This window comes from Phaethon aethereus (assembly GCF_964289735.1).
Source record: "Phaethon aethereus genome assembly, chromosome: 12".
Taxonomy (NCBI): Eukaryota; Metazoa; Chordata; class Aves; order Phaethontiformes; family Phaethontidae; genus Phaethon; species Phaethon aethereus.
In genome coordinates this window covers 1,084,470-1,156,558 of record NC_138588.1, presented here as the reverse complement: position 1 = coordinate 1,156,558, position 72,089 = coordinate 1,084,470, and the positions used below count along the sequence as shown (strand labels likewise).

The 72,089-nt window shown below is 47.7% G+C and overlaps 1 protein-coding gene across 1 annotated transcript; it reads right to left on the bottom strand.

Moving 5' to 3' along the window:
* Window positions 1-39,812: 39,812 nt before the first annotated feature.
* UACA (uveal autoantigen with coiled-coil domains and ankyrin repeats) lies at window positions 39,813-71,835 on the bottom strand (the record flags this gene model as incomplete). The annotated part of the gene is made up of 19 exons (XM_082004866.1): window positions 39,813-39,884; window positions 40,604-40,669; window positions 41,630-41,782; window positions 42,400-45,087; window positions 46,540-46,592; window positions 47,505-47,535; window positions 47,736-47,834; window positions 48,285-48,317; window positions 49,390-49,497; window positions 50,669-50,755; window positions 51,137-51,174; window positions 51,623-51,804; window positions 52,753-52,859; window positions 52,966-53,036; window positions 53,556-53,613; window positions 54,548-54,612; window positions 55,775-55,863; window positions 56,350-56,483; window positions 71,779-71,835. 19 exons carry the CDS (start codon window positions 71,833-71,835, stop codon window positions 39,813-39,815), a joined length of 4,191 nt encoding a protein of 1,396 aa, XP_081860992.1.
* Between the last annotated feature and the right edge of the window lie 254 nt (window positions 71,836-72,089).

Here is a 72,089-nt window from a genome sequence, read left to right as displayed (position 1 = left end):
CCTTCCACCTCCCGTTCTCTGTGTTAACCTTTTTGGCTCCTTTATTAAAGAAACTGAGCAGTTTAGACTTCCCCCCCCCCGCCTTCTCCTGTGTGGCTCTCGCTGTAATCTGCCTTGAATATTTGATGTGGAATCCCTTGTGCGAGCAAGAAGTGTTTTTACGGGCGCTGGAGGAAAACTTGCAGAGAAGAAGTGGTAATGAGTACCCCTGAGTACCCTCTCGGTTTCACAACCGCCCGTGTTTAAAAATGAGCAGAAATTGGGCAAGTGGTTCTCATCGGGGAGCGGAGCAGCCTCTCGCTCCCAGCGATGCGCTGCCTTCCAGTAGCTCGGTAGCGTCGAGCAACACTTGTTTATTCCGATTGAAGCTGACACCAGCAGCAGTCCAGACCAACCAGATGAGCTCATGGGTGTCCTGTTTTATTTCCAACTCAGATTAACAGCATCTCTCTAATTTCTAACGGCCCGTTCTGGGATTTGCAGGCAGCGTTCTAACAACATGACGGGCTGCGGCTCCGCGTGCCCCCCCGCTCGCGTGTCCCCTCTGCGACCAGCGTCACGATTTTGCGCAACGCAAGAGCTCTCATCCCAGTTACATGGGATGAACTCGCAGGAAGCTTTTCATCACACACGCACACGCTTTTTTTCATATCCAGGTCTCTGAATTTAACACAGCAGACACGATCCCTCTCCTTTTCAAAGGCAAAATACTCCCTTTCATTTCCAGACCCCTGTACATCATAACCCGGAGCAAACTGCGCACAGAGCTGCGCAGCGACGCTGTGGCTCCGTGTCAGAATAAACAGCTTTGAGAAGCCCGGGAGGCATCTCCGCTCGTCTCGAAAGGAGTTTGCCCCCACAGCACGCACCTGCGGGGCACCCAGCCAGGCTGGCAGCGGGACGGGGAGCTGCCGCGCGCGCAGCCAGCCCAGAGCGGGGCTTCGGCAGGGCGGCCGGGGCGAAGGCTTCGGGCAGGCGAGGGGCTGCGGGTGCCCGTGCCTCCCTGCGCCTGCAGCACCCCGCGGCGGGGCCGGCCGCCACGCAGCAGGCTTCGTGGCGCGGGAATCAACCAGCAAACAGGCGCGCGGCTCCTTCGAGGGCAGCGGGCTCCGGCTCCGCTGGGAAGCCCGGTGAGAGCGGCTGAGCCGCGGGTGCTTGTCAGCGGCCGTGGCTCACTCACGGGGACCGTTGCAAACCCGCCGCGAAGCGGGAGGAGAGGCAGATCCGTGGGACGGACGAGGCCTCGCGGCTCTCTTGGCAAAGCCTCCTCCCTACCCGTGCTGCCTGCAGGAAGGAGAGCTGGAGCCGGGGCTCCGAGCCCGGCACCGAGCCCCGCCAGGACAAGGGAGCCGTTTTGGGGGGGGGGGGGTCAGTTATTTTAGTGAGGCTTAACGAATTGACTGGAGCAGCTTGGGCAGGGCTGGGGGTCTCCCACAGCTGCTCAGGCTTTATGTCTGAACTCCCCCGGCAGCTTCTCCTTCCCGTGCCTCTGGGGGGGCATACCCGACCCCTCACCCATGCAAGATCAACAGCCCCAACCCAACAGTGGGATTAGCTGGAAGCACCCGCAGAGCCCCGGGGGCTCCCACAGGGCTCCCACAGCTTCCCGGCCCCTCCACAAGGGTGGCCACAGCACCGCAGCTCCTGCAGAGGTGCCGCGGGTTGCGGGGTCAGGATTCGGCCCAGGAGGCTGCAGCACCTCCATAGGCTTTTGTGCAAGAGCTCCTGAGCCACATCCCACCTCCAGCACAGAGGCAGCACCCTTCCTGCTGGCAGCCCCCCCGCTTGCTCCATGAAACAGACCAACCCAGGCTGCTGGAAGGAGCGACACCGAGGATCGTCCGGGCTCTCGGATGAACCAGCGCGTTGTAGCAACATGGGAGATGGATTTGGTTTCCCCCCCGAGCTTGCTCCCATCCCCAGACCGCTGTGCTGCAGCTGGATCAGAGAACGCTATTAAAATAGTGTCATGTTACCTATCAATAATAAATGATCAGAATAAATTCACTGCTCTCTACTTAATAACCCTACCAGATTTCCATTTATATATCTGGAAGGAAATGGGTCCTCGTTCAATGAGCCTTTCAGATGCATGCCAGTGCCACATTAACTGAGAGACAGCCCAGGAGAACCTCGCCCAACTTTTAATGGGAAAGTGCTTTTCTCCTGCCACAGGACCAGCCTGCAGCAGCGGGAGGATGAGAAGCTTGGGACAGATGAAATAAATTCAATATCAGTGATGTGCTCCTGTTTAGATGCAGCCCAAGCATCTCCACCTCAACTCCCCATCAGGTATCTGCAGCTTCTAACTGCCATCGCTGCTGAGCCCTGGCTCCCTTGGCCAGCAGCGCTATCAGGGTTTCATGCCCAGAGACAGGACCTGAGGCTACGGCCAACAGAGATACAGCAGAACAACAGCGAAGCGGGTCCTGAGATGCTCCCAGCTCACAAGAGGCTGCAGCAGAGCCCCCAAACCCCCACGCCAAAGGGTGAAGTTACACCACCAAACCCCATTTGACCTGCCCAGTGCAAGGAGCAGCGATGCTGGGAGAGCATGGTCCATCCTGCTGCACGCCAGCTCCCAGGCAACTGTACGGATTCCCAAACTGCACCATCCTTCGGGATGCTCTGCTCTTTCCCGGGCATGCTTTAGCTCAAATGGCTCTTGGCCTCTGTATTAAAGATGCTACAGGCCCAAGGTGGCTGTGTTTTGCAGGTGATGGCCCCTTGGAGGGTGATGGTACCTTGGCGGATCAGAGGTACGCCTCGGCTGCAGGAGCCGGCCTTACAGCCTAAGAAACCCCACGTTTCCACCACCGCAAAGTGGGACGAAACAAGCGGACCGGCACCAAACCACCCTGCTGCAAGCAAGAGCAGGTCACTGCCCTTCTGCTGGCAGAGCCTCCAGTGGCACAACCCGTCCTAACCCTGCCGGCCCCCGCACGCGGGGTGCCGCGGTCCCTGCGCAGCGCGGTCCCTGCGCAGCGCGGTCCCTGCGTACACGCGTAGCCCTGCACACGCGGGGGCGTGGCACGCGGGTCCCAGGGACGCACAAGAACACCGTGGCAGCAGACCCAGCACCCTGAGCAGGGAGCAGCGCTGAGCAGGCACGGGCTGGAGCACCTCTAGGAGACGCCGCCCCGGAGACCTCGCGAAGGGCTTCGTTTTGGTCCTTGCCGCAGGGAAGGCGTGCGCGCAGGGCAGCACAGTTTCCTCTGTTTCAGCATCCGCGTAAAACAAATTCAAAAAGGAGAACAAAAGGCAGAGGGGATCTGGGGCTGCGAGGAGCTCACCCAGGGAGCCGGGGAAACGGCGCGGGCGCTTTGAACATCAGCATGACCCACGCAGCTGCCCCGGCGCGCGCCTGAACTGGCGGCTCAAGGGTGCAAGGGCCGCAGCACGTGAGCGTGCCGAGGGCTCCGCGCCCCCGGCCTCCGCCTGCCCGCCCCGCCCGGCTGCGCGAGCCGCAGGGAGGCTGCCCGCGGGCAGCCGGCGGCGGGCCCAAGGCCTGCGGGAAATGGGGCGCATCGGGCTGGGGTTGACCCCGCGCAAGCCAGCGGGTTGGTTATTTGCGGCGCTTTTCTCTGTCTGATGGAAACCCAGATTCGGGAGCAACTTTCTCTCCTTGCTACGTGCCCGAGCGGTACGGGAGCGTTACGCTTTCCCCTCGGAGCCTTGCGCTCGGGGCGGAGGAGGAGCCTGACTGCCTGGGCGCTCCTCCTGGCGCCTCCCGCTCCCCTGCAGCCCTCGGCTTTCCGCTGGCTTTGCTCTCTGCCCGTGCAGCCTGGGCGCCCGCGCGGGAGCGCGCGGGGCGGATGCGAAGCGCGATGGCGGCTGCAGCAGCGGGGCCCAGCTCAGCCCGTCTGTCTTGCGCGGGGGCACGTGCGCTCACGGAGGGCGGCGAACAGCCACGTCCCAGCTGCAGGGGCTCCGAGCCCGCCGGGACGGAGAGCTGAGCTCCCCCGTGCCCACCGAGCCCAGAGCTCGCCGCGGCTTCGAGCGGGGTGCCCGCCTCGCTGCACCGTCCGTGCAGACGAGCTTGTCAGCGGTGCTTGTTGCGTGCATTTTATTTTGCTTTTTAAACATGTCAAAGCAGACCGTTTCCCTCCCGTCGCTCTCAGATGTGGTTGAATTGTTTTCGCCAAAACTTCCCAAATACAAAGTTTCAACCTAAAGCAGACATTGCCCACAGAAAGTTTTCCCCTCAAGCTAACTGCAAAGTTATAAGCAAATAAAACTGGATTTAATAATGGGAAATATTCATCATTCTTGTGCATACGCCTCTGAAGTAAAACCACCCTCGTAGAAGACATCCTCCTCCAGTAAAGCAGAGTTTGTACTGGATGCTCACTGCTTTTTGGACCAAAGCATATGGCAGGCCGGGTTTATTTTCCCTTCATGTGGGCACAATCTCATGGCAGTATTCAAATCTCCTTTCTTTATAGTCTTAAAAATTACCGAGGAGCTGCTTTGTTGCAGCCTTTTTTCACGAGGTCCGCAAGCCAGCCTTCCCCAAAAGCTTCCCGCATGGCGAGGTCGTCGCGCCGCCCCGCGCCGAAACCCCCACCCGCCAGCTCAGGGGCGCAGGGTGGGCGCGTTCCGTTTTTCCGGCAAAACCAGTAACGAGATGTACTGGTTTTTACAGCAGCGCCAGCAGGGCGGTGGGGGAGCCGCGCTCCGGGGCAGCACGGCCCCCGGGACCCCCGCGCGCCCACGCGCGAGGGACGGCTTTGGAGCCCGCAAACTCGCAGCGGCTCGACGCGGCGGCGTCCTCCGCCGCCTCTCACCGCCCTTCCACGAGACGCGGCGGTAGCGTGGAAATACGAAAGGCACCGCGCAGGCACAGAGCATCCCTGGCACAGCCAATTCGCCATCTCCCCATCATCGCTTCCACGGCGAGCAAGGTTTTAATTTGATGTGGTCCTCAGCACCTCGGAGCTTTTTGTTCTTCGAATCTAGAAACTAATTAAACCTGACCAAGGAAAGTTTTCGCATTCTGTCTTTTTTTTAAATTGGAAATCATGAGATAAACACCACTGAGCGGAAAAACACAATACAGTCCCAACAGCAATGTAAACATTGCAAGGGAAGCTTCTCACGACATGGAGTCATCGGACCTTAATGCTCATAATGAAATTGCTTTGAATTACACGGCCTCCTCGATGCAAAGCTCCCACGAGAGCAGGGCGTAGCGCCCGAGCCCCGGCGGGCAGGATCAGGCAGCAACATGTGTTTGGAACGGGAGACTCCCGGGTTGGGGTTTTGGATCTGCAGTAATTTGTTATGGGACATTGCGCAAGCTACATCGGGCGTGTTTGGGTTTTTTTTCTTTTTCCAGAGGGGACATAAAGCAACCCCCGATGCTGGTGCTCCGGGAAGCGCAGCCCGAGGTGTGCACGGCCCCACGGAGCGGGCTGGGCTCGGCGAGGCGCAGGTGCTTCCCAGGCTGCACCAACACCGCCCGTGCCCGTGTCCCCGTGCCGCGCCGTGCCGCCCAGGCTGGCGTTTATTTGGGGTCCCAGGGCTGGGGGGTTTCACCAGCGCAGGAGGCTTACCGAGGCGTTCGGAAGCAGGAGGAACAGGCAGGCAGATGGACCTCCACGTCAGTCAAGCGCGGCACACGGGCAGATCTCTCCCAGGGTGCAAGAAGGGAGGAAAACCAGCAACTCTCCAGCTTATTTCTCTCTCCCAGGCACCTGGAGCAACAGAGAGGACCACGGCGAGCCAAAACAGCGTTGCACACACTGGGTCCGTTCCAAATTTGGGACTGAAAAGGCACTTTGCCTGGTCCACATACGACCTCCGCCTCTTCACCCTGCACCCTTGGGCCACGCAGCAGTGAGACTGAGGTGAGCAACTGCCCGATCTGCTGGAGATGAGACTGGGTGCAGGTCCTCGACCCACATGCGGGCCCGGCTGGGGAGGGGACCTTGCGAGGCGCAAGGTTCAGCCGTGCCGGCACGTCCCCGCTGACTGTCCCGAAGAGCCAGCACTTGCCGAGAGCCCTTTGAAGACACCCAGGTAAGTAACATCCCCCAGCTCCTTTCAGCCCAAAACCAATGCAAGAGGTGAGAAGACCTCAGCCAAGACGGGGACAATCTCATAGCGTTTCATCCGAGACGCCACACGTGCCCAGGAGGGCACGCAGACGTGTGCCCGGGAGGGCACGCACCCCGGCTACGGCGAGGAGGAGGAGGAGCGGGTGTCTGCTGAGAAAGGACAGCAAACACTGCAAGTTGTGGCTCTCAGACACGGTTTGTCTCAGTCTTTCACAATGGCACCCGCCACGTGCTCCTGCGCTGCATTTCAGGGACGGGTGCCTGGGGGAAGGTCGCGCTCCGTAACCCGACATCAAGGTACCTCCCTAGCCGAGGAAGTTATTATTCTCACCGATAAGCTATGATCCCTTAAAGACACTTCCCTGTATCCTTCCATCTTACACAGCTCTTCTCCGCCAGCCTGGGAGGTGCTTTTAGATGCTGCCTCTAGTTTAAATGGAGGATCACATGGAGCGGGTGAAAACGCTGCGATTTGGAAGTGACAAATCTCCCATTTCCCCAGGAGGATCTGCAAAGCGTGAGCCTCCAAGCAAAGCTCCTCTTCCCAGAAAAGGAAGAGAAGGAAAAGAGCAATGCTTCAAAAATCAGAGCTTCCTTTACAGGGATTAAAAAGGAAAAAAGGTGCAAAACATCCCATAAATTCCCATCTCTCCGAGGCAGAGCCGCGGAGGCAAAGCGCGCAGTCGTCTGACAAGGGCAGCACGGTACGGCACAGCCCTCCGCGACCGTAACAGCTTCTCCCGGGAGATCTGAGATCAATTCATTTCCATACTGGAGACAGAGACCGTTTGTCAGCTTTGAGAAGGACAGCGTCATCCCGCCGCTGTTGTGCCGCGGCGAAGGCGGACAGCTTCATTTGGAAAGCAAGCGTCCCTTCGGGTTTGCTGAAAGCGCTGGCCGCGTCCTCGGGCTCAGTCCCGGCGGCGGGCAGCGATGGAGGTGTCGAGCCCCGCAGGGGCCGGGGGGACCGGCGGCTTCCCCCAGCGCGCTGCAAGGAAGGGCTGGGAGGCTGAAGGCGGATGGAAGGGCCGAGGGAGGGGGACGAAGCGGCGGGGTGGGCTGGAGCTCACCCAGCATCCAGCCGAGCTCCGGGTGACACCGCTCCTTCGCCAGCCCGTGGTCGTACGTAAGGGGTAACGCGCGTGACGTGCGGGTCCTGCGGCTGCCGCGGCCTCCGGTCCCTCCTTATGTCGAGGGCAATTGCGGGGCTGGGTAAGGCAGGGACGAGCCAGCCGCCCGGCACTGCCGGAAACGATGGCCGCGTTTCCAACGCTGGGGCGGGGGTGGGAGGCAGGGTCGCCGGCGCACCTCTGCCCCTCGCTGACTCAGCGCGCTGCGCGACCCACGGCAGAGCAGGACCCGAGCCGTATAACCCAGCAGCCCATGGGCTTCCCCGCACCAGTTACTCCTCTGAAGGACTGGGCGAATGCACACAAAGAAGGAAAATATTTGCAGAAATCAAGAAATCGAGCCTGTGAATAATGTATCAATCAACGATCTCTTCTCTTGGACCCAACAAGTACTCTTCAAAGCGCTCAGGAAAAAAGTGATTCATCTTTGACATTACTGTTAAAATCCACACCAATTTGTTTTTAATAGTTACCAACCGCTCTGATGAAGAGCATCAGGAATAAAGTCTTTAAAAAATTAATATTTCTTTCTAAAGAGTGAGCTGATTTCTTATACTTTAAGCCTAATTAAAAAAAAAAAAATCAGAAAGCTTTCTGCATCTCTGCCAAAGCAGCTCCTGGGGCAGCGGTGGCTCAGAGCAGCGGTCCCCCGCGCCAGGACGCCGGGTCCCGCTCGCAGCACGCCCGCGGCCAGCGACAGAGCTGCGCGGTGACGGAGTCAGCCGTGGCGCCCTGGGGACCACGCGGGCATCCGTCGGGTGAGAGCACGGCGGAGGCGGTGGGCACGCAGAACTCAACTAACCGTCCGTCCGCACCCTAAGCATCCATGGCTGCTGTTTAATTGCAGAGCGCGCAATAAGCCTTCCTGGCCTACGTGACGCGCGTATTCAGTTCTCATCACAGCCAGCCTCACCAGCCTGACTGCTGTCCACGTGCAAAACAAGAAGGAAAGCCAGCAGAAGGCAGAGATGACTATCAGGAATGCCGCTCGCCGGGAGACGGCTCTAAGGAGCTTGCCCATCGCTCGCTGGCAGCTACCGCCAGGCCCCCCCAGCCCCAGCGAGCACCCAGGTCCGAGCCTGCGGCTTGCAGGAGGTCCCATTTCTGGGTACTCGTTGGTGTAAGGGGTGAGAGGGAGAAAGATGCCGGTTTCCAGTGGCCACGAGCCTCCAGTAACACTCACCGGCTTTGCCGCCCGCCAAGGTCTCTGCCGCACGCTGCAGCCAGCTGCTTCGCGCAGCTCGCGCCGCCGACCGCGCCGCAAGGGGCTCACGGGAGTCGAGATCCACGTAATGCTACGCATCAGCGAACGCGTGGGAAACCACTACGCCCTTACCTGGGCATTAGCTCTGGGTTGAAGACTGCTCAGCAACGTCAGAGAGCATTTGTAATTAAAAGGCCAAATGGTTTGGGAAGAACTGAGGTTAAGGTGATGCTAAGGTGCCTGCAGAAAGGTTACCAACGCCTCTATTAAAGGTCTACAACATACCTAGAACGAAGACACCCGCCCCCGGAGACCGGGGCAGGACGCAGCGCTACACGGCAGCGGGAACGGTTTGCAACGAACGGGGTCCTCCCGCACCTCTGCAAGCTCTGCAGGCTGCTCGCCAGCGCTGCTGCCCGGCTGGCGCGGAGGGAGCGGAGGGCTGCTCCCGCAAGCGCACCTCGTGGAAGCGCGCTGCGTGGCGCCGAGCACCGGCACAGCTCGGCACGGCACGACCAAGAACGCCCAGTCTGGCAGCCAAGCCCTTGGGAACAAGGCGTTGCAGAAAGCCCTTTATTGACCTTGTCTGTGATCCTCAAGGCACCTGACAGCCAAGCAGCTCGCCCGCCTGTGTGTGCAAGGGGGGGACGTCCGGGCAGTGGCCGCGTTTTCGGGCGGCCGTCTCAGCGGCTGCACTCTTCCCTCCCCGCTGGCTCCCCCTCCCCGCACGGGCAGCACCAAATGCTAATGCAGATGCCAAAACCGTGTAAAACGCACGCTGAATTCTGGGGAATTAGGAAATTTCCATTTCAATTCAAATACAAATTAAACTCAAAGTTGTCATCAAAGAAAAGAAGAAGATGAGGATCAAAGTGATGCAACACTCTGGGAAAGGAAAAGATTAAAGAAAGTAAATTGAACAAGATTTTAAAGAGATATTAAAAGGTGTTAATGCAAGCTAATGCAGCTAATGAAGAGAAAGGGAGGCTATTCAATTAACATTTGCAGCAAGGAGAGGAGAGCTTTCTACACCTCCGCTATAACATCAAAGGGTGGATGCTACCTCTTATTAAAAGGGAACATAGAATATTTAAAAGGCAGAATAGATTAAAATAGATTTCAGATAATTACGTCTACCTCCATAATGGCAACAGTTTATCATTATATTCCAAAAACAAATCTAATAATATGTGCCGCATACTGCGGTTAGAAACATTCTTTGAAGTGTTTCAGAAAAGCAGCAATTAAGCTAAAGTACAGACGGGTCTGTGGCTTCTCTGGGTAATGGGAAACTTGAAATGTCCAGCTGAAGCTGGGAACTTCGCCCTTCGCTCGCGCTCGCCCTCCTGGCCTCCCCCAGCCCAAACGCCGGGCCGCGGCCGGGCGGAGGGGAGGATGCTCCGCGCGAGAGGCGCGAGCCGCGCAACTCCCCGCGGAGAGGAGACGCGGCGAGCCCCGCTGCGTTATTAATACAAGACGACGGTCGCATGCTGGCAGCCCGAGCGAGCGCATGCTCGCAGGGACCTTCAAGTGGAATTAAGAGCCGTGTGCTATCGCCCAAAGGACCAACTGCTCAGCTCCCACCTTCGATCAGCACACCCCGCTGTCCTCCCGGGGCCCGGCGCTCGCCCCGGCACCGCCACAGCCGCGCCGCCTCCCTCCCCCAGGCTTCGCCGGAGGGGGACGGGGAAGGCAGAGGGAGAACCCCGGCGAATGCAGACGGACGGACAGAGCAGCCTGACAACCCACAAGAGCAAAATGACAAGGCAAAAGCCTCCTTCTAATCGCCCCTCCAGGGTTTTGGTCGTGCTGGCAGCGAGGCTGCACCGCGCGGCGGCACGCCGCAGCGCCTGCCAGCCGGCTCCGCCGCGGAGCCCAGCGCCTTAACACGGCGGGGTTTTATGTGCACAGGGGATGTTGTTCGGTTGGTTTTGAGCAATAATTAAAGATAATTTTAGTATTTGCAAACACCTCAAAACTAAACAACGAAGACCAAGCACGACACTATCTCCTCGGATCGTGGTGGCTGCCGTGCGGACTGATGGGTTCCGCCAGCGGGGATCGCTTGCAGAGCTCTGCGCCGCCGCAGGGGTTTTTATTGTCACGCAACAAAAACAGGAAAAGAAGTGGAAAAAGCTGTGTCTCGGGAAGAGCAGACGGCTGCGATGCTCGCCCCGTGCCGGGAAGCACCGGAGCGCCCAGGGCCCAGCACGAGCGCAGCCAGGGCGAGGCTGGAAAGTCCGTGTGGGAAACGGCGTTTTTGTTAGCTCCAGACTGGAATCTGGTGCAGAGCGTGTTTCTGTGCAGAAGATGGGCCCCGGATGGCCTGGAGCGACGCCCGCGCTGAAGTCCCCAGGCGTCCCTCAGGGCAGATCCCTTCCTCCTTCTCAGACGGTTCTGCGCTCTCCCCGGCAGCCCCTCGCTGCCGCAGACCGTCCCCGCGGCACGCTCCCGTGGCGGAGGCGCTGCCGAGGCAGCAGCAAACACCAAAGCTTTTTGAAAGTTATTTTCTTTCAGGTTAAGGGGGAAAAAACAGACACTGCGTTAACCCCCGGGCAAGATGTCTGAGAATGAGAACCGATGTGTTTTTAATTTCCTCCCAAGAGGGTCAGCACCATCCCTGGCTCCTGGGAGCCGGTGGGCTGCCTGCCCACGTACCCCCGGGCACGGAGAAGCCAAAGCCACCTGAACCGGCCCCGACTCAGGTGTCCTGTCAGACTCAGACAAATCTGTCAACTGCTGCTGCGGCCGCTGGAGCCTTTGCTCGGCGTCTGCTGAGACTCACGGCCTTTTCCTCAAACTTGTCCAAAAAGAAAAGCAGGCAGCAGGGAAGGGGCCTCTCTTGTTTTGGGGCTGGGTTTTTTGCTTTATTTGATACCGACGCGTGTATGAAAGCGGCAGTGCTGTGAGCAGACCCCAGAGCGAGCTGATGCCCCGGCTGGCTGGGGGTCTGCTCGCAGGCCGGACCCCTGCTAGCCCCGGGCAGCGGTTCCTCTGCTCGCGCCGGGGCAGCAGCCCCCCGGCAGAAGGGCTGCCGGCGCACGTCGCCGGCGCGAAGGCACGGAGCATACGGGAGCCAGAGCCGGCATCGCCGCGATGGACCGGCTCGTGCTGGGGGACGTCAGCCCCGCTCGCGCCCCGGCCGCGCCCCGCCCGGCCCCGAGGCTGCCGGGGGCACACGCAGCTCTCGGTCCCGCAGGAGACCCCCGTCCCCAAGAGCATTTCTTTTCTCTCCCACCCTTGAACGTTTCCAGTTCGTTGATCTTGCTACCGGGATGATCGACTGCGTCAAAATCCCTTCTAGCCTCCTTGGGCCACGCTCCTGCCCTGCAGCTCCTGACTTGGAGCTGCCTCCGTCCAACAGGGAGGAAGAGGCGGTGCGGCTGTGGTCCAGACCCGGTGGGAGCTGGGGGCCTGCTCCTCACAGGAGGGACACCGTGGACCAGGCACAGCCCCCCGTGCTCGCCCCACGCCGGGCAGCGCTTCGGGCAGCTCCTGCGCCTGCTCCTCCTCCCCCTCCTGCAAGGGGCAGCCCGGGGAGGGGGCCGAGGGGAAGGACCTTCCCCAGCCCTCCCAGCGCGGCCCGTCCTCACTCGGGGCGTCGCTCGCGCCCCGGCAGCATGGGATGGCTCCCGCCCTGCCGCGGGCTGCCGCAGGCGCGCCAGCGTGGCTCCGCGGGCGCGGGGCGTCACTCCCCGCCTCATCCCGCTCCCTCGCCCTTCCCGGGGCAGCCCGGGACCCGCTCCCACGCGTCACAGCCGCTCAGCCGTGGACGCGGCCCCGGAGCCGGAGCAAATCGTGCCCTTGCGCCACGAGAGCGCGACGGGATCAGGAAACCCGCCGCTAACACGGGTGGGGTGACGTGAGCGAGAAACCCTCGTCAGTGCGTTTGGTTTCCTGTTCCTTTCTCCCCGGAAAGGGCCGCGAAGCCAGCTGAAGCGCCGTGGGAGGGTGCCTCGCCGCCGCACAAGTGGGTGCTTCCGCAGATGGGGCTCTCCAGCCAAGCAAACCTTTAGTCTGCAGTAATTAAGCATTTCCTTGAAACGGAATTAGTGAAACGCCCAGGTCTCGGGACGGACCGCTCGGCCCGATGAGCGGAGGAACGGCAGGATCTCTCCAGCTAAGCAAGAGCATATAAAACACACTGAAATAGCAGGGCTCGTTATTTCAAGTGCCGGAAGATTTCGTTGAGCTGCAGCAGCTCCATAGCACGGCGTGAGCCTGGTGACCTGCTCACCTCCACCGAAGGAGCCTTCGGTCCAGCCCTGGCCTGCAGCCCGAGCCGGGCTGGCTAACGGCGCGGGCGCCCGGCGCGCGCTCGCCGAGCCGCAGCGCCCACCGGGCCTGCTCGAACACCCGGCACGGGAAACCGCCTCACTCCTGTTCGGAGAAAGCCCTGGGGTTTGGGACTCGTTCACAGGCAAACGTCAGCTCTGATGAAACATTTACATTTTCCAGTGGGAGATGTCTAAACAAAACATTAACGTTTTGACTTAAAATGTCATTTCACTCTGGTTCTTCAACTAAAAACAAAATGACGTTTCAAGTCAAAACGTTGATTCGAAACTGTTTGTTTCACTTTAGAAACCAAAATTGTATTTCAAGTAAGAGAGAGAAGAGAAAGGCTTGTCCAGGAGTGCTGCTTTCTCCCAGGCTAGCTGAGCTCGGAAACCCACATTCTGTGAACAACCAGCTTTCAGAGAGGGTTTTTTCATCTAAAAATTTTCTGCCAGGAAGGTGCTGGTTCCCGAGCTAATTCACATCACCCCATGAAGGCGAAGGAAGGCTCACCGGGCCGACGGAGGGGGCCGGATCGTCCCCACCCGCGCCAGGCCGAGCTCTCCCCCCCCGCCGCGCGGGGCGCGAGGCGACGCGCGCCCGGAGGACGCTTCACGCCGCAGCCCCTGCGCTGCCCGCCCAGCGCGAGCCCCCACCTGCAGCAGCACCCGGCGGTGCCGACCGGCACCCTGGAGCCCGCGGGTTTGCTTGGCACTTAACACCGTGCTCACGGTCGGATTTTTTCCTCCGGTAGAAGCAGAGTCGAACAAAAACTCCCTGAGCAATTTACCGGAGGAATTTAACATCCTCTCCTTGCCCGTTTTGTTCTCTGTATATAAAATATTATTTTATGCACTACAAAAATACTTTGAAACCAATTTATCCTTAAGCGTTACAAGGTCTTTTTCTTCCAGCTGCAAAAACATCTGGGAGCAGGTTGAACTTTTCCCCCGAGAGGGCCGTGGCGTTGCTGCACGGCACCTCGTGGCAAACGCATAAAGCAAGAGGAAGATTGCAGACTGCCTTACAGCGTCGGAGGGAGTATCCTTTGCTGTAATTTAAATACCGAATAAGCAGTTACCAGAACGAGTAACTATATGTTGGAACCTGGTGAAATGTTCACAATGAACTTGAAACCATACAAAATTCTCTTGGTTTTGGCCCTTGGTCCGGACTGCAATCTCAGGTTATATCCGTCACGGGGTGTGCAGGGGTCGGCTTGTGAGCAAACTCAGCCTGCTGGTTTTATTGTCGGGTGAAGATCGTGAGAAATTCCGCTTTGCGGTGTTTTCACATGAAATTCAGACACTGCAACCAAGTTTGCTCGGGGCTTTGGGCTTGCCAGAAAGCGGCAGACCCGCAGCTGTGACCCCGCTCAGCGAGGACTGGCACCAACGTGCGGCTCAGGACGACTCTAGGAAACGAGAGGGATGGAAGGATGGGCTTCAGGAGCACCTCTGGCTCTCGCTGGGCCGCGATTTTGGCTTATCTAGAGGTTTAGGATGAAAGGATGCATCGATGCATAAAAACATAAGGTTGTACTACACGACCTGAAAATCCTCAGCGCTTCCAGAGGAGACCGCACACCCTCGAGTCATGGGAACGGGCCCGCCGGGCAGGGAGAACGCGCGGGCGCGAACGGGCTGCTCTCGCCGTTCCCGCGGCAATGCGCGGCGCTCCCGCCGCAGCCCTCCTGTGTGCGTCAAACCGACGGCGCGGGCAGGGCCCGGCGGGATCTGCAGAGACGCTCTGTCGGCAGCGCCAAGGGGGAGAACACACACAAAATTTGCTGCTTGGAGCAGAGGCACCCACCCCAACACGCAGCCCCGAGCGAGGCTCTCAGCCAGGCGGAACACGCGTCGGTGCGACCCCCGCACGGCTGAGACGCGGTCGGTCTCTCCGGCCCCGATCGTACAGACTTACTTCACGCAAAGCGTGACCTTTTCAAGCAGGAGGCTGAAGGCGTCTCCGGCTGGTACATCCAGTCTCTGGCTGCCCCGGGTGTGTGTTGCAACCTGCAGCTGTAAGAGGGAACCTGCCGCCTTCTGCTCCTCCAGAAGCTGACCCGGACGGCTGCTCCGGCCCCCTTAGACCTTACTGAACCAAGGTCTCTAGAGACGATGACTGAGGAACACCTGGTCTGTGCGTCCCGAGAAGGAGGCGGACACAAGCTATTCAGCACGTGGAGGACTCCCATGTGCTGGGAGTAGCGGGTAAGGGCCACCTTGGTGCCTAGGGACCCTGCTGTCAGAAACACACATGCCGGCCAGACTTTATGGCCCTCCAGGGTTAGATCACACATGAACGAGGACTTAAATTCCGGATCTGGATGCTTACAGGAATAGTAAGGCAGTATTTAGATGCCCAAGTAATTTTGAGATGGAGTGTACGTGGCTCCAAACAAGATCAGAGCTCTGCTGTGGATACACGCAGACATGTTTTTGCTCCAAGGAGACTACTTATAAGGCAAGGCTGGCAAAAGAGTAGAAGTGGCCTATGGTTGTGGAGAAATTTGCTCGAGGCCACACCAAACCAGTGCCAGGGCAGAGAACAGCATTCAGGTCTCCAGTTCCCACCCCAGGCCCTCGACAACCGAACCACATCCAACGGCTCCCCGAAGACGCAGCCAAACCAAACCACAGTCTTGGGCAGCGCTCGTGTCTCCGTTTGAAGCGAACAGAAAGATGGTGAAAGTAAAATCCATCCTTTCCCTTCAGTCCTTCCCAAACCTTTCTGCCGAGGAGATACACCAGCAAAGGGAGCGTGGGCTCCAGCGAGCAGCTCTCTGCCGTGCTCCAGTCGCTGCCTCCAACAACGCCTTTGGGGGCCGACAGCACCCGATGTCCTGCTTCCCCGTGAGACCCTCTGCACGGATCCAACACAGCTCCGGCCTGCGCTCCCACATCCCCGGCCCTGGGCAGGGCAGACTGCCTGCTTGCAATGGCAGCTCTTGGAGCCTGGGCTCCGTGTCCCTCCAGCCGAAGCCGACGCGGCAGCCAGAGGACAGCTCGGGCTGACGGCTTCACCCAGCACCTCCTCCACCGCTGGTCTCCACCACCATGGGCGCTGGCAGCGAGGAGCTTTGCAGAATTCCTGCCATCGCATGGTGTTCCTTCCCCGTGCAGCGCAGGAACTGTCGCTTTGCTCTAATTAGCCAATTAGGTCCCTAATTAGCTGATGTAATTACTCCGAGGAAGAGATTTCATTTAAGAAAAACCTTACTCCCAAAAGCAGACGGAGCCAGCCCGTCATCAGCAGGAGCGGCCGGTGGCTGCTGACACTGGCGCGGGGATGGTGCACAGGCTGCGCCGGCTGCCTGCCGCGGCCGGCGGAAGCAGCTCGGCACACAGGGAACAAACAAAGCGTCATCCCCGCAGCCGGAGCAGAGTCAGCGCCGGGCGCGCTTCGAACCCACAAAGATAGCTTCCCATCAACAATTTGTTCTTTAGAAAGAGATCAGATAATCTAATCAGAGCAGCTCCATCTGTCGAAGGGACGAGGGGAAAAAAAATTAATACTGCTTATTTGCATTTTTCCCCTTTCGTGATGTAACTTCTAGATCTAATCAGCACCAAGCTGTGCTTTAATTGGAGCATAGAGCAGACGCGCATTTCCCCACAGCTCATTTGTTTCTTCGGCACAAAAGAATCGTCAGTCAAGTGGACGAGGTGGCACTCAGCATCCTCCTACCTGGCCTGGGACGGGTACTCCCGCTCCCCACGGGAGCTGGGGCCACCCCAGGGACAGCCGATGCCCCACACGGCTCCTTCCTGCACCTCTCAAGAGCCAGAAGATGGACGTGAGATGCTGGAAGAGACCGGGGCAGTTGAATAACTGCCGGGCTTGCACCGCGCTGTTCAGCGGGAGCTCCGCAGGACATCGCGTTGCCGTGACATTGAAGCCTCAGACAAGCCCCGTGTTTTGACTTGGCGCCCGCGTACCCATGGCAGGCGAAGGAGCCCCAGCGCGAAGCATCCTCCCCAGAACGAGAAAAGCTATTTCTGTATGACGAGTAGCTGCCCTCCGCCGAATGTGACTCGACAAGCACAATATCTTCCCCAGCCCTCCAGCAGCTTTAGCTGTAAAAGTCTGTGCAGATATCGTGACCTTTTCGGAAGGCCCAGATCTGTGAGGTTTAAATAGCACGCCACGAGGACTCCCAGGCAGAGCCTCTGCCAGGCAGCTTGTAGACAAAGCACTCGCAGAAACAATTTCCAGGTCAGCAGAGATGAAGGAAGAAGAGTGACCCTCCAACAGAGGCGCGCGGGGAGCGTGGATGAGCCAAGAGCCCCACAACCTCGGGCAGATGGTCCTGGAGGTGCTGCCGCCTGCAAGCAGCCTGTCAAATAGCGTGACTCCAGGTCGTCAGCGTCACACCAACGGGCACGGTCTAATTTGCTACCGACAGTTTTGAGCTGCAAATTAGCAGCCAAAAGCTGTTAAGTGCCTGAATTCAGCCACAGTGATCAGAAAGGGATCGGAACGGGGACCAGACACCCAACGCTCGACGTTGAGGCAGACGATCGTGCATGCACACAAGTCAGGTCATTAGAGGACGTAGATGTTTGCACTCCTGCTTTCCCACAGCCCTGCTGGTGGCTCAGCTTGAAAAATCCCCAAGATGGGCAAGTGCTAACACACTAAACCGCGGTTTATGTCACCTAGAGCGTTTCGCAAAGTCTCGGTGATCTGCAAATAATTAAAAGAGAAAGCAATCAATCTTGTTGTTCAAAACAGCGATTAGCCTGGGAGAACCCAGCATTGTCATTCTGTAGGCGCCCGGGGGAAGATGCCGCATGCATAACGATAGCTGCTAGTCCTCACAAGTTCAAGGACCACGGGGTGTTCTCCAGCTGTGATGGGAATTTCCTACCCGTCTCCGAGGCTGTGTCATCCCGTGTTTCACAAGCACTTTGCCAAAGGAACAGAGAAGCAGCTTTGCTGCTCGCCAGGCACAGCCCGGCCCCGGCTGCCGCGAGTGGCCGTGCGCCTGCAGGTGGCTTGTTCCAAGGGCACGACCCAGCCGCGATGCAGAGGCCGAGACACCGGAGGCGCCGCAGCCAGCGCGTCGCCCGCCTGCAGCCGGGCTGCTGCGAAGAGCTGCCCACGCGCGCGGCGTGACAGCCCTGGGACCGCGTCCTGACGCCGCATCCTGCCTGTGCCCCCATGCCCGACCGCAGCGAAGCCCGCAGAGCGGCACGAGCACCGCCGAGGGCAGAACCCAACCGCCGGTGCTCAGCCCCTCTCCCCGAGGGCCTGGTTAGCCAGCCTGCCGCCAGCCCCACCCGCCGTCCAGCATCCCACCGCACGGCGCAGCAGATCCGAGCACAAAAACAACCCGACTTCTCCCTGATTACTCTGGGTGAAGGAGAGAAAGAAAAACCCCTCCGCAACCAGGAGAGACCAGCACGCGTGCATACGCAGGGCCGCGTAGCACTTCCTACCCACCTTCTGTCGTGCGTTTGGATGTCAGACTTTGCATCTGTGGCTAAAGCAACCCACAGCGATTTAGAAGCGATTGCACAGCATTTTGTACGGGGTTACGTGGAGATTTCTGTTTTGTGTATCGTTACGGCAAGCAACAGCGGTTTCTCAGCTCGGATCTAGCCTTACCACAAGGTGAAGAGGAAATTGCAATTATTTGTTGATGGTTTTTCAAAGCCCTCACCCGAACACAACGTGCATGCAGCTGCCCCGAACCCATCACCAGGCAGCCCACAGACTTTCCAAGAGGTGCCAACAGGAGTTGTCTCTGCTCCACCACGTACCCGCTTCTCTCCAGCACAAGGAAACACCCTGCCAAGCCCACTCCCAGGGTGGCTGTGGGAAGACTTGCCTTGGAAAAAAAGTAATATCGTAAACCCAAGCAACAGGAGGAAGGCAGAACGCTTTTCTCTCGGGTCCCTCCACAGCCCAGAGACAGTGACAGGCGCGAGGCACCAGCCCGGAGACAGGAGGACTTCCCAGCGGAGATGAAGTCTTCTGTGCCCAGAACCGAACTCTGCAGAAGTCACAAGGAATTGCCACCAGCTTTTCTAGGGCAGAGCCCAAGCTTCATCCGTCCCCAGCACACCGGCCTGCTGCCCCAGGAACGCAGCACCGGCTGCTGCAGGAATAGGCGGATAATGGCCTTGAGCTTGGTACCAGGTCTCGCGTCCCTGTGGGGACTCCCCTCACGTGCTGCAGCATTTGTGGCTGCCCAGGTGCCCCCGTTAGGGCAGGAGATACGGACGAGGCAGGCAGCAAAGCACAGGCAGGGCTGTCTTTGGCGTGACAGAGGGGGTCTCCCCACGCTGGGCTCCTTCCTTCCGCTTCACAAGGGGACAGTAAGCCAAGAGAGACCTTTACCCAGAAGAAGTTCTACTCCCTGCATACCAGGGCACCCGCCCTGCGTCAGGTAAGGGCTGTGGTGTGCTGATGCTCAACGCAGCCCACCCGGTCTTGAAAAGGACCTGCCGGTTGTTTCCAGCCAGCCCTGAAGGTAACACGAACAGAAGCTTGACACAGCCGACCATTTAATCCAGGCAAACCAAGAACACGTGAGTTTTCACGGGAGCGCAGTGCTTGCGGCTGAGACCCAGCAGCTCCCCACGTGCACGGGGCTGTTAACACGGACCCGTGCGGCGCCGGGCCCAGCGAGCGACGCAGGAAGCAGCGCCGAGGCGGCAGAGCCCCCCGCCAGCGGGGACGAGGAGTCAGCTCCAGCTCCACCACGAAGCTGCGGCCCAAGCCGGGAGCGGGTCAGCACTCCTCACCCCGACAGTCCCCGGCTCAGCCCAAAAGTTGGGCTGCGGCGCTGCAGGCGGCGGTCGGCGCCCGGCTCCGGCAGGGAGCGTCGCTAACGCCGCAGCAACGCCGGCCCTGCTGCACAGGCGCTCTGCGAACGCTGCCAGCCGGGGCGGGCGCCGCTGCCGTGCACGAAATGCAAGGAGGGATTTGCGTATGTGGCTGAAACTTGTGGGAGCGGCGCTGGTATTTCGCACGAGGCGATGAGAGGGGCCGTCCAAGCAAGAAGGGCTCAGTTGCAATTAGGAAGACAATTTTCTGTAATGTTTTTATTGGGAGGGTTTCACATGCCGATGGTCTCCAGAGGCAGAATTCATGCCTGCGAGGTTTTGCTTCTCAGCCCATCCCTTTGTGTGATACTTAGCTTAAGCTGTATCTGAAAGAATCAGTCTCTCTTATTATCAAAGCCACAAGCCATCTGGTTCCACTTTCCTGGGGAAAGGGAATGAGTGGAAATCTGGTTTCACTTGGGTTTTCCTTCCCTGGGTTATGGTTTGCTCTATGTTTAATGTTGTTACTGCAATATGATATTTGGGCAGTGGGTGGCCTGTTTCCCCCATTTGAAACTAATTTACAGCTTTGTCTGGCAAAATTGTTGCTTCCAATCAATTAGCACTGACACAGAAATTAAACCATCCTGGGGTCTCGCTACACAAGGAAGCAGGTCCCCATTTGTTGGAAGAAATTCTCTATTCAGTGGTGAATCTGGTGGCTCACCCTTCCTCTGTGCCAGGCTGGATTTTTATTTTTAAAGACCCAGGCTGCATTTTTAAAAGAGATTTAATAGGCAAGACCGAGATCCATCCTGGGTGCTATTTTTGTTTTACAGCCATGACCTTGTTAAGGAGATAGACAAACAAGCCAAAAATGGAACATTAATAAATAAAGCCTGGATCCATCAAAACATCCACCGCCACCTCAATCATTTCTTCTGCAAAAACACACCGGAGAATTCCCCAGCACCTTCCTCTGCACCATTTCCTACCAGCCTGCTCAAAGAACCAGCTCCCTTCCCATCCCAAACACCACACAGGTTTCAGTTTCTTTCCGATGGCTTCAGCTCGGTGGGACCTGCGGATGGTACGGTGGGATTCACCCTCCAGAACTCCCGCTGGACTGCTATCTTCCTCCTCTTCTTCTAACATTTTAGAAACAAAGCCCCAGAAACATAGGTGATCCGAGGGGTTGAGAACGCTTCGTGTCAGAAGCCCTGAGCCAGAGCCCAAGCTTGGCCAAAGACTGCCTGTGGAAGGCTTAGCTTGCTTCACAGGCAGCAGTCGCAGCCGTGGGGAGTTTTGGCTCTAGAAACTGAGAGTGTAGAGTCCTTGGAGAACAAGCGCTGCCCTGAGACAGAGGCGAGGCTCCATGCCATGCCTGGCAGCGATGGGATTTGGGCTCAGAGCAGGGAAGCAACATGACTTGCTCAGTGCAGCGATGCCATCCTTGAGCCCTCCTACTAACAGCATCGGGTCTAACCTGCAGTCAGAAGTCCAGCGCTCATTTCTGACGTAGCCCTCGGGGTGCACCAGCACTGGATGTCAAAAGCAGCTTTAACCCAAAGCAGGACTCCAAACCCCCGTGCAGGATTTCCGCTCTAGACCCGGGAGCAGAGCACGAAGACTGAGCGTCGCAGCCAGGGCGGCACCCGCAAGCCCGGGAAATTCATCAGTTTGCTCTTCACACCCTGGGCAGGGGGTAGGGTCTGAGGACCTGGGTTACACACGTTACAAGACAAGGTTGAGATTAGCCTTGGCAGGGGACAGGTGACCTCACCTTCTCACATCACTTCTACAAGTACTATAAACCTCTCCGCTTTGCCCCCTCTCCTGCACACGGTCAGACGGCTCCTGGAGCAACCCCCCCCAAGTCGAGGCAGACGATCCATCCGGTAAGTGCAGACAGCCATTATGCAGAGCCCGGTCAGGAGCTCGCGTCCTGGCCAGGCACATCGCTGGTCAAAGCTGAAGCGGAAGCGAAGCAGAGCCACCCAGGTCCGCTGCAGAGCCACTCAGTCCAGCCGGTGCGGCTGGGACAAGGACAGCATGCCACAAGGAGCAGGCGTGCAGGGGGGCTCGGGGAAACCAGCATCACCTTGCCGCCACCGTGGGGCAGGCGGGACCCGCTACGGCCCCTGTGGCCAGGGCTGCCTTCCCGCCGCAGCTCGGAGAGGGCACCGACCGATACGCCCTGGCGGGGCACTGGTGTAGGAGAACTTGGCCCCAGGTGCTTTGCTGAACCCCAGCCTTGACTTGAGCCCTTTGCTCTCCCGAGCCCTCAGCCTTCCCCAGGCACGGGCCGGCACACGAGCCCCCGCGCTGCCGCCTTGGGGTGTCGCCATGTGACACTAGCACTGCGCAGACAACTGCCGCAAGAGCTCAGCAGCAGCGTCTCTTTCCCCTGACCCAGAAGCTGCTAAGAACTGGAATTTCTAAACCTTCCTTGAGCATTTGGACCCTCAGTGGTACTGCAGGAGCATGGATTGTTTAGGACAAGCAAACAAACAAAAAAAAAAATCTAACCTCTTTCCCAACAGGAAGAAAAATATTTTTTAAAGTATTGAAGTTTTTACAGCTGGTGAGAGACAGCAACTGGGAAGGCCGGAGGGAAGTCTTCGCCAGCAAATTCTAGCCAAAGTAAGAGCATGGGAGAATACAGAACCAGATCGGAAAAAAGGAGACGAAGAAGCAGAGATAAAAATGAGGTAGCTGACAGTCTGGTGCCCACGGAGAATGGCACCAGAGCCTCGTAGCTGAAGATGCACCAGCTCTAGCTGGGAAAATTCCCTGGCTTTGAAGACCAGGTCCTCCTGGAGACAAACAGCTCTAATCCACACTCCTGAGTAATTCTCTCTTTGGCAACACATCATACCAGCATTGATTCAAACCTCAGGGCAGCTGTACTGGCTTTAATCTAGGTTTTATTTTTGTAAACTACAGTTTCAAGGAGAATGCTCGCAAAGTGGATCTGGGGATGGGTGGCAGGGAGCAGAGCCAGAATCACTAATGTCTGCAGTGGAAACACTTGAGCTTCTTCAGAGTACAGGGACCAAATGTGAAAAGCTTTGATCCTAAAAAGCTAACAGCCCTGTCAGAGAGAAAAGGGGTCAACCTCTTCCACTTCTGCTAGGGCAGCTCCCTCTGCTGACTTTGCTCACCAGCTGTTGCCCAAAGACACAGGTCAGTTCCAGATGGGCTCACAGCAGTATTTCATCAACATGCGGTTATTAGTCTCCTCTGTAAAGTTATCACCTATGAAGAAACTAGTCTCCACAGAAACCAAACTTGAAAAGGAAAATGCCATCCATGCTACCCCATTCGGCAACCAGCTGGGTTGTCCACAGAAAATAAATTACGTCCACAGGCTATTGCAAACCCAGATAAGAGTCTCTAACTAACATCCCTTTCACATGTGGCCTGCTCAGTGAGGATTCAGCAGAGCAACTGGCATGGTGGACACATGGAGCATGGCAGGAGCACTGCCAGCAAGTGTGTTTTGACTAAGAACGCCAAGTCTAAAGAGGATGGTTGGGCACTACCCATGACCAGTTCACCCAGTGCCGTGTGCAACGGGCATTTGGTCCCAGTTTTCTCCAAGGATGCTGCTCCTGGACGTGAGTAGGAAGAGGCCCTGGTCTTGGGGAACATGGCAGGACGCTTCACCTCTTTCAGAAGAGAAAGATGCATCCCGACGCTGTACAATCAATGCTTCCCTCAGAGATTGCGCTTGGCTGAGCAGGTCCAGCTGGTTCCAGTGTGAACAGCGCTCTTATGCCAGGCTTGTGCTGGAAGCAGACATCCTCTGCAGCAGGAGGGACCAGGGATGTCTTTTATTAGAACCTGTAGCTGACCCCCAATTCTTATCAACTACAAGCTCTTTTAGCAGGGAAACAAACAGTCAATCTGACATCTTTGGAAATTAAGAGATCAAGTATTTCAGCCTTGTGATAGCTATGAATCATGGCAGATATACGGCTGCTCTCCAGACATCCTTGTTTTTTCAAGGAAAGAATAATTCAATAGCCTGCCTGACTATCCTTAGGTGTTTTTTTTTAAACTCTGTTAAACACTCTCAGATTGAGAGATTAATGAAAATGTCCCCACATATATTCAGAACCAGGGGAGATGCTCACGGAACATCCGAAACACCCAACAGGACAGGGAAGCGAGCTGGCACACAGCCTCTGGCACAGGAGGCTGACAGTGGATGCGCACCTCCTGTAGATAATTCTTCTTCACAGGGCACTTAAAGAGCAAACCTTGCCGCTTTCTTTGCGTCCATCACCTTTTGCTGCACAAACAGGGTCCAGGACCAGACCTCTATCTGGTGCTAGAGCAAATACAATGCAGAAGAGTGATGAAGCTATAAGGAATTTTTTATAAAAAGTGGGGGGGCCTCTTCCACATCTTAAGTCTTGTTTTCAGTGCTGCTCCTGCTTCAAGGTAATATTCTCAACCACCTACAGCAGTAGGTTTTGTAACAGCTCTCCCCGAACGTCGGAACACTCTTGGTACCCATTGCCTCTCACCTTCCACTCACTTCCCAGCGTTACCCTCCTAGCAGCTGCGTGCCGCCAGCACAGGCTCCGCCAGCAGCGGCACCGCGCTCCGCCAGCAGCGGCACCGCGCTCCGCCAGCAGCGGCACCGCGCTCCGCCAGCAGCGGCACCGCGCTCCGCCAGCAGCGGCACCGCGCGGGCGGCGGGGCGGCGGCCAGCGGCGTGCTCCGGTCCGCGGCTCTGGCACCACCTGCAGGCTGCGGCGCCAGCGGCAGCCGCGGGTCCCGCGCCCCCCCGGAGGGACGCGCCGAGGGGGCCTGGGAAGCAGAAGGATCTCCAAAATTGTGTGTTTAGCCACAAAAGAACAGCACGTGTCTGATAGCTCAAAGCCCAGCCGGCACAGAAGAATGCTGCAATATGCAATGTAACAGGAGAGACTATTACCATGAGAATCCCTCCACCGAGTTCATTCAGGGAAGCAAAAGGAAAAAAAAAGACTCACAAAAGTAGATATGAGAAGGGCAGCATGGTGCTAAGAGGTGTCAGCAGAGAGCTCTCTCGGCATTAGCTGGATCCAGCTTCTATTGCAGCCAATCTTTGACAAATCTCTACCATGTTTATCGTCCCAAGCCCCTGGAGAGCCACAGCAGTGCTTTTATTATCGGCACACAGACAGAAAGCTGAAGCAAAGCGAGGTTTTGGGGGACCAAACCAAAACCTGCCTGCCATGAGTCCAAAAAGCCCAGCATGCCTCCCAGCTTCTCGGATTACCACGGAGAGGTGCTTTGTGGGAGGAGAACCAGGACCACGCATGCAGATCTTTCAGCGCTGGGTAAGGAAACGCTTTCAAAGCTTGTGAGCTTAGGCTGACTTCTGGAGCCTTACAGGACTGCTGAGCTGATCCCTCGCGCTCCTGGGCACGTGCCCAGCTCTCACGAGGGTTCAGTGGGAGTGCTCGCAGGCCAAAGCAAGCCCACGACATAATTTGTAAGTCAGGGCTGAAAGACACCCCAGTGAGGTTCAACCAGCACCAAGAGGAAAGAATGTACCAACTTATAAAGCCTGAATTCCCCAAATCAAGCCCAGCATGCTTCTTCTCCCCACCCTGCCCTCTCAATACCGCTCTCTATTCTCCTATCCAAACTGCGAGTGAACTGGCCAAGTATTCACACATGGCAGGAAGACGACGTTTTGGGGAACGCATGCCCACTATAACCCTCCCTTTGATACGTCCACCAGCCGCAGACCCCACGGCCAAGCCTCCGGGCCATATCTGGACCCGAGCCCGTACCGCGGTCCAGGGGACCCCGGGCCCTCCCTGCGCTCCCCTTGGCCCGACAGCTTTACCTGCCCCGTGGCAGATGCAGGGTGCAGCCTCTTAAACGAGGAGGGGGTGAGCCTTCCAACTCGGAGCAAGCCTCCCGCCCTCCGCGAGCGGCCGTTTCACTCGCACCATTGCCTGTTGTAGTCCCTGCTGACAAGCCACTTACCAGCAGCTATCAGGTTTTGGCTGGAGCTAGGGGAGGCTATTTCTCATTCTTTGGAGAAGGAAACAGCTGTGATAGTTATGGGGAAGGGATCGTGGTGAAAAGCAACCACTAGCACAGGGATGAAGAATTCAGGAGGTCGGAAGCGCTAGGAACCCTGGTTTGCTCAGGAGATCGGCGCAGCAAGGCTGGTCTGATCCGGGGCACCTGGCTCCTTGCCCACCTTGCACAAGCCGTGGAAGAGCCTAAGGATTTCCACCTCCGCCAGGAAGCTCGGCTCCCCAGGCACTGAGCCAAACCCACGGTGGAAGGCAGATTTTCCACAGCCGCTTGAACAGGCATCAGTTCAAGCTCCCACACCCCGCACGCGGGTGGGAGCGGGCAAAGGGAATTCTTCACCTCGCTCTCGGGCACGGCGAAGACCGGCTTACCTGACAGCTCGACGTGGGTTAACCAGTACCTCCCACACGGCAGTAACAAACAAGCAGACATGTTTCCGAAGAGCTTTTGGCTCCGGTTTTATCGTGGAAGGTGCTAAGAGTTAACATTTCTAGTTTTGCTTTTCTGAACACCTCTAAGTGTTTCCTCAGGTATCTACTCAATATAGCTTAGTACTGAGGAAATTCCATATCCGAGACCTGCACCACGCCACCCTGCTCAGCCGTCCCAGGTCTCCACCACAAGTACGAGCTTTAGCAGCACTGAAGTTATTACTCTGATGCTGGACACCAGCCTTAGAAGAGGCAAAGCCCAAGCATGGAAATGGAAAAAGCCTTCATTCCACAGACTTTATCACCTAAGAGATTTCAAACGTAACGTTCCCTGCACAATGAGAAATGCCACAGGATTGGCATATTTCCTTCCTGAAGGTTTTGCATAATACACTTTCTTTCTGCAGCGAAATCAAAGCCAGACTCGGCATCAAATGATTAAAGGTTAACTAAGACTTCAAACAAGTATCATATGATGGGTCATTCTCTTAAGAATTACGGAACATAAACTAGGCTTCAGTTTTAATATCTGCATTTAATTATGGCCATGTCTGAAGGCGATGAGCAGAAAAATACAAGCTTTGTTACAGATGTGCAATTCACTCTGGAAATTCTTTGGAAAGAAAAATATTGCTGCACCTGTTAGGTGCAAAATGCTAATGATTTCTCAGCACTAGGGGGAAAGCGTCCTGACTTGAGGGTGAAAGGAAAACGGAATTATTTTAAAATAAGCAGAAGATTCCACTTAAATACACTGGGTTTTTATTCTATGGGAAACAAGGTCCACTGGCTTCGGATGTGAGAAAGCAAACACAAAACAGGCTAGAAGGAACCTCTGTACAGCGTGCTGCACTGCAGTTAGGTTTCTCCTCAAGAAACTTGGCCTCTAGAAAACACGAGCAACTAACACAGCAGAGAGAAAAGCAACACCCCCCACTCTGGAAACCAGCAACTGCTTCCAGGCACATCCTTTTTGCACTCCTCTCCATCCCTCGCTGAAGCCTAATCGCAGCAGCCTTTTAATTAAAAGAGGTGGCTCAATGCACCTTTTTCCTATTGATCTGGAGTCAACAAGAAACCATAAACCAAGAAATTAAAATAATAATTTATAGCCTTTGGCCTGGCCGCCTGCTAGCTCTGTTTGCCATATTGTACACAACGGTTTCCTGCCTCTGCCAGTATATAAACTTGATACAACTGCTCCAAAAAGAAGGAAAAAAAACCCCAAACCCCCCACACACAACCCTATAAGGCTTCCTCTAGAAACCAGCTCCGAGGATGGTTTTCAGCTTACCCTTTGTCTGATCTGGGGCCAACCCTTGGTTCCAATCATAACAGAAAACAGAGAAGATGAAAGGCCAAGCTTTGTTCCTTTCCAGCTTGAGCCAGGTGTACAGCTGGCACCAGCAGCCTCTGATGGTAACATGTTCCAGTGAAGACATGTTAAAGCAATAAAAAGAAAATGAGCAACATGTGGCTAAAAACGTCTATTCATTTCACTTATTTTCTATAAATGAATTTTCCCAGGGCAGTGTTTTGGGGTTTCTTTTTAACAGCGTTCAGTTCCATAGGCATTACAGGGTTTCCAAGACAGTGCGATCCCTCCGAGAGGTTTGAAATGCCAGCAAGCCTGTCTCTTATAAACTAATAGCCTATTATTTACAATTGCGAGGGGCTCAAATAGCTGATTTAAAACCTTCAAATGACAAAAATTCCTCTGAGGCAAGATGCCAAAGTCGAGCAAACAATTTGTACGGTATGTTAAGTGTAGGGGGAAGCCATAGAGCTTGTAATGAAGCCACGTCTTGTGTTTCCAATCAGAGGCGGGCAGGACTAAATGCGTTATGGCAAGCTACCGAGTGAAACAACAAACCACAGGGGGGTGGGAGGAAGAAGGGAGAAGCAAGGTCGGATTAAAATATTATTTTCTGTGGCTTGTTAAACAACATGACGTAGTTATTCCTTGGTACAGGGTGCTTGCAAAGAGCACAGAGCCATCTGCTGCTCGTCGGATTCCAAAGCAGATTACAGAACCCGTGTGTTTTGATTATTTTTAAAAAATTGGGGAGAAAAAAAAAAAAAATCACTTATTTCTGTTGCCCAGCTTATACAGCAATGCCCACCAGCGACAGCATGAGAAGTGTTGAGGTCAGACCCCATGTGACACTTCAGAGCAAGGTCCAAAGAATCATGGAATAGTTTAGGTTGGGAGGGCCCTTCCAAGGCCATCTAGTCCAACCCCCTGCAGCGAGCAGGGACACCCCCAACCAGAGCAGGGTGCTCAGAGCCCCGTCCAGCCTGGCCTGGGGGTGTCCAGGGATGGGGCATCCATCCCCAGAAGTGTGGTGGGAGAACAGTTGATGCGATGGAGCTGAATGGGAAAGCGGAGCAGAAGCGCAGCGGGCTGTGCGAGGCTGCCCCGAGGGCTGCTGTAGGCGTGCCGACCCTCCAAGCACCGCGCTGAGCCTCAGCTCTACCTCCAAAAGGCACCCGATGCCGTACTCCGGGAACCTACACGCCTTTGGTGGAAAGGGCAGCATAAAGAACCCGTAAATGAGGGAAGAGCAGGGAGCAGCATTAAAGTGGCTGTATCGGACTGCTCCCAGCACACACACTGGAAGCCCTCGCAGATCAGTCTGGGGATCAACAGGAGTTAACGGGGAGCAGGCCGGTCGGTGCGTGCTCAAGGCACTGAGGAGATGAAGCCGAGTCCCTGCCAGTGCCCCGGGAGAAGGAAGGTTCACAAGTGTGGAAGAGCTCACCACCCGGCGAGCACCGGGCCACTATTCAGGAGCGCGGAGGCGTAGAGGCAGTAAGCACCGAGCACGCAGAACAGCATCTACGCTGAAGGACAGCAGTGGTGCAAGACCGAAACAGGTACAAAGCTGGCCATGAACCAGTTCAGGCCAGCAGTGACGAGCACCGGAGCCGGGCAAGCAGCAAGGCTTAGTGGAACCACCTCTTCCTGAGCGTGGCTGACAGAGGCATCGAACCTGCTCCTGCTGCAGGGGAGCTCATCCCATTGCCAGGCGTGCCAAAACCCAACCCAGCAGGAGCCTGCGGAAGCCTCTCGCACTGGCGAAGGTGCCTCTCTCATAAGCTCGTCCCACACAGACAGAGTTAACCCTGTGAAACATTCAAGTGAAAATCTCAGTGGAACAGGGTCAAGGAGGCTCAGCCACAGCCTTAAGGAGTTTATTGAACAGAATTGGAGCCTTCGGCCTCAAGATCCTCCCAGCAGTACTTCCAGGGTTTGCGGGAGTCCAAATCCCAGTCTTGGGGAGCATGTCGGAGCATGTACAATTCAGCTGCTAAGTACATGCTAAATGTTAAAACCCATGAGTAATCCCAAAGCACAAGGTTCCTCATAGGCCTGAGCAGCTCAGCTTCTGCCAGGTCAGTGCACAACTAGACCTTCTTTTTCAATGAAATCCCATCATATCAGGATAGGGCAAACTACCTTTAAATTAGAATTAGTTGCAATGTCTTCTCCTAAGCGTAAGTACTCAGAAGTCCTTCTTTCCCTAAACCGCTTATTTATGGAAATTCTCATTTTGAGGTACGTTTTAGAATTACTTACTTCTTTTAAAAGAAGAAGAGTGCCTCTCCCACCTGCTCTGCACCTCTCTTTCTCTTCATGCCACACAACATGTCCATAGGAAACATGAGAAGCTTTGAAGAAGCACCCACACAAGTGCTCAGAGAAGAAACGACTCTTCACAACACCTCTTGACCCGCCGTACAGAATACGCCATACAGCAGGCATTTTTCTTCCCACATAAATGCTTCTGTCTAACAGCATTCATTTCCTATTCATCCTGGATGCCAGTAAAAGTCAGGACACCTGCCACCCTGTTATTTGTCTGATACTCACGTTAGGCAATGCTTGCAGCACTTCAAATCACCCGGCTCTTTTCAGAAGCTTATAAGCTAGGCAACCGCCTGTGCAGCCCGGCCTCCTCTCCGCCGAGCCTCCCGCGACTAACGAACAGGAACTGGAACTTTTTTCCTTTCCGCTTCCACAAGCGGCATTAACGGACAATTTTCAGGTTTGTTTTGACGGCCCAGCAGTTTGGGCTCCGCAGCAGCCGACGGGCTCAGCGGCAGCACAGGGCAGCAGCGCAGGCTGCAGAGACCGGGCGGGTTGAGCGCCGGGCTGCTCCGGAGGAAGGAACCTGGGCGGTTCGATACCCATCGATTCCCCGCTATCGAGCCTCGGGGGTTCCACGTTCAGCCACAAAACTATACATCAAACATTGGCCCACCCAAGAATTTAAAGCTCTTACTGTCCAGCTCCGGACTATTTGTGGTGCTCATTTCTTCTCCTATCTCCCTAGAGCACATTCCCAGGATTTCAGGACAGCTAAGACAGTCACATATGTACTTCGTCCTGATGTGACAAGCCAGCCGACACAGGTAACGTTATGCCTTCTCGTAGCCCAAGGCCATCTGCAGCATTTTTAACCTCTCCTGTGCATCTCTATTTCAACAGAAATACAAGAGCATCCCATGCCCAGGATGGGAATACAACAGATAAGCACATTCCTGGGTAAGTTTTTTTGTATCATGGTAGAGCCACAATCTTCTCACAGAATCACAGAATCACTAGGTTGGAAAGGACCTTTAAGATCATCAAGTCCAACCATTAATCCAGCACCACCAGTGTTTTCTCTCCCGTAACATTTGTTATACAGTTTATGACTTGCCGTATCAGTGCGGAGTGAACACTATCAAACAGGAAAGTCAGCTGGCACAAAAAACCTCAGAGCCACAGGGCAAAACATCATCTCTGCCAGAGCCTACAGGCAGAAGCTCTGTAAGTACATTGCAATTAAATGCATCTGAGACTAACAGGGGAAAGCATGCATCTTTCAGAGACAAATCTGATAGGAACCTTAACGTGACAAGCGAGATGCCTTCTCCCCTCAACAGTCCAGCAGTCACTTGCTGAAACAGCAGGTTTGCTATCTGCAGGGTCTACAGCCTCTCCCAGTTCTTTATGTTGCCTAGAACGCTGTACAGCCTTCCTCCTCTCTCCTCCCGGCCTCCTCCTCGTCCCAGAAGGGATGCTGAGAAGTTAGCTCTCCGTTAGCATAAGAAACCCTCATCTGAAGAGCCACGTGCCCAAACCCAGACCTGCACAGGAGAAAACGTCATCTCCAAGTCTCATCCAGCTTCAAGAGAATAGGAATAAAATCACCTTGCAGCACAACAGCCAGAGATGGACTACGCTGGCAACCCTCTTAAGTGTTTTAATCGCTCTTCAGCTCCGAGGTGCCCGATACAGGACGAAAACATGCCATAAGCACATAGCCCAGAAGTGCTGATCCCATATAAACTCCCTGAGCCAGTTCAAACACATTCCAGAAGCGTTGGTACATCAACTTTGTCCTGGCAGGCTCCCTGCCAGATCAGGTAACCTCTGTCCTCAGCCCAGCTTTATCTGACTGCGGAGAAGAGGTTATGCCAGAGCAGGTACCATCTGCTCTCCCGCAGCTGGCACAAAAACCACAGCGCCAGCAGCAGCTCGGGACTGCCTGTTCCCGCGAGTCCAACGCGTACGATGACAGGCTCACGCTTGAGGTAGACAAATGTGTACTGCCAGGTGATCTGATGGCACACAGGCACCTCGTTAATGATCGCTAACCCCGTCGGAAGCGCCTGGAACGTGGCCTGCGGTGCAGAGCTATTGCCGTGAATTCTGCCTCATCCCAAGGGACACCAGTAACAGGCATGTACACCAGTGCACGGTGGCCCCCCCGCGACAGAGCACGGAGGCTAGGAGCCTGGTTGGATTTAAAAGGCAGGAAGGCAAAGAAGAGCAGAGCAGGTTGCCCTGACCAGAATGATGCTCCCACAGGCTTCCTTCCCTCCCGAGCTAGCAAAGGGACAGCTGCCAGAAGCGGCTGCGAAAAGACTCTCCCTTGCTTGCTCTGGCCAAGAGCACGACCACGCAGGCCACGCACCATGGCAGCGGGCTCTAGCTGCCACCAGAACTCCGATTCTGGGCTACAGTAAAGCCTTTTGCGAGGGAGTAATTGCAATGCCCTTACTAGTGTGGCTGTCTGAGCAGGCTGGCATAGATTAAAAACAAACATCTCCTAAGCAGACACCCGCATCACTGGGGTGTTTTTTCTGTTCAGTTGTTGCCTTTTTTTTTTTAAGGTCAACTCAATTAGAATGAATAAAAATACCCTTTAAAAAAAACCAGCAGACAGTGTCAGTGTTTTCAAAGACACAAGAGCACTTTAGAAGCAGATTGGTTTATTTGTTCCATGTAATTTACTTTAAAATGTGTCCCTGGATTCCCCATCAACTGCATTTGTGATACTGCAAAGGTGACCTGTGAAGCTTTTAAAACACATGCTCTATCAGATGCCACAAGCAAGCCGTCAGCCAGCCAGAGTTCGGTGTGTGGATGGGGGCCTGGGGGCTGTGCTGGTGTGTGTGGTGGGGGCATTTAAATAATCTCACTTTGGCTTTCCAAGGTCACATTTCTGGCAAGGACAACGGTGAATGCCTGCAGACAGCCATGACTGAGATTCAGAGGAAGCATCTGTAAAGATGTTCCTCCTTCCTTACGGACCCTCTTGGAGGGGCGAGCAAGTGTCTGTCCTTCTTCCCACCAGCAGCCCTCTCCCAGGGGTACACAGGGGAACCACCAGGGAATCTCAAGAGTCCTCTCGTGCACAGGGGAATTGTACTCTCCCCCCTCAGTTCTTAATACTCTCATTCAGAAGAGGAAAAAAATAGCAGAAAAATACCCTCTTCAAAAGGTACCCAAATTCATGTATATTTGTACTTTCCTCCGTCTTCCCTGATATATCTAACACCCTCGGAGAACTCCGTTACCCTTTTTTCAGATGCTGCTCTCCCTCCACCCTAACCTCCTGAAAGTTTTTGCTGTTTACCAAGGAATTCCTTCCATCCCAGTGTGTCACTACTTAAATGTCCACTGATTTTCTTTACCTTTTAGCAACAGTAGGATGTGAGAGACTTAACTGCCCGAGGCTGGGCGGAGGCTGCAGAATAGGGTTACCGTATTTCCACCTCAGATGTGTCGTACAAAAACATGCATGAGCACCAGCGGTCCCACGTTTTCCAAGTGCACCACACCCGCTCCTTCCCTGTGTGGAAGATAGCAACACAGCTCCTCCAGAAAAACCTCCAGCAGCTTGAGAGTGTCAGACTCAAGAGTTAAGATACATACACACAGTTGTCTCTCATACGGATTTACAGGAATTTGACAACTCTGTTGAGCTTCAGATAAGAGCAAGCTGCCAACAGTCCAGGATTGCTAAAAGGAGACACAGTCATCTTCTAGGCACAACAACATGAGTATGACCATTTGAAAGCCCTACTGCTGGAATCCAGTCGATACAGGAATTCCTAGCTCCTGGAAGATTAGCATTTAAAGGTCTGGCACCTACCACCTACACTTTAAATTTGCACTTCTGCAACCAAACACTTCTCCTTGCAATCCACTGCAAAAGCTTCAAATCTCCTGTCCACCCGGAAGCAAATAATTGTTGTTCTAGATATCTGGTTTCCATAGGGGCATACAAGATCAGAAAGCAGCTTCCTCTTATCAGTATGCTTTCTCATCACCCTATTTCAAACTGTAATCTGCCCAAATTTCCCACCCATTAGAAGGCACAATAAATGCAGACCCCGCTGCAAGAAGTGTTGAGGACACGGAGCAATTTGTGCACTGCGGAGCTGCCGCTGTCGGAGAGGGGAGCTCCGTGCCACAGCAGACAACGCAGCCGGTCAAGAACACACCTCCAAGTAATGAAGCTTGCCAGCTTTGTGCCTCAGCCAAGCACACAGCACGATGCAAACTGATTTTTTTGTAGCGGTTTTCAATCCATGTCATAGAAAGAACTCAGGCATACATTGCAGCATCCTCTGAGCACAAGCAGATTATTCCGGAGTAATTTTCACTTCAGATTTGAAATATAAAAGGCAAACACGTGTATACTTCCCCATCTTACCAAAAGAAATTGAAGACTTCAGTATTTCTTCACGTGTTACCAGGTAAGACTCAGCTAAGAATTTCCGTGTTTTTCCAGCTTTACCACACTAGTAGCAATGTTGCTTTTTCCCACAAGACAAGTCAACACGGTGTCCTGCTCCAAGAGCTGTAGGGTACCAACTTCTGAAATACAACTTGACAGGTCTCTTGATATCTCCCAACCACTACCAACAGAAGTCAGCATCTTCACAGGGTCATCTCAGCTGACATTGCACAGCAGCAGTCAGAGCAGGAAAGGCCCACTGCCTTTCAATTCATTCTTGAGCTAAAATTAAAACTTTTCAAAATGTGATATAACTCACAAGAGTCCATCCACAGTCAGCGCTCTCCTTGCTGTAGCTTTCAAGCCTAGAGGACAATGTTCTCTGATTTTAGGCCATGCACTGGTAGCTTTAATATCATACCTCACCACCCATTCTACCATCTCCAGTACATTCCTGTAACAGCTCACCAGCTGGAACATATTCCAGTTTCGTAATTTCAAGTCAGGCCCATAAATTTCTCAACCCATTTCTTTTAAAAACCTGTCCATTATTCTTGCCTGCAGCAAGTACTCCTTGTAAGTCCTTGGCCTCCTATGCCACCCCCACCCCTGCCCCCCCGAAAAAGCAGCTTTGGCTGTTTCCCCGAAGCCTAAGCCATTTTCATATCCTGGAAGCATTTTTATTCTGGTTCTCACAACTGTCAGTTTGTTTGGTTGTTTGTGGTTCCCCCCCCCAAGTTTCTATTCCTACTTTTTCCTAGTGAACTTCTCATTGACAGAAAGATCATCTACTTCACCTCTCCCATCCTTGCTTCCCTCAGAAAAATCCATCCCTACTTCTTTCAGAGGAGTTTGCAAGTTGGGATACAACTGCACAGTCAGAAGATCACCCATTTTCATAGCCATGTTTATAGACAACTTCTTTTTTTTTTTTTTAAACAAAAGGCACAAGTATTCCTACCCATCAAGCCCTAGAGCTGCTTGAAGAGAAAGAGTCACTCGTCCAAGTCTGTCGTGACCAGATCACACAACCTTACCTGATCTATATTCATTATTTTTAAGTTTGCCAACACCTTACAAGACCTAAACTCCAGCAAGCAGTATGGCAAGACAAGACACCAACTCAAAGTGTCTTTGCACCCAAAACAATTTTTATACTACACATGACCCTCAAGATATGAGGAACTTTAAAAATTCTCAGCAGGGCATCAAGTTAGAGTTTTATAATCTAATGGGGGTATTTCAAAGTAAGACAGGATTTTTTAAAGTCTTCTCCACTGTATTCCAGAAGCATATAAGCAAAACCCCCAACATTTAATGAAGTGTAAAACTAATTATTATGAAATAAAACTAGCTGTTCACAAAGTGGAGAAACATCACATTTTCATGTCCTATTTTCCTTTAAAATGTATTCCCTTCCCATCATCTAGCACACTTTGCAAATGTAAAAATAAATATTCTTCACAGCAGAGTGCTGGCTTGAAGGCTACAAGTCCAACAATAAAAAGCTTCACAATTTAATGATCCTTAAATGCTCAACATCTTTTTCCCTTAATGTAAAATCCATCTGATCTAATAGCTGTGACTGAATTACATGTATGTTTTTTCTATTAAAAGTTAATTTTCTGAGTTGGCAGAGCAATACAAGCATTAGATTAAAAAAAGCAGTAATCTCTATAAACTTTCCAGGATTCAGAGATATTTCCAAGTCAGCTACTCAAAACAAAAAAAGAAGTCACATATCCACTTTAAGAAGTGTTATTATGTAATAGGAACATTGTGCCAACAATCAGTTATAAGCTGCATTACCTTATTAATGTTGCTTTACTGTTTCATGGAACAGATCACACAATACCTCTTTTGAAGCACCCCTCAAACCTTTTAGATGCATTTCATTTACATTGACATTTTTGTGACCTCCCATTTCTTCCTTTCATTTATCAGCAATGTTTGGCCATAAATATTGAAAACCTTCCTTCACTAGGCAGGTGATGCCTCATGCTTGGTTTTACCAAACACATGGATTATCACTGCCATGGGAACCTTCACTGATAAACAGACACAGCCCAGATTTTACCTTCACCTTCACAAGTCAGTTGAGCCAAAAAAAATTTATACACAGCATAGCCAAGATACTTGTTAATTCAGTTTGATCCTGGAGACTTCCCCATTTGTACAGTATTCAAACGATCCATGCCTATTAAAACGCAAAACGTTAAACTTACTTTCTTGCATTCTATGATTTTATAGTATCACCAACACCAAGGTAACAAAAATGTCTGAGCTAGCATGTATTACATGAAATATAGAATTACAGTGTTCCCAAGGAAATTCAGATTTAGTTTCTCATTTCTACGGCATTCTTTATCTTGCCTTTATTTCTAAAGTAGGACTTTCTTCCCAGGTAAGTACTTCAAAGTCCAGGTAGGACTTTCCTCCCAAGGCCAATCCTGCTGTTAAGAACAGTGTTATGCAAAAGGCAAAGTAACTGTAATTACAACTCCACAACCACCTACTGACACCAAGCAGGCAAAAGCTCTGTGGCATCGCTCCTCTGAGAAGAAGCCACTTTCTGATGTGCAACTGAAATGGGACTACAGAAGATGCAACTGGGCTTGGTGGGTTTCCCTCCACTCCCCCCATTGCCCAACAAGTAGCAACTTCTTAACTCTCCTACTTCAATACTAAAAAGGATATAGAGAATTATTAAGGAAACATTAAAAAAAAAAGAAAAAATAACCCCAAAACTCAAATACCCACACAGCTTCCCAACACAGCTACCCATCCACATGTCATAGCAAAACAGCAGTTTTAATTATTCCCTTTAAAAAACATATACATGTACTGCAATGGATGAAGCCAGCAATCATATTCATGCCTCATGACATTAGGACGAAGTTGCAAAAGTGATCTCGAAGTCAAGAAACCTCAGATCTATGCCACTTTAAGTTTCTTACTGCATTGAGACTTGATTGTTGTAACTGCTGTTCCAGCAGCCGAATTAAAGTGTACAGCCACAGCATTTCTAGGTATTTATACTGGTATGGGTCAAGGAATAGCATGTTAATCTCCCCCCATCTTAAAACAAAGATGGCAAAAAATACTCTAGCAGAAAGAAATTACTTTGTCTATTAAAAAAGGATGTAAGTATCATTGAAAAAGCTTTTAAATAATTAGCCTCACTCTGCAGAAGAAACGTACTTGGAGGTGAAAATACCTACACAGCATGCCTGAGAATATACAAAGCTGTCAAAGTTATCAGTGAAAAGCATTTCACGATACCCTTTAGATTAGCTGACTCGGTAAAGCCAACAGAACATACCTACTGACAGAGGGAAGGTTTAGACATATCAAATCTTGAAACAGTTCTACCGAAGTGCCAGCTCCTATTCAGAAAACACTCAGATGTGTATATACTCATATACTTTTTTCCCCCCAAGGTCAAATTAGAGATTTACAAGAACACTAAAGAGCGTCTGCTTACTGACTCAGAATGCAAGCAACTCCTTCAGCGATCCAAAGAAGAAACCATTGTTTAAACACAGTAAAGTTCCACTTACACTGTTCATAGCCTAACAACTTAACCGTATTCATTTTTATGTCCCACTGGCTGCATGAGATATCCAAATAACCAAAAATTACATTAAGCTAAGGGTGAAATTAGAGCGTGCTTCACTTTCAAACCACACCAAACAGACAGACTTTTAGACATCATTCTGCAAAGATGGCTTAGCATGAGATCAGGTAGCAGTGTACGCTATTAAGTGAATACACTTTCATTAAAAGCAGTAGTAAAACTTCTCTGGCTCACCCCCAAACCTAATGACTGACATAGACAGCTTGCCCTGTTTGGTGTAGAAGTGGCCAGAGTCAATTTACTCTAAAGAACTAACTGGTAGAAGCTTTGAATCTCAATCAATGTCACCAAAATTTTACCAACCATAAACTCTGGAAATAAGAGAGAAAAACCCAATAATCCCAGCAGACATCTAAAAAACAAATGTGTTACCTGGTATTCAAGTGAGTTCAATATCCTTCACTACCCAGACTATTTTCCCAAACAATTTACACTTCTTTACCTTTTATAGAATTGACCACTACAATAAAAAAAGAAGAAAACATTTTATTGATAATGTAATATGGGAGAAATTTAGAAAAACATACATAGAACTCCCTCAATAAAGAAACATACAATATCAAAATATGCCAGAGTTAGTATATCAAAACAAATTCTCTCTAATAAGAGTTTCAAGTAATGCAATCATAAAAGAATTTGGCTAAGTAGTAATGTATATATACTGAGATGTTTTCTGTAATAGTCCTCTAAGAAATTAAAGGAAAGCAGCAGTAGATCTGTTTAACTACAGACACATATTTAGTAAATATATTAAGTGTATTTATAGAATAAAAACTGCTCTGCACATTCGTCACTACGTCTGTATCCTCCTCTACATGGCAGTTGTCTCTTCAATTCTACAAGAAGATTCTGCCCAAAAAGGAACAAAAAAGGAAACAAACATAATGCTACTAGAGAAAAATGAGACTTACACCTATGAGGTACAGCTTGGTGGGAAGCCCAGTTAACATGAAGCAGAGAACTCTGCACTCTGACTTAAGTCCGTATTTTCCAGGAATATGGAAGAGGAAGTTTGTCTTTCCTGCATCAGGATGCCAGATTCCTACTTCCTAGTTATAAGCAAATGCTTTCAACCAAGTAGACTGAAGTCAACACAGCTACTGAGAGCACTTACATTATCAGGCTCATTTTTCAATTACTTCCTGTGAATAGTCCCAAGTGTCATGTTCTCTTTCATAAAACTTATTTATGGGAACATCATCCTTCAGTCAAAAATGAAGGCCTGTCTTGTTTAATAGGTAGATTCCAAGCAAATAAAAATTCTCATTTCATTAATCCTTTCTATTTGCATCTTTCCCCATAAATAAGATTATAGTACATAATTTACAGCTAAGAGGAAAATACCTTAAACTTCCATGAGATAGTGTTTGAAAATCCAATACCTGAATTATCTAGTGTACAGCTTAATGAGCTGCTCAGTCTACACCCATATTAGGCCTAATGAAGAATGAAATTATACAGAAGTAGGACTATCACATTTAGATCAAAACGCTGCTCTACAAACCATGACACTCTAGTCCCACTACAGCCAGCAGTAATCAATATTACAAAGCATTCATAAAAAAATCTTGGGGAAGGGGGGCAAACATAGAAGTTAGTGTTTTGAGGGAAAACCTGATTTAAGTCTCGCAAAAAGCAGAGGCACTACATCTTAAGCTTTATTTAAATAAAGTTTGTAACTCGGCCAGCCAAGTTACAACATATACCTAAATACCTTTCATCTACCTTTGCAGCTGACTCACTAAGCATGTTGTAGTATGTCTTGATCAGCTTATGTGACAAAATAGCCGCTTTCTCTTAATCATTAAAGGAGATATACAGCTACAATACTTAGCCAAGCTCATTTGAACAGCGTTTATTTTTAACCATACCATGAGAGTTCAAGTTATAGGATAAACTAGAGCTTCTGGGTATAGGCCTTGCTTTAAAAAGTGGTCAATCAGACATTACAATAATTTAACTATGTCATCATTTTGACAGTCAGCATGTATACCAATTTTAAAAGACGTTCTACATCTTTTATTAATCTAACGAGAGTGTCAGATCTGAAACTTAGTAGCCCTATTACAAGAAGAAAATATTTCAGCTTTGTAAGTTGTTTCATATTTGGAGGTTCTAATTGCAGCTATATCATCATAATTATATAAATCTCATGAAGGTTGTCACTACCGTAATCATAGCACTCCTACAAGATGCAGCAGCCTTCAAGAACAATGGCGCTAAGCACATCAGCAAACAAGTCCCTGTCTCATTCGAATGATCTGTAGTAAAGCAGCTTGGACATCTTCATCCATGTGACCCTAGAGCAAGCAAACACTTGGTTAAAAGAAAAATTAAGAGTGTCAACCATCCATCACTAACATTAGGAGATTCTTTAGAAGTCTTAACTCATTACCGTATTTTCATCACACACTGGTAAAATCTGGAATACTTTGAATCCTGGTTTGGTTTTTTTTTCCCCTCATGAGAGAAAGAAGGGTCTGCCTCTCTGACACAACAGTTTCCTTCATGAAAATATGACGTGGGAAAAAGTTACTGTTCCTGTCCTCCGGACTCCACAACCTGCTGCTGTAGTAATGGTCCCTCTTTTGCATGCTTAAGTATCTGAAGTCACAACCCTTGAATTAGTTGATCAGCTCTTTCTCCAGTGAGCACCACTGGTTAAGTCTGCATTAAGTTCCCAACTTCTATTCAATTTCTCTCCAGCATTAGCTGGGATGACGCAGAATTAACATGCTCACGACACCAGACACCATCACCCTTCAAAGCAGGTTATTGTTAGATCCGAGTACCATGCCTATGCGTAATTATAAGATGGCACAATAAGACTACAGCTGTGGGGTGTGTTTGGTTTTTTTGTTGGATCAGTCCATTCTAAATTAAAACTCCCAACATGAAAACAGGTACTTGATGGTAGTTTCGAGTTTATTTGAGGTCAGTATGGCAGTCGGAAACACGTCTCAAGAATTTCTACATTGAGATGACAGAGTAAAACAATCTGAACCTGGGACTATCATACCTGTACAGCACTAAGAAGATGTGTCCGATAAACTGAAACTACCTCTTGATGCTGCTTTTTAGCATCCTATAAAGAGAACATAGGAAGAGGAGGTGAAGTCATCAAATTTTTAACTTCTATTCTTGCCTATTTCCAATTTTGCAGGCTTGGTGTTGTGCACTTATACAAAACAGAATTTCAAGGTTAAAGTTAGCTATATCCCCTCCATTAATCAAGAAAAAAGTCACTGCTTCAATTTTTTATTGCTTACTTGCAGCAAAGCAATTTTGCTGAGAGGCTATCAGAAACAGGCTGCTCTAGTGTGTCAGCCCAGGTGCGCTAACATGGAAAAGCTTGTTTCACCAATAGCGTTAGCTACTGTTTAAAACCACACAATCTAAGAACATGTTGCCTTACAAGGGTCAACCTTGCAAATATTAAAGATGTATCCTACTTTTGTGCAGGCTTACAAATAGCTAACTTTGCTAACATACATAGCTTTAATTATGAGCTTTACTGAAGCCACAGGGCTACAAACGTGTTTGTGCACAACATCACAGCACTTATAAAGTGTTCCCCTTTACTGCTAGTACTTAACGATAAGCAATGCACTCCACAATGTTTGCAGACAAGGGAACACAAAGACAAATCCATTAAGAAAGGAACACCTCACTTTCTTTCAAAGTGAGAAAATACATGGCTGGTGGTTTTTGCAAGAAAATATTAACGTGGAACTTGCATACAGAAATGGTCTTGGCAAGAACTATAGCAGCATATCTTGTAAGCACAAATTCTCTTCAAATTGGTTGTGTCCTTTTTATCTGGGAGAGTTCCCAAACGTTGCAACTCTAACATGCAGAAGGAAGCAGACAAATTTACAGAGAAGCAACCAGTCGGGGGAAAAAAAAATTATCATGAATCTTCTACTTCTGAAGCCTAAGCAGTCAGCCCCGGTGCTCCAGTGACCACATGCATACTTCCTTGTTTATACAAGAAACTGCAAGCGATGCTACTGCATTTCAGACAACAACTTGGGTGACTACTTACAGCTAGCTGCTGTTGCAGTGTTTTCACTTGGTTCTGGAGCATTTCAACCTGCTGGTTCTGCCTCTTTGAGGGAATCCCAGTGGTGTATGTAAGCTGAGACAAGCCATTAAGAGCTTGTTTTAACCGCTCTACATCATTAAGCAGCTCCGTTATCTTTAACAAAAAGCACACAAAAACATCATTTAAGGACGTCTCACTTACTGAAAGCTAACATTCTTTAACATTTTTTAAAGTCTGATGAAGATCAGCAAGCACTGAAGGGCCTTTGTCCCAGCTTGCCATCACACTGGCCAAGAGACTTCACAAAGAGGACTTCATTTTCATGACATGTTATCACTGGTTCACATTCTGCTTCCTAGCACTGAAATCTCTAAGGTATGGAGGTATGGACCCTGGAGGTCAGCCAGCAACATAAATGACTTCTCCTTTAAAGATATTCTAGGGCTAATTTCTAAAAAGGACAATGAACAGTCAGAAGGCAAGCCAGAGATGCTAAACAAATACAGCCCCAGTGGAAGAATGAGATCACACCCCAAAAGTTGGAAACCCAGCTTGGAAGTTTTACTAGGGTTTAAATACTACATATGAGGAATTAGAAAAACTTGTAATGCTACCAAAACCAGGACTTCATCTTAGCAGATCTGGGCCAGTCCTGGGTACCTAGTGCTCAGCACACATAGTTGTGCCCAAATACTTAAGCAGCTATATTTGAAGTTCAGTTCCTTACCGCTAAACTGAAAATGTCAAAAGCATTAACTAACACATCCTACCTTGTTATCCTTGGCTTCCACCTGCTTCGCAGATTCCTGTATTCTCTTCTGCAAATCAATAATTGTTGTCAATGATTTATCACACCTTTCTTTCTGGTCTTTAATTTCTTGCTCAATACTGCAACTCCGTAACTGAAGCAACTCCTTTTCATCCTTTAAAGAAAGCTCACTCTTTTTAGCTTGCAAAACCTCCTCACATGCTTCCTCATACTTTTTATTCACATTGGACAAATTTTCAGCTATGCTATTGATTTGGGCCTCCAAAGTATTTTTCATGGATTTGTATTCTGATATGTCAATCACTTCTTTGCTCTCCAGGTCTGTTAAAGCTTGTTGAGTAAGCTGAACCTCAGACTGCAACCTCAAGATTTTCTCATTTTTAACTTGGTTTTCTTCTTCCTTTTCTTTCAAGCTGTTTTTGGTTGCTACTATTTCTTGTTCTAGCATTTCCTTCATTCGTGTATATTCTACCAAAGGTATTGAAGATTTTTTTAGATCTGACAATTCCTGCTGTAGTTCTCCTACTTTTAGCATTTCTTTGTCATAACATTCTTTCTTACTTCGGAGGGCCTCCTTTAGATCCTCTATAGTGTGACCAAGAGCCTTCTTCAAGGCTTCAATTTGTTCCACCGAAAGATGCTGAGCCTGCATAATTATGGGCTGCTTGGTACTCTCTGGCAGTTCATCTTTTTCTTTTTGGTCTGTGTATTTCTGCAGCAATTCTCTCAATTGCTTATTCAACTCCTCCATTTTGCTTGCAAACATTTTTTCCATTTCACGGGACTTCTCAGCAAGGATATAGTTCTGCTGCAAGTCATTTTGGATGCACAAAATGCCATTTTTGAGCTTTTCATTCTCCTGTTTGCACTTCTTGTTTTCCTCCTCGCTTTCTCTGCATTTCCGTGCCTGTTCCTGCAACTGTGCTTTTAATTCTTTCACTGTGGCTTCAAAGCTTTGTTCTCTGTCTTCAAAGGAGGCAACTGGGGCATATTTTGACTTAATGCATTCTTGAATTGTGTCAAGTTCCTTCTTTTGGGCTTCAATTTCTGCATGCAACTGTAAAATTTCTTCTTGACCCCTCTTATATTTGTCCTTAATCACAACATTGTTCTCCTGAAGTTCTTGCATGCTTTTATTTAAAGTAGTCACTGTAGTTTCATGATCTTTTAAACTTATATACTCAGTTTGCAATTGATTCTGTAAGAGTTTCACTTTATTTTTCAAAGTTCCATTTTCTTCATTTACCCTCATGAATTCTTGCTTCAGCTCTTCAGTCTTTTCCTTCAAATTTGACAGCTCCCTGTTAGTCTTTTCTAGTGTGTTATTCAAGACTGTTTTAATCTCTTCATGTGTTGTAGCCAACACATACTGATCCCTGAGAGTCTCTCTTATGACTGTGTTTTCAGAGACTAGTTTGCATACTTTCACTTGTTCATCATCGTATTTTTTCTGAAGGTCAGCAAGCTGCTTTTCAAGTTCAATGCCATTAGATTTTAAAGCTTCCACTTCTTTTTTGTGCTGCTCTGGAGACAGATACACAGCTTGGAAGTGGCTGATATTCTCACTTAAACTGTTCTTCTCTGCCAGCAACTTTTCAGCTTCTGCTTTGCTTTCATTGTACTTTTTTGTTATTTCAAAAAGCTTTTTGGTCAGGTCACCAACAGTCAGATCATTTGTTTTCTTCAATTCTTCATGAATTTTTAAAGGCACATTCTGGCTTTTAATTTCAGTTTTTAGCATTTGGATTTGCTGCTTAAGCATCTTGTTATCGATCTGCAATCTTTCAAGTTCCTTCTGCAGAGTCTGATTCTTCTGTGATAATTCAGAAATTGTCTTCCCGAGTTCCTCATTTTTTTGCTCAAACCCACTCCTCATTTGTTCATGGTCTTCTGGTTTTACATGCTGAGCAAGTTGAGCTTTCTGACTCTCAGATTCCTGCTTTAAAAGCAGGATCTCTGCCTGCAGTTTTTCATGCTTTGCTTCCATCTCTGCTAACTTCCTTGCTTTCTCATTCACTTCATTTGATAACAAACTCTTCATGTTTTCAAATGTCTCTGAAGTTACAGAGTGTGCTAACTTTGCTGCTGTTTCTTTGAGCTGCCCTTCTAACTCCATGACATTTCTTCCCCTTTTATCTCGCTCCATCTCCAACTTAACAAGTTCCTTCTGCAACCTTTTATTTTCCTCCACTAGCCTTCCTTCATCTCTCTTAAATTCTGCCACCAGCAATTCGTTCTGCTTAATCTGGTTCCTTAGTTTCCCCACTTCAGCAGAGGCTCCTTCATACTTTGTTTTCATTTCTTTCAACTGATCCTTCAGCTCCTCTGTTAGCTTACTGTTTCCCGAAGCAGCTTCATTAGTCAGGTGATCCTTCAAAGCAAGAAAGTGGGTCTGCATTTGCTTAACTTTGCCTTCAGAGTCAAACATTCTTTTCTGTACATCCTTTAACGCATCTTCCAGTTGTTTTATCTGCCCATCAGATTCCGCCTTGGTTCTTTCACACTCCGACGCCAAAGCTTTACATTCAGATACCTTGTGAGACAGTTCTCTCTGCAGTTTGCTGATTTCTTCTTTTGCTGCACCATAGCAGGTCCTCATGTTGTCAAGTTCTTTCTTTAAAGTTTCCTTCTCTGAACTGGATGATTGGTTAGGCAGGGAGAGCTCCAGGGGTCGCAGCATAGACCTAGACTGAAGATAAATTGGCACAAAAACAGATACCTGTTTACAAGTTTGGCAAGTCATATACATATGAGCTGTCATACACAAAACTGTCTTAAACCTATGTTGATATGAGCATAAAATTTGTCCAAGACATGTCTTCTTTTCTGAGAAACACACTAATCTATTCTTGCCCATATTACAGAACATGGGCATTTCAGCTTTGTAGAAGTAAAAATCTTGAATAAAGCTCCACATTACTGTTTCCCAATCATCAGACCCTACTGACATTAAGGGCAGGTATAGTATATTAATTTAATTTCCCTTGTTATTCATATTTAATCACTCACCTACTAGAAGAAATATAATTTAAGATATTTCCCCTGTCCCTCAAGTATGTAAAAGGAATTAAAAGGAATCAGAACAGAGTATGTCATTGTTAACAGAACCTTCTCTCTGAAAAGACTGAGGAAAACAGTAATTTAATTTACTGTCTAGGAAAGGATCTCAAAAACATAGTATTGCCCTCCTGCCGTGTGGTCTTCACTACCAACTCTCGCTTCACTACCAGCTGTGATGGCTATTACATGGCACAGGCTTGTTCCAACGACCTCATTCCTGTTCCAAGGACCAGAAAGCAGTACATCGCTTCCAGACATGACTAGCGTAAAGCCACCTAATTCCTGCTTGGGCATGGTTTGGTTTTTTTCACTTGGTTGGCTTTTTGTGCCCACCCATACCCCCCCCTTTTTTTTGGTCAGAGAATTACACATCAACTCATTTTAAACTTCAACTAAGAATAAAAACCATTCTAAGCCCATTTGGACAACCTTATGTAAAACGTGGCAGAAGAGACCAGATTTTTCTGTGTTACCGGCAGAACATACAAAATACATGTATCTGTGAAATCTGGCAAGAAAGCATAGGGTGTTAAGATTTCTTTCTAGCCATCACTCACTTCTGGAAGCACTACAGCTGAAACACAAGTGTAGGAACAGTTTGTCAGCTAGGACCGATCCCTGTCTCACATGACTCGCTGCAAGAGCCTGACAGGCCTTGTTAATACCCGAATTGTGGCTTCAAAAAGTAGCTATCAGCAAACAACACTGGCAGGCAATTATTATATAGCTGGCAGGAAAATAAGGTCTTCCGAGTTTTAGCTGAATTTAAAACAGAAACAAGTTATGGAGGTGACCAACCAGTTGCACTTCACCCCAGCTATTGATCCAGCAGTGTGCCGATTCACTTTTAAGAATGCTCATTACAGACCGTTTAGTATTTGACACTACCACCGCATTTCGAGCTACGTCACATATGTAACTCTAGAGGGCACCAGCAGCTAAAAATAAACATAGGAAAGCAAGTATTGCAGAAAATTTTGTATTGAGAAGCAATGTTTAACATATGTACATTTATAAGTATCCTTGGCTTTCCCAAGCATAACTATCTTGGAATTCTTTCAAGTGGCAAAATATTTATTACCTGTGATTCCACAGCAAACACTTGGCCTTGCTTAAGTAATAAATCTTCTTTTCCTAGATTTGCAAAGCAAAGAGCATTTAGTCTGTTTAAAAACTGTAACACATCATCACAAGAACTGTAATTTTCCTTCCTAAATTTATTCTGTTCAATGGCATTGTGCTAGGCTGCAGGCTGGTGTTTAAGTACTTGGCATTAAAACAACTCCTCCTTAATTAAAGCCTCATAGGAAGTCTGGACAAACTCCTACTCACAAAAAAATACCCCTACTATGCCAGGCTAGGTGTCATTCTGCAAAACAGTCATGAAAGCCACCTTGAGCTAGCTGCATGTCTGCACATGAACACACCAGGGAAAAGCATCCTCTCTGCACTCCAAATAAATGATCCTTCCTGACAGGCAGCCCAACAGCCCTCGACAGCTCGTGACAGGTTAAGTAACATTTTAAGTTACACAAGTGCAAGCCAGGCCTGTAACCAAGTTGGATGCAGAAGACTTCAGTTTCTGGAAATGGAATCATTTCTGGCAGAAGTGTAAGCTGAGGTCTTGTGTTTAAAGTCGCTTTCAAACTTGCCCACACTCAAGCTTTCACCATTACCATCGTTTTCTTGTCATGAGCTAGACACGAGCGTTGTTTAAGACACGAAGCATGGGAAGGGGAAGACTCCGTCTGGAGTACGGACCTTGCTCAGCTTGTTTTCCACGCTATGAGGAGGCACAGCAGAGTTTCAGTGCATGTTTCACAGCCCCAGCCGCTCTAAGCGAGCCTGATCACCAGTGTGCCAGCACTCAGGTACAGACACAGCTGGGGCCAGCTGGCTGCATTCTGAGGCTTGGACGCACATCATGCTTGGCTACAGCTAAGACCAACCAAAGGAAGAGAGGACAGAAAACCTCCCTTTGCCCATGTAATCTAACAGCACGTCACGCATGGCACGTTTTTAAGAACTGAATACACTTACTATTACCAAAGTTACTTCCGGATCCCACAAAGTCAACCTAAAAGCAAACGGCAAGAAACAAAAATAAACTCGAGAATTCATTTCAATTTTTTACTATATGTTAAGCTAAGGATTAAAGAGCAGGGAAAGCCTTTACAGTGAGAGAACCATTTAAGACTTTCAACAATTTAAAATTGCTTAAGTATTTACTACTGTAAATATATTTTGCTATATTACATTTCAAATCAATTAACGTACTTCATAATATTTGAGTTTAGCTTTGAGAGCTTCAATAGTTCTTGAGCTTTCTTCCTGCTGTTTTTCCTTGGTAGTTAGGATTTTCTTCAACTCATCTTTCTGAAAGAGAAAGAGTGCCAAATAGCCAAAGCCACAAGAATGGCCAGATTTATAAGATCTCAAGCAACTTTAAAAAAAGTTTAGGGATAACTTCAACCAAGATCAGCACTGAAAGAATACCTCAATTTTTTATTCTGAAGTTCTACAACATTGCTCCTCTACAAAAGGAGTCTTGAAGATTGAGTCAAGGGAATATGCACCAACATAATTTGCTATTAATTTATTTGCATTTATTAGTCTTGTGTTACTGAAAGTCACTAAAGAGATATTTGTAATATTAAGTCTGCTTTAAAGTGCCATAGGGATTACATATATTATTTGTAGTAATTTGTGTTTCATTTAGCATTTATAAATAGCTTTTTCACTATAGTTTTAAATACCATTACATAGATGCGATAGTCACTCCCCCTATTTCATAGTTCTATTACACTTTAAGGTGATGTATCGTACCTCATTTTCAAGATCATCTGCAAACATTTGCTCCTGCAAAAATAACAAAAAAATTCCCCCACAAATCATTTTTTCAATAGTGTTTAAGGGGCTTATACACAGTTCGTTAGTTGATGAGTCTACCCCGGTTTCTAATGCTACATGCTTCTGACTGTTCCCCTTGCATTTCCCATCTAACCTCTGGCAAGAGAAATAAAAATAAACAGAAGTTAAGGATGCTTGGCAGAGCCCTGTCTCTTGACACGCACACTAGGAAACCGGAGTACCTTTTCAATTATCTAGATTATACACTTCTGAGGCAGGAGAGTACAGTTTTTCAGTAGAAGTTTGCTCATTTTGGAAAGTGAGTATTAAGGAGTTTGTGGGTTTTGTTTGTTGTTTTATAAAAGCAATGCCTAAGAGAGAAGTTCAGACAAGCCAACAATTACAAGAAGAAATATTCTTTCTATCCATGTGCTACATTTAGGGGAAGCTGCATACACTTCTTAAATGTACCTCTGCAAAAATACAGTGAAGGAACAAATGTGAGCCTCCATAAAGAAAAACATCCTGTTTTTATTGTCTTCCTCAATTGTACTGGTCATTTAGACCCCTAAGAGAGACTTTTTTAAAACAGGGTTTCAAATTTGAGTGAGAAATTCTCTGCTGAAAACCCTTGTTTCTGTTTTTTGCCAATTGAAAATTTTTATCTGTCTTTTCACTTACAGTAACAGCTGGAAAATAAGCAGTAGCTATAATAAAGTACTGACACGCAACACCTACATTTAATTGTGCAGATGAAGTTTACTCTCCAAATTACAACACACCAGAACACCTCATGGTTCATGTTACATTGCAAAGCATAGCCATGAGTGTTATTGCTCAAATGTATGAGTATCAGTGAATGGCATTGTAGCATGTCTCCTCACATCTTGAATATTACAAGACTAAACACTTTTGCAGTAGAAGAAAATGACAGCGACACATGTAGAAATAATTCACGGGAAAGCAGTGAAGACCTCATCCTAACTACATGTGCTTTCCTTTCTACTTCTACCAGCCTTCACTGTCAGCGCCAGTGGGTTATTACAGCTTTCAAGTCAGATTATTCCAATACTAGGTTTACCTCATTCAACTGTAGTTGTAGCCCACTAATTCTATCCAACAGCATCCTTTGCTCCTCTTGTACTTCTCTCATTCGATCTTTCAAATCTTGATTTTCTAACTCCAATTCCTTAAAAAGTAAGTTAAAAGTAAAATTAAAAAAAAAGCCAAAAACAAAAAACCCCCACCACACTACACACAGATTGGGAAAACTAAAGAATCTGAACCAATACTTTAACAGTCATTAAAGACACCAAGCCTTGCCTAACAAGTCCCCTAATGACTTTGTGGCCTTACTCCAGGTCTGTTTCATTCTGAAGTTTTACATAAGTGCAAAAGCTCCAGAGTCTTCAAGGTTTTTGGCTCTAGGTGGCTCGTTCTCGTACCGGTTTTGAAAGTATGCGCAGAGTAAGATTACATTCAATGCTGACAGTACTCAAGAGGCTGCTTATCTGCTGTCTGTTAACAAGTAAAAATAACTAATGTTAAAGCAGTTCCTGAAACATAATCACTGCAGCCAAAGGTGTAATGAAAAAGCCTCACCAGCATGAAGCATAGCCACTTTTAAATGTGCTAACTGTTCCAGCAGCCACAAGAATCACCTTCGTAACATATAATAAACCCAACATGTGAAAATTACAGGTCTTTGCGCTGTCGATCAGTCCAGTGCTCACATGCAAACAATAAAGCATGTTTAACTCTTGCCTGATAATCGCCTTCTTAACTGTGGTAACTACTTTAGCTCAAACCAGAGAAGTTGCATTTAGAGATCTTTATCCTTTTATTACAAAGCATTTCAGAACGAAGGCCTCAATTTCTCAGTGGTTTGTTCCCCATAGCTTAAAACGTTGTTTACCTTTTTGAAAACTGTAATGACATAGTAATGAGATGAGAAAATTAATACTGGTTAATAGAACAATTAGACAGTTTATTGTTAGCAAGACACTTAATCACACATCTCTCAAGAATGTTAAAAAAATGAGTCTTCCTGGTTTGCGACCCTATGATTTTACTGCAGGCAAAAGTAGTAGACAGAAGGTTAAGAGATAGGAAAAGTTAAGACATGAAGGGACTTGCAACTGCTTATTACACAAACAAGTGTTTTTTCATGAAAAAGTTTACCACTTATCTGCATAACTGCCACATTACACAATCATGCAATTAAGTTTTAAGTAAACAGCAATATATGACCTTTCTTAATGGAATTGCTAATGCTTACTTACAAGGACATCATGTCTTTAGCATGTCTGGTTCATTATGCATGTGGGAACAGGCAAGTCACAGAAATCCTTCTTGCTTACCTGCGCATTATGTTCCTTCTGATACAGCTTGACGTTCACGTCCTCCTGCACATGCAGCCGATTCCACTTCTGTGACATATTAGTAATCTGTTAGTACAAGAGTAAAGCAGCGATGTATATTCCAGCTGTGTTCTGCGGACATCCATTTCTGGGGACAGCGGGCTGCTCTCAGCCTCCATTTCAGCTTCCACTGGGGGCAATACTACCAACATTCCCATTCTGAGTGGCCTCCGACTATGAAGCAATCTGTCATGGTCTCATCCAGACAGTAAATGGGATGCTCTTCAAAACTCTAATCCTGAATATGCACGTCAAATATTTTTCAAATAAAAAGAGGCCCCATCTGATTACAGAGAGAATCTTCTCAGCTACGTAGTAAATTAAGAATTCAAAAAATACTGAACTAGTTTTGCATCATAGCACAATCTTAATCATCCTCTCAACAATACCAGCGACATACTGCCTTACCTTTTGTTCAGGCTGCCCTTTCTTCATGCTATCTCTTGCTAAAAAGGCACCACAAAAATAGGAAGTTAAAAAATGCATTTCAGACTCATGCAACACGTTCAGCTAATTCTATCAAGTCTCGATCTTGGGAGGACATTTCAAGAAATAGATTCACCACCACCCCAGTTAATCAGATATGGCAGCATTCTCAAGTACGAAGTCTTTCTATAAATAAGGCTAAATAACTCCTATGATTAATACTGTGATGCCAGGTTCGGCAATGTTAATACCTCAAAGCACCAGAGCCTGCATTAACCTTAAAAGCTTTAGTAAAAACAAACAAAACCCAAAAATCTTCTTTCCCCTCCCAAACAGGCAGTTTACCACCTTTCTGTTCAAAAGGCTACAGCTGCCCTCCAAAAAACCGTTCCTGAAGACATAGCAGTGGGAAGATACACAATTCAAATGAAAGAATAACAGCAACTGTTATAGCTATGTTCTTCATACCTTTGCTGGAGTCCTCAACAGCAGCTTTTATTAAAGCCAAAATATCAATATTGTCACCAATTCTGGCATAGTAAGCACAGTCATGACCAAGGCCATCAGTCAAACTAACATCCGCACCATTTTTGAGCAAAACTTCTACTGCATCCTTGCAGCCGTATTCACAGCCTAACATTAAGGCAGTCCTGAGGATGGGGAGAAAGATGGCATTCAGACACTCAGGGGTCTCACGCTTCAATGGAGCAATCACTTACAGAAATAATCCCTCATACACTTATGTCTAAACATGGAAACTTGAGTCAAGGAATCTTTCCTCTATCTAGACAGGAAACTAAGCTTTAAAAAGTCATTTAGTCAATGTTTAAATATTTGTTAAAAAGCGAACAAACACCATAACAGTATTTTTATGAAACCCAGCATCAGCCTACTGCCTTTGAGAGAGCCACCCAGTGTTTTGAAAACTTTAGCTCTTCACTTCTTTTCTATTTAGATAGAAGTCTCAATAGACACAACAAACACAAGACCAGAAGTTTAGACAAAGTTCGGTGAGGGGCAAGTGCTTGGGAGCCCTGGCAATGCCTTACAAACACTTTCCAGCCTCAGAACATGCAACTACCCAGGCTTCGTCCCACAGCAGCCTCATGTCCTTTGGCCACCACGCAAGTCATGCTCCAAGAAATAACTGGAAGAAGCAGCAGCTACAAATGGAAAATTTCTCCCCTGACCTTCTTCCATGAATATAGAAACAAACATTTCAAGGCCTTTAGGTCCCTTTGGAGCTCCTATGGGGAGTACTTGAGTACTTGACAGAGTACCGCTTTTGTCATGATCCATTTTGCATATTGACCCCAAAGGGTGCAAGATGCAGCTTTAGACAAACAAACCCTTAAAACAACCACCTGCAGTTTCTCTGCTGTCAGTAACAAGCCTATATGTATTTTATATGCAAGAACAAGGAATAAAAAAAAGCCATGCTTATCTGCATTATTGAATTGGCACACCTACTTCTGAACTAAATCCCAGGTTCTCTTCTACTGAATTTAGCATATTTGTTCTGTATCCTGAAAGCCAAGGGACAGCTTTCTACCCTTTAAATGTCAGCAGGCATTCTGACAACCCTCTGCATGCCTTACCTGTTTTGTTTGTCCCTGGCATTAACATCCGCTCTTCTGTCTATCAGAAGTTGACAAACTGCGGGACGACACATCTGAGTGGCCAGCACTAGTGGTGTCCTCCCATCCTGAAAAGAGGAAGGGGAAATAAATAAGCAAAGGGCAAGAAAGCAGAGAAAGCACAAGAACTCCAATAGGGTTTTGTACAGGAGAGAGCTATAAGCAGCAACTTACTCCGTCTTTTGAGTTCACCGAGGCCCCATGATCACACAGTAGTTGTATGCTAGAGGAACAGTCTGACATAGCTTTCAAGAAAAAAAAAAAAGAAAGAGCAAGTTCCACTGCTGAAAACAGCCCCCATGAAACCTCAAACACTTCCTTGGGTGTTTTTGTTTCACAAAAATTCATGCAACTAAGTTAAAGCATGGCAAGGCTCTATGACTTAGTTCTCTCGCAACCATCTCAAAAGCACATGAAAGAAATCAAAAACTACTGTTCAAGACACCACAAAGCATAATGAGGACTCAGGCAATCCAAAGTAAAGGTATCTGAACCTACGAACATCATTTAGAGCAACACTGCTCGTTATACCTGCTTACGATTTTATTAGACAATTAATGAGCATCAGAAGAGACTTTCAGACCTAGAACCTCTGCTAAGTCTTAATAAGTTTGTTATTGATGACAAATGTCAGGACAACATAAAACATTTTCTCTTACTGCAGTCACCAAAATTAAAAGAGAAGCATTTGGCCCATCTGAAAATTAATCCATTAATTAAATGTAGATTTCATACTACAGTTACTAGAAAAGCAAAACCTTTACCTGCATCATGAAGAGCAGTTCTTCCTTGAAGATCCACGTTCTCCGTTGGACAGTTGTACTGTTAAAATAAGTAACCCTGGTTATCAATTAGGATTCAGATTGTACTTACAAAACATGAAATCTTTTGAGGTTTTAATTCAAACAATAAGAAGTGATTTAAGAAAAGTTTGTAGTTTACAAATATACTGACATACATGAAAAGAAAAAAGCTATGGGTATGTGCACTTCAGTATTCTAAACATTGGTCAAAATTTGTAGAAGTAAATTAAGACCATGCAAAGAACATGCGCAATTCATCACAGGCTTTTCACATACACTTTCAAATGTTCATTTACTACAGCTAAGATTCTCCACCACTTGTCATTACTCCTTCACTACTAGTATCACTGCTAGTTCTGGCACGCCACAGATGATGGTACCATTTATATCTGCATGCAGACACATATGTCAAGTAAGCAGAAGATGAAGAGAACCCATTAGAAGTTAAAAAAAATTCAAATGAGCATAAACTGACCCCAGGAATAAATGGAGAAAAAAATATCACACAAACCCAAGACAACCACCCAATATTGTTTCATTAATGAAAGATTACTGGATATAAGTGCCCATCTTTTGAAGAACATACTACATTTGAGCAGACCTTTCAGTGTTACTGTTCCTAAATGTAGATGCATTCAGAAAAAGAGCACTACTCTTTAAAGGGCACTCAACTCCATTTTCTTTAAGAGGTAGAAGCTACAACTTTATTTGATTGCCTATGTGAAGAGAGGAAAAGATGTTTATTTTCTTTATTTTAGCACTCTCAGCCACAACCTGTTGTTACATATGAAAAGGTCTTTTCCCCATGACAGTTTTATTTTTAAAAATAAGAATGTAATTTAAAAAAAAAAAAGAGAGGTAAGTGGCATTCCCAATTACAAGTCAGTATATTTAAGAGCATCTTTTTTCTTCAAAGAAGAAAAACATAACAGACAAGTTGTATTTTTCAGTACCTGCAACAGCTTCTGCAAACATAAAGCATGTCCATATTTTGCAGCTAGGTGCAATGCGTTTCTACCTAAAAATAAAAATCAACATCAATTCAAAAGAGATCCTGAACATCCATTTAGAAATACCACACAAACTCAACACACCTATGCTTTTTCTCAAAGTCTAGTACTAGTCACATAACGCTAATTTGTAAGAAATTAATTTATACTTCACTAAAACATTAGCACAGTTTATTTCATCTCAAAAACCTGCTTTATAATTCCACATGCTTCATTACTGCTCGTGTGTTAGATGTACGCAACATCAAGATACACTTGTGTCATTAGACTGCTAGACTGATTTCACAAGAGACAGCTTAGATCAACATCCACATCATTTTAGATACAATGGTTGCTTTTTCCCCCCTTATTTCTGCTAGTACTGTAATTAAGTCATCACATATATACTTCAATACTTGCTAAAAAAAAAAAAATCTTTCCTTGTTTTAGACAAACTGCAACCAAGGATTCAAGTTCATGAAGAGCGAAATTAATCTCAAAATACTGCAAATGACTCGACATAAGCATTTTAAAAAAAAATCTGTCATAAAAGGAAGCTAGATTATTTCTGCAATGAAGTTGAAAACACAGCAATATTTGTTAAGCATGTTTAAATTAGGAGGTAAGCAATCTGAGGCAAAATTAGCACCTATTTTTAATTACCCTTTTCATAACACTTTCACATAAACTCTGGTCTCATAGTTGCAAATCAAGAAGGTAGCACAGAGACATTCTGAAGTTTTGAGGGCTCAGTACGGGTGCATGAACACCTACTATATCATTTAATTCTAATCCTTGTCGTATACAATACTTACAAGTCTCCATGAAATACACTGAAATATTAAGTGAACACTAATTCATTTAAAACCATTCTTATACTGTTACTCTCAACCAGAAGTACCGATCTCCCCACTGGAGCAGACTACATATACAGTTACAGCAGCACAAAGACAAAGTTCACAAGTTCTGCTGCATGTCAGGGACACACTCATGAACTTACATTACTGGACATGACCACTTTCTCTAAGTTCAGCAACAAGTCACACAGGTAAGTTATTTTTGCCAACCACAGGGAAAATCCATGGAAAGGAAGAACATGGATTAAGCTGAACCATAGCTTAATCCCTTTCCAAAATAAAAACCAAGCTGAGAACTTTTCCAAGTTGCTCTTGGAGAGTTGAGGAAGCCTACCTGCAGCATCAGTGGCTGTGATATCAACTCCGTGAATAAGGATGGTGTTCAAGCAATCCAGGTTTCCCTTTGACGCCACAACATGGAATCTAAAAATAGATAATACCTTGCTTAAGCACAGCTGTTATCTACACAAAACTAGTAATATTAATCAGGAAAGTCAAAGCAAACAGCTGCTGTATACTGAAAGCAGTATACAGTACAAGTTCAGCTTTGGACAGCATCCAAAGCCAGTTAAGAGTTTTGCAGATTTTACTTTAAAAGGAACAAGATGACTTTTTGGAGAAGTAATCATTCTTTACCTTGAATTAGTGAGCCAGGTAAAAAACAATATGCTTTCCACTTTAACATTAAAATCTGGCAAGAGCAAGTATTTAAATACTGATCCTCACTTTGAAGTAAAGATTGTTTATAAGAATTTGACATTCTGGCTATCTGATAGTTTAGACGAGGCTAGAGTCTAACATGATGTATCACATAGATTTATATATTAAGGAGTTTTTAGAACAGATTTAGGATTGAGTAAGTTTCAGTAGCTTCTCAACACCATTACTATAGTATTGGAAGTTACTTACGCAGATCTACCTTCCACATCCAGTTTAGTGGGACTGACTCCTTTTTTGGCAAGGATTGATGAAACCTTTTCCACATCACCCCTTTCAGCTGCTTTCATTAACCTGTCATCATACTTGTTCCAGTCTGTGTTCAGCTGCATAAGAGAATTAGAAAAGCAAGTGAGCTTATGGTACACCACCAATCTACTAAAGGAACTTCCACTGGGGAGATACAACAGAAACCATCTTCGTTTACAGATAAAGTTGTACCTGTTAAGATGTTTAGAGTTATTTAGGTATAACATCACTGTAGCATTTCAATGGGGCTGTTAGCTCTGAATGTACAGTGCTCTGAGACAGTCTGGTTAAGTCAGTTTGGTCCTAAAGGTGACCTGTAGGATCAAACCTCTTCGGTTTTCCTCATCATTCTTTGTTCTGTGTAATAGGACTAAAACTAAAGCCACACACAGTAGTTCCCTATCCTCATTTTCAAATAAAGTTTTCAGACAGTTTCTCTTATTAGGCTGTCTTTAGACATCTCCTTCTGGCCCCTCTCTCTGCCACATGAGGCTGCCAGGACAGCTATCTTTTCCCTGCACCTTTGCTTTCTCTTCTCTCATCATAGATACTTCGATCCTGACCAAAACCAGTAAGTGTCTCTTCCCCCAACACCAGTAGTTGACTAACAAACACGAAAAACTGCTACACAGGGCTGTGATGAACTAAGGGCTTCACACAACAAAGGAAGGGCTAGCACGTGTACTTGTACACATACCTGCTTTATACAAGAGCAACTTGTTAATACCTCTAAAAATATTGCAGTGTGTCTAGAAGGGACTTCAGAAGCCATGCAGTCAAGGAACCCCACGCAAGATCAACTATAGCTCTTGCACCATTGTCCTGGTACTCATCTAACTCTCAAAAGCTCCACTGAAAGGGGTAGAGTGTCCAAGGAGCCCTGCAGTTCAGTCTTTCATTAATCGTATCAGAGAACATTTTACCTAATGCCGCATTTTAACCTCTCCACTATGAACATCAAGAACTCCCCTGCTCCTTCTCTGCAGCACCTATATATCTGAAAAGCTGTCTCTTCTTAGTCTCATGCCCTTTAGGGAAGGCACATCAACTGTTCTTGCATTGGAAAGTCAATTAACTCCATTAATTATGTGAAAACTGGAGGTTTTCTTGTTCATCTTTATTGTCAATCATTTAACTTGTAATAGACTACACAAAACAATCAAGTGTTTCATTTCTATATATATTAAATATCTGTCCAGGTCTCAAAACTTAAAAATTAACAAACAAGATGCAACACAAAGGAACAGATAAGTGAGGAATTGCAAGTAAGAGACCCTAAAAGAGTACTGCTAACAGCTTCCAATCTAAGTAATCATCTCCAGTACAAGCTTTTCAGTATTCATAAAAAATTGTTTCATAAGGAAGCGGGCAGATAAGACACAGCTGCTTCAATTTTCCCCTCCACCAGCCCTTATGTAGGAAAGGTACCAGAGAACTCAACAGGTGAGACTAAGCTTCGAGAGATATTTGAACAGGACATTTATGAGATGCAATCAACAGCAGACTTCAGTTTTCATCAATTCAGCAGTCAGCAACACATGAAATATGTACTAAATTTAACCCTCTCTAAAGCAAGTTCACATTTATCAAGAACAGCTGAGCTTTCCAGCTTTACCAAAAGTTGCACTGCATAACTAAAATTCATGAAAGAACATCAGAAAAGCAAAAAGCAGAGACCCTATTTTCACCTTACCAACTCATACAAGTGGCTTTTCCTCAAACCGTTCTTTCATCCGCTCGCAGGGCTGCAGAGTTGGACTCTGCTTCCCACCCCACACAACCACAGGCTATGGCCAAGAACAGCATCCCTCCCCTGCCGCCCTCCCGCGTGCCTCGGGCCAGCACGGCACGCTCACCCGGCAGCCGCCCAACAAGCTGACCCGTGAGAAGACGTCCAGAGAGAGACCTGCCATCGAACCGGCTCGCTGACCTGGTCCGCCGGCAGCCAGGCTACAGGGAAAGGCACAAGCACACAGCAGGGGCCGGCAGTGGATCCGATACGAGAGCGGGCCGTACCCCAATGCTGCACTGTCCGAAACCGAATGCTGAAACGCTGCAAGTCCACGTAGGTACACACGTGACATCAGCACGGACACGTACGTACTAATTCAACTCACTGAATTTGGCCATTCTTAACAATAGATCCAAACCAGCTCCACTATGTCCCGAGCCATTTTCAGATTTTAACATCAAATGGATGCGCTAAAAATACACGACAGGACAGTTTTTCCTGTGTCAGGCTGTACAAAGGGCCAAAATTTAGCTAAGTGTGATATTCAAGAGATTAACATCTACTGACCTGTAGAAGAAAGAAATTAAAAGTTTGTAACTTTAAATTCCCCACAATTACCAAAGCAATGTAGAGCGCAAAGGAAGTACAAGTCAATTAAAAATAGACCACCATGCATTCAGACTCAGGCATTCATCACCCCCCACTTTTCCCTTGTTGACTCGAATTTAGAATTTCAGACCACAGGCCAAGCATCCCACCCCAAAACACAGAGTTTGTTCTCTTTGCAGCCTAAACCATCCTTTCTGAATTGCTTTACACCTTTTTGGAAATTCTGTTCTGTGACAGAAGTCTCATGGCCAAGCTGGACACTGATGACTTGATATTCAAGCAGCTTTTAACAGAAGAAAAAGGCCTATAAAGGAACACTATATTCAAATCTAACTCTACACAGCAAAAGAATTTACTGATAACAGTGAGACATAAGCAGCCTGTAGGTGCATGCAGTTAGTTATCACTGTGGGTCAGAAGTTCCACATCTCACTGAATAAAGACCATTAAAACTGGTAAACCTAATAATTTCCAAAACAGAGCAGCCAAAGAGTAGCTGTTCCTTGCAGCGAGGAGGCAGCCTATCAGTCCCGTATCCTTCACGTTGGGTTCATCACAACACGCTCCTCCGCCTCCTTAAAGCGCCGAACCCACTGCGCAGAAGTCTTTGCGGTCTTCACGTGAGAGCAAGAAGAACAGTAACAGAAAAAACCCAAAAGCTACCTAATCTTCATGTTAAAAAAAGTTACATTTTATCACAACAGAACTCTCGTCCCCTTACGACTGTTTTACCAGCAAAGACCAAAGTTTTCCAAGATTTACTGTAATAGAAGTCTGGAAGATCCACAACGGAGAGTGCCAATGCCAACCAGCCAGCTCCCACAGTGGTCAGAGCCCGGAGCTGCAGCCAGCGAGGTCTCACCTCGCACCAGAGCCAGGGCTGGCTAGGTAAAGGAGGAGACACAAAGCAGAAAAAACCCACAGCCACCACCCTACAATGATTTCTATAAAGAAGTTGTAATCATTATCATCTTTATTCCCCATTCTCACAATATAAACAAGGTTACTGTAATCAGAGTCCTAGCAATTGCTTATTTAGTACAATACTTGTTAAAAGCAACCTGAAGTAATACAAATAGACAACTAATGAAATTACACCCAGTAGTGTTGCCCTGCCAAAGTGCAGTACCAACTGTCAATCGATTAAAACACCCGTTAGCTTAAAAGCCAAGCCAGCATGGTTGGCATAATGAAGTCTTCTCGTTGGCGACGTTACTGTTCTCAGCAAAAGCTGTGGGCACTGCCGGGGGAGAGACAGTATTCCTCCGCAGCTTCGCAAAGTCTCCTCAGCTCCAAGTACCTTATTATGCAAGTATTATGTTTTATTTTTAAATACCTTAGAAACTATACATACATAGCATCAAGCTCCGTGCCCTCTAAATTCTTTTGCATATAACACATTTTACATCCTTAGAGCAAAGCGATCACATCCTCCACATTTGCAACTGGATATAGATTGCTGACTTTCATATTTGCAGCTTATACTTGCTAGCACAAACTCACATCTTTAGAAAACCCTTCACCAGCCATTCTTTCCTCCTATTTTCATAAGTCATCTGATTAACAACATTATTGTTTTTTAAGTTACTATCATCTTAATATTTTTTTTTCTTTGCTTGTAACACTTAGGAAGCAGATACAATTTACTTATGATGTACTAAACCAAATATTGTGACCTGAGCATTTAGAATTTACAGAGAATTCCTCACAGGAAGAGTCATTAAAGACAGATGTAACTCACATTAATTAAGAGGAACAGTTACAAAACATTTACAAAATTCAATCTTTCACATTTTTGCATTTGTAAACTACCACCATTGATATGAAATCTAAGATACCTACTGTGTCTTTAGCTGCACAAGAAAACCAACAAGTCATCATAGAACTCGCAGCTTCTTGCTGCCAGAAGCAATCGGTTTATCTCGCATCAAGTTACAAACTGCTCGCAAAGTACCAAGCCAGAGTTCAAACAGGCTGCTTCAAGAAATGTATTCTTTCCACTGCCCTGAATTCATTTTGCTCCATCCTTCACTTAGCTTGGATCCCCAAGTATATTTTCTCCATCTTCAGGATCATCTTCAGACTTCATAACTCAAAAAAAAAAAATGGGCTACCCCCAGCCAGAGGCTGCCCAGCCGCCTGCCCAGTCCGTCCCGACCCAGCCAGCCCCAAGAAAACCTTCCCAGAGCTGCTGCTGGCTTTGGGACAGACTGCCAGAGTGGCTCAGGCTCGCAAGTAAATATTGCCAGATCCGAAATACCTTGTAAACAATACGTAGACAGTCTCATCAGCCCAGATCTATTTTCTGATAATCCTGTACTTGATAGCCAAGCGATAGAAAGCAATAGCTATTAATACATTCTCTACATGCTCATGCCCTGAGTAACACATTTTAGATTTAAGGTTAACTAACTAGACAAGCATGCATGAAACTTTACTACAGGGTTGTTATGTTCTGCAGACATGCAAACACTCTCTTTAAAATAACAAACAAGTTAGTCAAATTAACTGTCCACTGACATTAACGAAGGTCATACTTATCACCACTAATAACACAGGACTGAAATACTCGCAGGAGTAATTTTTTCCCATTCCACCACACCACAAAGCTGAAACCAGACTCACGATCAGACTTCAGACAGTTACAACTGCAGAGCAGATGGAATGCATGATCCTATTTTGACAGAAATGTAACTGATTTTAAATTAGAAAACACACATGCCTCTGCAGTAAAAAAAAAAAATCTCCTTTTACAGTGATGAAATCCATTCTGAATAGAACCTGGTTTCAGCTTACTGCTGCTGCCAGTCTGTCTCCCAACATGTTAAATGAGAGGAGTCACAGAGGCTGTCAAAACATTAAATAGACAGCATAATGATTAACAGCAAGGAAGACGCAGACTCTCACAAGTTTTAAATTTAAACGGAGATCTCCTGAGTGCTATATTTAGAGGACTAGGTCAACATGACGAGCAATGCACTGTTTTGTCTGCAGAAGAGAAACATGGTGTGTAGCCAGAAAAAAATCACATACACACACACCCTGGAGGATACACACAAGAGAGTGCAAATAACCTAATAAATGGGTCTTCTCAGGAAAGAGACTTTAAAAGTCACTCACTCATATTTGCACAAATTCACTCTTTCCCAGTAACTTCTAAACTACTTCACATCACTTGCTGTGAGCACCAGCCCTTTGCCTCGTAGCACTAATGTGCTTCTCGGAAGAACCTTCTGAGACTTCTCTGCAATTAGTGTCCACATGACAAAGCCACTCCAAAAACATGCAGTGATTACCAGAACGACTATGCCATCTCAAGTTGTCCTCTGACCAGAACCAAGTCTGTCTCCTCCAGCTAAAAATGACATTTTGGGGAAAAATAAATACACTTCACAAGCAACAGCAAGAACAAAAAAACCCCACTTAAATCAGTCTGGTGAGAAACCATGTAGGTAAGACTATGCATTCCAGGTAAACAATCTTTGATTTATCCCAAAGGTTTCTCTTGTCTCCCATTTTTATCTGCCTGCAAACATTCCTCATGACTCGTGAGCTGCACTCATCCTGCAGTCCCTTTATGCTGAAAATCCTCCCAAGACAGTCTCGATCACAAGATTTAGGATTGCTAAACTGCAATCCCCACTCCTGCCCAGCTCAGACAGCCGGTCTTGGGAAACACAGCTTTCATGGCTCCATCAGCACTGAGCAGCTTTAGTAAACACAGCCTGGCTACAAACTCACACCGATTAAATTGTTTTCCAAGGCAGCTGAATCTCAGAGAGCTTGAAGGGTAGACACTAATGAAGTGTGCTTGTGTTGCATTCTTTCAGTATAACCGATGTCTGGAACCTAATTCAGATTTGGTTTTTCAGAACAAAGACCGCCATCAGATACACCAGCAGTGCAGATCTCTGGAGGTGCCAAGTTGCCAAACATACCACAGATGCCTAGCTAAGGCCAATATTGCACATTTACTGGTAACACAGAGCACCAGTTTTCCCTAAGCTCAGCCTGGCAGGAATTCTTTCCAACTCCAGGTCTCCAGAGGTAAGGGAATATCCCATCTCCACCATCTGGCTAGGATCAAACGCCATACTTGTTCCCATCAGCTTATACGTGGTGTGGTCTCAGTTTAAGGGTTTTACACTGAGCATATACATTAGGTATCTGCACGCACTCTGTACATCCATCCGGTATTGCAACGCCTTCAGGAGTGGTGCAGAGATAGGCGTATGCACCACCACGCTCAGAAAAAGACCATAAACTGAACAAGCACAGAGTGCTTTTCCAAAAGCTCTCCTTGCTTTCAACCGGTGATTTAAACTTCCTGGGCTAGAGGGATTCTACCTACATGCTTAATTCTGAATTAATTGCTCTATTAACTTACACAGTTTTTCTTCAAGCCCAGGTAAGCTTTTAGCATCCTCAACACCCTTTGGTAAGGGACTGTACAACTAACTACATGTTGCATGAACAATTATCTACTTCTATTCTCTCTGAACTCAAAACCCCTTAACTTAGCAGATATTTAGCAGATCAGAAGTCAAGCTACTTTACCTATCTGCAGTTTTCATCTTGTAGATATTTGGACCATCACATAACATTACTACGTCCTCCGATGCTGTATGCCGCAATACTCTCAGCCAGCACTGATTCAGGCAGCAGATAAAGAGTATCACCACTCTCGGTTGTTTACCGAGAAGTGTATACAGCATAGTTCAAAGTTTCCTGTAAACTCTTCGGAACTATAGCCTCCAAAAACAAGCCTGTTCCTCATCCATCATTACAATTAAGTATTTAAAGTAGAGCGCAGCAAGAGCATTAATGATGGCCTCTAGCGGTATTTATACTCAAGGCATATTTGGTACCCAGACTAATTACTCTCACGTTTCCAAGCAAAGCAAGACAAGATGTTCTCGTTACTGAGGGCAGGGGAAAGTGCACACCATTGCTGGCAATGAAAGCTATAGGGTGCTATCAGCAAGGGTAGTTCTGACAGGCTACAAAAAATGTATGTATTGTACACTGCTGACAACCTGAGAAGCAACTAGCAAAGTTCATGTTTAAAGTTTATTATTGTTATAGGATATACATGTATCAATAAACATAGCACCATACTTAGGGAAGCTTGAAGCTACTGGGCATCTTCTCCCTCTCAAGCAAAAAAACAAAGCAGGTGGAGTCCCTGAAGCCATGCACAGTATAACTGCACATCCCACCACCCACCCAAGCGCGCCCACTGAGGAACTCTGAGCAAGAAAGTGCATTATTAGTGATCCCGTGACACAAGAGGAGAGAATAATACTGGGGTTATAGGGACCCAAACAGGACAGACAAATGAAGATCCCAACCCTGAAGGCCTTTGGAAAGCAATACATAACCCTTTAATCCCAGCAGCTCTTCTGCTGAGGTTTTTCCCAACCCAAATACTCTCCAGCGTGAAATTCTAGCAGCCGGAAGGGAACTTTCAAGACTTCATGCCACCAAAAGGTCCACAAGAAGAGATCGTCCTCAAACGTATGCGGTACAACTCCCATTTGAGAATGCACTGACCTTTTTAAAAGGACAATACAGGGCCAGGGGCACAAGAAATACTGGTCTTAATATTGCAGTGAAACCAATGGTAACAAGTTAACTTGTTGCTGAAATAGAAGTATTTTTCAGGAAACTTCCACCTGAACTGGGAACTGCTCATCCAGAGTCTCTAAACTATTTTGCCTAAATAGCTACAGAACAGCAGCTACATAAATAAACAGCATATTTAAATAAAACACGGACAATCTTTAGCAGTCATCTAACTCATTTCAGAAATACCTGTTGTAAATCAAAGCCGTTCTTAAACCTTTCAGCCTGAAAGCTGACACAAACCTGTGAAAGCGAACACAGCTCGTCATCACTGCTGGGCTAGGCAGATAATCCTATTAATGGAAAAAGCCAAACGGGACACATCCTCCTCTAATGCCATTAGTGGGTGACATAAGCAGGTAACACACACTGAGAGCAAAGAGCTCTGCTAAAACGCAGCCATGACCACTCACAGCAAGTGCTCACAAATATATGAATGGTACTAAAAGTTATCTAGACAAAAACACTAACATCATACGTTTATAGAAATAGTTCTAAAACTACAGTTTCTGAAGTCTGTGAAGTCCATTAGATAGAATAATTCTCAAGGAGACTGAGATTTATTAATTTTAGTGACCAAGATTGGCCAAGATATTAATTTTTCCAGTTTAGGGCTCATGGGGTTTTCCTGCAGAGAAGGGCAAACACTCACTGACAAAACAAAGTTACTTGAAAAGTGTACGTGTGTCACATAAGCCAAGGACAGATGAGAAGGGCAGGCTCGGCACATCTATCAGCCCGCGCATTTAATTTTCCTGCTCTTTCTACGGAGGTCAGAGTACCTTTGTGATCAAAACTAACGTCTGAACAGGCACACCCTGCAATTTTATATGGCATAATATGACAATTGCTTTTGATTTATTTAAAAGCTGCACAGACTGACGAAATGATAGGTTAGACTACTGAAACTATTTTTTTAAAGATACACACCTGTTGTAGCTTCCCCCTACAGTACAGATGCACGTGAGCTAACACCCATCTATCTTGCAGACTTTGGCTTATCTGCAGTTGCCTAGAAAATACTGCAGATAACAGGTTTGGGAAAGGCTTAGCTCAACGGGAGGGAAAAAATGGCATTTTATATTTTATAAGCATATCTTGCTTATCAGGATATGTCTGTATTCACATACGAATGTTTTGGAATTTAAAACTGCCAAAGTAAGATGTACTGTTTGGTCCACATAAGGGAAGAACAGACACAGCTTGAACACAGGGTTGTTGTTTCACCCAGCAGGTTCCCACATGCAGCATGTTATCACCTCATTTACTGCTATTCGTCCACCTATGGAAAATTACTGAATGCTACAGAGTGGACGAGGCTTAGTCTAAACAGTGATCAAAAATAACAGCTTCCTAGGACCACTCTGGTTTTGCGCTGCTCTCAAAATGCTCATGTCAAGAATTCCTATTAACAGTTGTGCTGTGGCACAGCTTGTTTATACGTAACTGCCTGCTGGAATTAATACAGGTAATAGTCTCCTAACAAAAAGGAACCATCTAAAACTTCATCAAACATTCCTGATTTTACCCTATTCTTAAGGCATTTTCCTTCCTACTGTAAGTTAGCATACCCCATCAAGATCAAATTATTAAGTATCAAGAAACATATTCAAATCTAATTCTAGCTATCTGTGACATGTCAAATAGTCCTCTCAAAACCATCATTATGGCTCTAAATCTGTGTCAAATAGGAGTGACATGTACCTAACAGCATAGCCAGTTTCCCTTTTCCACGTGGCTGGGGTAGCAGGAAAAGCCACCGGCATCAACTACAACAGCACACAAGATAGAGTGGAAGTGTCAAAGAACTCTGCATACAGCTCCTGAAGGATGCAAAGTCTGCTAAAACAAAAAAAAAAATAATTTTTGTATTTAAACACAACTTCCTCATGTCTCATTGCCAACATACAACTCAAAAGCACTTTATTGATAAAACATCCTCAAATTCTCAGGCCTGAGATCCAGATCAACTTGGACACTAATAAAAGTAATCAGAACTACTTATGCACTGCGGAAACAAACCAGTGTTTTTGCAGCTGCATTTTAAAACAGTCTGTTAAGTACATTTTATGGTAACTGGGGTCAGATTTACACACATCAAAAGAACATTACAGCCTTTTACAGCAACAAGAGCGTCACAGCTCTCACCACAAAAATAATGGGGAGCCCTGGAAGCCTCAGTCCTGCTGCAGTCCAGCTTCGCCCCCACAACTGGCCAGCAATTAGTGTGCCCCGGAGGAAGTATTTTCCCTTTAAATGGGGGGAGAGCAGCAGCAAGGTCAGAGTCCAGCTGCCTTTGCCTGCCATTAAAAGCTGCGTATCACACTGCTTTCCTCAGGACTCGGGGCAAACCATTAGTTTGAAGTCACAAGCTCTCAGGCAAGGACCTATTGATTTGTGTACTTCCATTTATTAGTAACAAAGCATCAGAAAATATTAGGGAGTGATGAAACACGACATGACTGTTACAGTCACATTCATCATGCAAGGAAGCAGCCTCAAGCACGTATGCATGGAGATAGGAATACCATATTAGTGTGACTTGATCCTGCTTGGTCACCATTAAGTAATGAAAACATGGAGACAATATCAGTCTCTCAGATGTTCTAAGCATTTGCTTGCTGATAAATATTAATATTTAAATACTGACAAAGTACTACATAAGTTTTATCTAAGCAAAAGGTCAGATGAACTTAAAACAGATACAGCCTTATCTGCATAATTATGTCTGCAAATCAGCTAAGGATATTTAACTTGCACACAGACACTCGCTGTACTTCCAATTTTTAAAACATTTTCAGTTGCTACATTCCAAAATTATAAAGCATTGATACACACTCCTTTTTAAGGAGCCTGAAAATTACAATGCACCTGTAAACAGGCTGCACCACAAAGCTTTTGCTGAACCACAAATTGTCCGTCTTGACTAATCTCGTGTTTCTTCAACACGAACAAGCATCTAATTCTATTTAACTAAATGCAAATGAATCAAAGTTGGTTGGGCTACCCCCGCCCCAAGGACCACACACACATTAGCACAAGCCTTAATAAAGCTTCCTGGAACCCAAACATACTCTAAAGAATAACCAGTCAGTCTAGGATTTGACATTTGAATATTATAGTGCTGTTGATTCTTGGCCATGTTGCCTGAAGATGGCATTGTAAAGTCACCTTAGGTTGCCCACAGCAGACTCGAGGGAGGTAGGGGAGAGGGAAGAGTAACTTTGCTCTGGCCAACAGCAGCAATGCCGGAAAAATTCTGCTGATAGGCCATAGCATTGTGCTCCGCAGAGCTGACAAAAACCGTTTTGTCTTTGCACAGAGCAGTCGGGACAAAATGCCATGAAAATCTGGTTCGTTTGCAAACTGCTGCATGCCACCAGCAGCACGAGTTTTTTCTTTTAAGACATTCAACACAAAAGTGATCTTGAATCTTTGGTTAAAATTAGGTTACCAAACATTTATTTGTTACTTCATTCTTCCAGTTATTAGTGTTCCTTCCACGGCACACTGGTGCTACAAATAGTTTTTAACGAAGTTATTCTGCTGTACATACAAAGATACAGTGTTGCTGATTAATTAGCAAATTCAGACAACAAACAGTATTCTTCCATTCCCTTAATAAAAGGGGTCAGATCAGAACAAGAGGTGGTACCTCCCCTCGCTGCTGCTGACAGGGCAGTAGTAGTAGTTGTTTTGTGTGTATTGGGTCAACCCACAAAGTTCCATTCCTTACACCGAGGAAGAGTCACCCATTTAACAGAACTGGGCAGTCTCCACAGGAGAAAAGTGTTAACACAACCTTAAACAAGTTCAGCTGTCACTAACTATAGAACTTGTTTGGATATTAATTTAATAATAACAGATCATCACACCAGGCCAAGTGGTCAGATGCCTACCTTTGTTTCTTGCACAATGGTTTCTGCTGATTATGCGTGATGTTCAGTTTCTCTTAATTTAAAAAATCCAACATCACTTTTCCCAGAGGAGAAAGGCTCGGTAGAAGTTTACACATGGTTTTAAACCTGCTCATTCTCATTACTTGCAGGTGCTCCGGGCAGTGCTGCCGGTTCCTGAAGCGCGTGCGTACCTCATATCAGCTCTGCCTTTGATGTCATAACTTAGGATGCAAACAACTCGAGACACAGACCTGCCACCGCTCGGCAATACAGCTTCAGCTGTGCTCAAAGCACTACCAAGAGCCCCAGTTTCACAGAGAGTGGCCATTGTCCACAAGCAGTTCAGAAGCCACCTTCCCTAAATTCCAGACCTCGTCAACAGACAGCAAGGTTAAAATCCCCACATTAATAATGCACCTCAAATTTAACAGAACACCTCCACAGCTATTTCCCAAGCATTAAAGAAGTATGCAACCCTTCCCCACCCGCGCAGAGGCCAACAGCTGGAATCTCAGCAGTGAAAGTCAATTAGCAAAAGTCTGAAACAAAACCAACGTTGTAGAACGATAAACCGATCTTTCCCCAACCATCTTCTCCAGAAAAAACAACCAGTGAATATTTCATATTTGCTTCTTGTACACACAGCTCCAGACAGAATTTCTAACTTCACTGGAAGAATACACTTCCTAAACACAAACTAGATCACAAACATACACTTCTAATATCAGCCCGTATTTTGGGGTCTCAGAAATACTAGCAGTGCATGCTGCTGTGGTCACCTCAGTACGATTGACTACATTGATTAAAATCTATCTTGTAAATGTCGGTGAATGACGCTCCATCTCTGACTGAAAGCAAGGAGCATGCCCTCAAGGCTTCGTGCTCCACAAAATCCGGTATTAAAGCCTCCAGCCTACACTACTGCAAATGACAAGCACTTGTCTCACTATACAGAGCAGTGAAGTTACTGAAGAGACTGCTCAGATTATTTTCCAAGCACCATCAGCCAGCTGGAGTTGGCAAAACCAGGTAATTCCATTTTCAGACACAACGTTCTGGATAACTGTGAAATTGGTAGTAACTATCATTTTTACTTTCTGCTGCTTTTCATGGTTTCCCTCCATCACAAGACAGGTAATAAAGCCACTTCCAAAAGATGACCCTCAGAAGACTGAGGGCATGTAACTATCACCTTAACCTGGAGGAAAGTTTTCAGAAGCATGATGAAGGGATTAAGTTTCTCTCCACCCCCCAGGAAATAGCACAGGGTGGAGACAGGAGAGAGGGATGAAGTTTCTGAAACAGGCAGCTCTTTTACACTCGTTTCAAGCAGGATCCATAAAGCTCATGCTGGCAGGATTCCCACCCACTTCCCTGCTGTTAGACACCGGCTTTACCCAAGCATCCCCCGCTTTGGCCTCGCTGTTAACATCCACCCATGCAGATGAATTCCCGCTCCCGTACAGAAGGTTTTAAGTTGGTGTTTCATTAGCCAGTGGAGTGATCACGTCACCAAAATATTAATAAACAGTGGAAATAAGTACATCATGAGTACAAATCCCAGTTTTTGAAGGCTCTCCCTGAAAGTAACTTCCATTCATGTATTTTAGAATAACTTCAGCTCCTAGAAGTATTAAGACTGCTCAAACCTACTTTGAAAGGAAGCCTTGTTGAGCCTTCGCCTCGCCTATGGAAGTGAAAAATTTCCCTATCTATTCAAAAACAAATATGGATGCTGTAAGTGTTTAAATTTAATTATTGTAGGCTTACTTTGAAATAACAAACAGTTCTAAAGTATAGAATGACTAATGAATAACAAACCAGTGCCAGCCTACACATTACAAATTATCATAACAGACTTCTGAATCACTCCTTTGCACAGTGAAATGTTCAGCACAGTGATGCACTTCCACACAGAGCTGTCATTTTGTCAGATGAGTTTGGTCAGCAGTTTACAAGCCTGAGTATCTACATATCTTTCAAATGAGCTATTATTTTCAAGTAATAGCTTCAGATCCAAGACAAATGTGCAGGAGTATTTTAGAGATAGCTAATATCTTAAAAGACGACTGATAAAAGTCAGCGTATTGTATTAACCTGCCCTTTTCCGCTACTCCATGTAGCCTGCGGCAAGTTTAGCATATCGGCACAGGGAAACAGGAACAAGCTTAGGAGTGCCACTGCCACAGTAGACTCCCAGGGAAGCATTTACTGAGTGGTCATAATTAAAGATGATTTGCCCCACAACGAAATTTCCGAATATAGCTTTCTTCTGTTACAAAGACCTCCCTCATCAAAAGTCATCTGCAGAGATTAATGAAGTAAAAATTAAAACCAATACGGTCATTTAAAGCCAGTTAACAGTAGCCTAAATTTTGGAAACCATAGAGACCAAGACACAGACAACTGCACCATCACAAAGGAGCCTCATTTCCAGAAGTTGCAACTCCCCCAGGCCCAGTATTCCCAGACTGGACGATAAATCACAACTGCATCAAGGCACTAGCCACCTTGAAAGCTTTTTGTCCACTTTCTAAGCAAATCCTCCTTCTGTGCACTGGGATAAGTGCTCCGATTTTCCCACAGAAATTACTAATGTCGAACGAGCTACCGACAATGCCCTGCACACGAATCTCAGCAAGCCCCAGGGCAGGCTGCCGGCCAGAGCTCAGCAGAGGCTCCCAAGGGTCTTACGAAGGAGAAAAAAAAAAAAAAAACCCAAAAAACCCACAAAACCCACAAAAACACCCAAGGTGTTAATTTTTGCTGGGGCCAGAGAGCAAAACCGAAGGCAGAGGTAACAGGCGTTCACACGCTCGCTTCCCGAGCTGCAGTTCACCCAGGGCAGCCCGAGCCGGCCGCAGGACGTATTCTCCTCCCGCGTTCCCCCACGCCGCGCCCGCAGACCCTGTCTTGCTGCGCCCCCTCCCCGGGCACAGGCCTGCCCGGAGGCTCCCTGCCGGCCCTCGTGCCCCTACACCCACACCCCGAGGGACCCCCGCTCGTCCAGCACGTCCTCAACGCCCTGCAGCCCAGCTCCCCCGGCTGCCAAGGCTCCTCACCGGGCCCCGAAAGCTCGCCTCCCACTGACCCAGGTTACCCCGGCTCTGCCACGCTCTCTGCCCCCATGCAATGCCCAGCAGCCCGGCCCCTTCTCCTCCTCTCACCCCCGGCACCCCACAGGCCCACAGCCCCTCCTGCCCCCCGTCGCCCCCCGGAGTCCCCAGACCCCACCCCTCAGCCCCCTGCCTTAAGCCCCAGCAGAGCAGAGCCCACCCTACACCCACAGCCCGCTGCCCCAGCCCACCTCCCCGTGGAGCTGCATGCCCACCGCCCGCCCCACCGCTCCATACCCAGGGAACGCAGAGGGCCCGGCTCCCGGAGCGCCACAGCCCGGCAACCCTCACAGGACCCCCCGGGCCCTCAGCCCGTCAGCGCAGGCACCCCGCCCCCTGGGGGGCGGGGGGGCCTCTCCCTCCCCCCAGCCCAGCGCTGCCGTGCACCCACTGCGCTGCCCCCGATGACCGCTTCGTGCTTCTTCAGGCGGGACTTGAGGCTCTTCATGGCGCGGCCCCGGGCGGGCGGGCGCAGCACCGGCCCCGCGACGCGCACCCGCCGCCGCCACGGCCGGGACGCGCCGGCCCCCGCCTGCCGCGGCACCCCTAGCCCGCCACCCCGCCCACCCGAAAGTCGCAGCCAACCGCCGCCCACCCGCGCGGGCGCCGCGGCCAATCACCAGGCGGAACAGGGGGCGGGACTTCCTCATTTTAAAGGCCGCCTGGGGGGGGGGGGGGGTGTGTGTGTGGGAGCGGCGTGGC